Source organism: Leptodactylus fuscus, chromosome 7 (genome assembly GCF_031893055.1).
Source record: "Leptodactylus fuscus isolate aLepFus1 chromosome 7, aLepFus1.hap2, whole genome shotgun sequence".
NCBI classification, from domain to species: Eukaryota; Metazoa; Chordata; class Amphibia; order Anura; family Leptodactylidae; genus Leptodactylus; species Leptodactylus fuscus.
The window spans coordinates 49,833,053-49,893,313 of record NC_134271.1 but is presented as its reverse complement, the minus strand read 5'-3'; the positions used below and the strand labels follow the sequence as shown (position 1 = coordinate 49,893,313).

Sequence of the window (60,261 nt, the reverse complement as noted above, 5' to 3'; positions counted from 1 at the left end):
TCAGCGTCTCAGTGACTTTCATTATGTTCGTCTGCATCTTGGGGTAGGGAAGAAATGTTGCTCTTTGTGAGAAGGTTCCATATTGTATTCTGCAGCATACCACACGTTGTAGTCGGGCCGGTAGATCCTGCACACTTATAGGTGGCTCAAGTTGGTATCCCAGCTGGTCCCATAAATGCTCAATTGGAGATAAATCTGATAACCATACAGGTCAAGCAAGTGTTGTAATCTGGTGAGACATTCCTGGAAAGCCCTTGATGGGTGTGGGTAAGCACTATCCTGCTGATGAAATGCCAATTGGAAGCCCTGCCATGAGACACAACACATGTGGCTGCATGATGTCCTGCACATATAGCTGAACTGTTTCCCTCACTGTCATATGCGATGGCTAATTCTATAGGAAGAACGCAGTGTTTATGCAGGTAAAATTTACATTTTTCAAACTGCAGCATTTTTTTCTTGGAATATGTGAATGACATTAAATGAAATATTTGCTTTTGCTGCAAGTGTAAAACACAGCGATTGTTGCTACTGCATTTACAAATATGTGGCTTCAGTCTTAAGGGAGCTGTCCAAGAACCCAAGTGTTTTGGATATTGATGACCAATCCATAGTATAGGTCATCACTATCTGATTGATGCAGACACACAGACCTTGCACCAATGAGCTGATCCAACTGCTGGAAGTAATATACAGTATTTACGTCTGTGAGCAGCTATGCTTTTATACAGAGTGGATCAGGCAGGCAGGAGATGGTAAGGCCCCGTTCACACGGGACACGGATGGCTGATTTTGGTCCTGATTTCGACGCGGGAAGCTACGTCAGAATATGGCCAAAATCCGCCTGCCATGACTTCTGACAGTCGCGGCACTCTGGTCCGGCCTAGGCCCAAATGAATGGGCCTAGTACAGAGGGTGCTGCCGCGCGGCGGATGCCACAGCTGAATCAACCGCAGAATCCACCTGAAGAAAGGGCAGCTTGCTTATTTTTTCCATGAACGGCAACATGCCGCTCATGGAAAAAAAGGGCGCTAGCAGTCTACATAGACCGCTATTGTGAGGAGGTGGATTATGACGTGGATTCCGCGCCAAAATCCACCCCCTCTTGCTCCGTGTAAACGTGGCCTAAGGGTCTGTGTGCCTGCAGCAGTGCTGAGGGCCTATTCCTCGTGCACCATTTGCTTCACTTAAAAGTCTACAAAAGTGACATACTGTACATAACAAATGTGTTTTATCATTAGTATTACAGTGTGCTCTGTAACAGGGTGCTTGAGGCAGGTGATGGACTCCATTTAAGCCACTTTCAGAGAACAGTATTTTGGTCAGTATTTGTAAGTCAAACCAAGCATGGAATGGATAGACATTGGCTTGCAGAAGTATTCCTACCACTTGAACTCTTTCACATTTTGTCACCTTACAACCACCAACAAACGTATTTTATTGATATTTTGAGTGATAGACAAACACAAAGTAGCAGATAATTGTGAAGTAGAAGGAAAGTGATACACGGTTTTCAAAATTTTGATTGAATAAAAATCTGAGAAGTGTGATGTGAAAAAGTATTCAGCCCCCCATATCGATACTTTGTAGAGCCGCCTTTCTCTGCAATTCCAGCTGCAAGTCTTTTGGGGTCCATCTCTACCAGCTTTGCACATCTAGAGGCAGATTTTTGCCCATTCTTCTTTGCAAAATAGCTAAAGCTCAGCCAGATTGGATGGAGAAGTCTGTGAACAGCAATTTTCATGTCTTGCCACAAATGCTCGATGGGTTTTAGGTGGGAACTGTGAGTGGGTCATTCTAACACGTGAATATTATTTGACCTAAACCATTCCACTGTAGCTCTGGCTGTATGTTTAGGGTCATTGCTGTAAGGTGAATCTCCTTTTAAGTGTTAAAGGGGTTGTCCCACGTCGCATACTCACCAGTCTTCGTTGCTATAAAATCTTCTGTCTTCCGGCTTTGTTGCGTCATTGGTGGGCGGGGTCATATATGCAAAGCCAAGCGGCGAGATGCCGCTGGCCCTGCGTGCGCGCTGATAGACCAGTCTAGCCTTCACAATGCGAATACAGACCCGACATCCGCCTCTCTCTATTACAGCGGATGCCGGGTCTGTATTCGCATTGTGAAGGCTAGACTGGTCTATGAGCGCGCACGCAGGGCCAGCGGCATCTCGCCGCTTGGCTTTGCATATGTGAATACAGACCCCGCATCCGCTGTAATAGAGAGGCGGATGCCGGGGAGTGTAGACGCTCGCTCCTGTGCACATAGCCCCTCCTCCCTCACCCCTCAGAGCAGCAGATACATCACTTGACTTATGACCAGATAAATCAAGGGATGTGTCCCAAAAAAATGAATAAAGTAAGAAAGTGGACAAACAAAGCAGTTTGTATTTAGGAAAAGTCTTACATTCACATTAGCAAACAGTATAGATAGGATCCTTGTGATGGGACAACCCCTTTAAGTATTTTGCAGCCTCCAACAGGTTTGTCCTGTATTTAGCTCCATCCATCTTCCCATCAGCTCTAACCAGCTTTCCTGTCCCTGCTGAAGAAAAACATCCCCCCCACATCATGATGCTGCCCCCGCCATGTATCACAGTGGGGGATAGTGTGTTCAGGGCATTGAGCAGTGTTACTTTTCCACCACACATAGTGCTTTGCATTTAGGCCAAAAAGTTCAACTTTGGTCTTATCTGACCAGAGCACCTTCTTCCACGTTTACTATGCCCCCTATATGGCCTGTGGCAAACTCCAATTGTTAAGTCTTTCCTTCAATGGTGGTTTTCTTCTTGCCACGCTTCCATAAAGGCAAGATTTGTAGAGTGCACAATTTAGGCTGAGGCCCCACATTGCGGAAACGCAGCTTTTGTTGTTGCTGCGTTTTTATGATTCAAAGCCAGTAGTGGGTTCAGCAGCAAGTAGAAGTATAAGAAACTTTCTAGATATTTCCCATTCCTTTTGTAGCCATTCTTGGCTTTGGCTCTAAAATCCACACCAAAATCTGCAATAAAAAACACTGTTTCCGCAACATGGGGCCTTAGCCTTATAGTTGTCCTGTGGACAGATTCTCCCACCTGAGCTGTGGATTTCTGCAGCTCCTCCAGAGTAACCACGGGCCTTTAGGTTGCGTCTTTGACCAGTGCTCTCCATACTCAATTGGTCAGTTTAGGTGGACAGCCATGTTTTGGTAGGTTTGCAGTTGTGGAATACTTTTTCCTTTCTTGGATGATGAATTGAACAATACTCCTTGGGATGGTCAAAGCTTGGGATATGTTTTTATAACCTAACCCGGCTTTAAACTTCTCCACAATTTTATCTCTGACCTGTCTGGTGAGTTCCTTGGTCTTGATGATGCCGTTTGTTCACTAGTGTTCTCTAACAAACCACTGAGGCCTTAACACAGCAGACGTATTTATACTGAGACTACATGACACACAGCTGGACTCTATTAACTAATAAAATGACTTCTGAAGGCAATTGTGTGCACTGGATTTTTATTTAGGGGTATCAGAGTACACGGGGTGAATACTTTGAATGTCACTTTTCAGATTTTTATTTGATTAATATTTTAAAAAACCTTGTATCATTTTTGTTCCACTTCAAAATAATCTGCTACTTTGTGTTGTCTATCACTTAAAGTCTGAATGAAATACATTTATGATTGCAGTTGTAAGGTGACAAAAATGGGAAAAAGTTCAAGGGGTATGAACACTTTTGCAAGCCACTGTATCATGTCTAGATGAATGCGGCCTAATTCTTAATACATTTTGAGCAGTAATCTGCATCAGTATTTGAAAGCCAGAAACAGAATTGTTGTGGATCTGAAATACAAAATATATTGGAAACATTGATACTACTTTTTATGTGCAACTATTCCGGTTTTGGAGTAGATGGAAAATACTAATCAAACACTAGCATATGAATGAGATTATTTTGCCAACGCTAGGTTTACACTAATGTTTGCTCGTCTCTGTCCAGGATTCTGCTGAAACTGCAAGGAATTTCAGTATAAAATTGTCAAAAAAACCAAGCAGACCCCATTACAATGAACCAAAGGACAGACACCCGGCGCTAGTGTGAACCTAGCGTAAAGCGACTTTCACATGTATTCGGAGACTCAGTTGCAGTGTCTGCCAAAATCGCCACTTTTTTCATCCTGAGGTTTGTTATTAAGAAAAAAAAAAAAAGGGGCACCTAATGGTTCCCATTATAGGCAGTAGGGTTTGTTGGGCTGTCCGTCCATTGTTCTGGTTCTACAACGGAATCTAGCATAACCTGACATGTAAGGTGACAAGTACACGTTTATGGGGCATGTCTGATATTCAAGCTCAGCCTCATTCATCTGAATAAAGAGGAGCAGCAATATCAGTCGCAACTCACTGACAAGAGCTGTGTAGTACCCAGGGGGAAAAAACTTTAGCCAAATGATGATGCAAAAATTTCAGGCTTTTATTAAAACCAATCAGTTTACAGGTACACAAAGTCATACAGTACTCACTATAACATACAAACATATAGGACTTAAAGCAATTAACCGTTCAGGTGCTGGGTGACCTGCAGCAGACATACGTAAAGCAAAGCTTTATTGTCATCCAGGTATTTTGTGAAAAGATATCATGTACCTAGAATTTGGAAAGGATGCTTCATTTGACACTATAGAAATGTTCCAGATAACCAATAGTTAATGTGTATGGTGGGTACCAATGTCAAAACAAAAGCTGCCACTAAAATGCCAAAAAGATGAATAAAGCTTCAATAATGAAATGTCTGCCCCATTTTGCTGAAATGCACACCCTTCGATTGACATGATCTACTTTTGTGCAATGAATGGTTGAAATTGATATGTACAATATACTGTATTCAGTCATACAATAAATACATGACCCTGCCTGAAAGGTAGATGCAACGATTGTCAAGCTGATTTGTCAGCAATATATTTAGGCAAGGTTTACTAATATGACTGACTGCAAATAAGGGGATGATGAGAACACTACAAGTTGGGCTCAGTCGGTCGTAACCACTGGTTGGTTAACACCTCGTTCACACACTGCTATACCAGAACCACCAGATGTGCAGTTGTGACTGAACGCACAAGTTCTGTGGTCTAGCCTAGGACAACACTGAATGATTGAGCCCTGCATACGACTATCATGGGTTGTCCACCAGAGTCAGAGTACCCACTATAGCTGAATGAGAGACAACCCAATATAAGGGTAAGTTCATACAGAGTTTTTTGGTTTAGAACCTGAGGCGTTCTGGACCAAAAGCCGGGTAGCCACGACTGCAAGCTAGTGCACTGCACCGGCATCCAGCTGCGCACTCCGCTCCGGATTAGGACCAATGAATGGGCCTAGTCCGAAGGAGGGTGTGTTTTCAGGCCGAATCAGCAAGGTGAATTGGTCTGAAGAATGAGCGTCTCCCTTCTTTTTTCCGGGAGCTGGAAGGAACGGCTCACAGAAAAAACTCCTGAAATCAATGGGAGCTGTCTTTTTGGTCAGGATTTTGAGGCAGATACGGCCTCAAAATCCTGACCAAAAAACTCTGTGAAGTTAGCCTAAAGAGATATGTTTTCCTTCTTGCGATAACTCTTATAACAAAGTTCTGGGCTGACCCTCCCATTGCAAACACACCCTTATAGCCTGTATCACTGTGAGGCACCGTAATCTAACACTTGTAGAAAAACACCTCTGTAATAAAAACATGCACTGGGGAACGCCACATTATAGTCAATTCTGTGTGAAATGGAGGCATGGGGACACATAGGCGCCAATTACTCTATGGGCCCCATAACAGATTCCTGCCACATAGATCCTTAATACAACCAGGTCTACAAGGCTTGAGAGCATGCCGCGATTTCTGAAGACTGCAGCACATTCTACCAATTCCCCCTAGTGAGCCCAATAAGTGACTATGGCCTCTTCTGTTTGATCCCAGGCACACAAAATATACATGTGCAGTTTTTTAGAAACAGTACCTTACACAAGGATCACCGTACACCAAATGAATCTTAGCTGCCTTTTTTTGGCCATGCCAATCAGTAAATGCCAACCTACAAGGGTTGTAGAAAACAGATCTTTCACTGCATGGATATTTGGAAAAAATAAATAGTTAAAAAAATGCAGAAATAAGATCTGAAGTCTTTCCTTTATTTCCCTGGTGTCTTACAATTTCCCATACTAGAAGTTGCGTTTACTGGCTCCAGAACCTCTAAAGATGCACATTAAGGCTAAGGCCTCACGTAGCTAAACGCAGCAAAAAAGACCCCCAAAATAAATACGCTGCGGAAAAAGACGTTGTTGGAATGAGTTTTCTACCTTTATTATACCTATACAGAAAACGCCAGCATTTCTGCAGGTATAATTGACATGCAACAATTTTAAAAAACGCAGGTGTTTTTGAAAACGCTGTTTTTCCGCTGCAGATTTTTTTCCCCACAAGGTATAGATGGGATTAACCATTCGCTTTGCAGGTAATCTAAAAATGCAGTATTTTTGCTGTGGCGTTTCTGCAACATGGTGCTTCAGTCTAAAGGGTAATGGGAAAACCTAGGGGTGGTGTAAAAGAAAAAAAAACAAAACTCACCTAGTCCCAGTCCTCTGTTCAGACTACACCCTTGAAGGAGTTTCTGACCCCAAATGGAGAGTTTTCATCATGTAATCTGTGGGGGCTCCAGTTCCCACATCCCACAAGATAATCTGTCCTTGCAGCCTCCTTGCACCGGGAGTTTGTACAGTGGACAGGTGGCAGATGCATACAAGTAATAGAAGCGATGCTGCAACCCTGTCCATTTCATAGTGGTGGTTCTAGGGAACTTCTGCAGAGTCCGCTACAGCACCTGTTCTGTGCTGGGGTCCGGTCTTACACCCCCCACAGATCACATACTGATGACTTACTTTATGGATAGATCATCAGTATAAAGAAAATCCATTTAGGAGCCGGAAAACCCCTTTAAAAAGCTTACCTGTTGTACGATAACACATACTGTAAAACAATGACAAGTGGGTTTCATATCATTATTAGAGACCTTTTATACTGATCTAAATCCTTACAGAATTACAAATAATATCACAGAGTGAGAAGGGAAAGGATATGGCATGACTACTGTAAAGCTGCTTTTTCCTTTGTCTGCCGCCATAATCACGTGAAACTAAGGGACGCCATTCCCAAAAACATCTCATTTTTTTATATGTATACTGTAGCCTGTGTTCAACCTACAACCCTACAGTGTTGATCCAGAGGAAGGCAAAAAAAACTCCAAGAGGCTTATGCCAATTATCCCATGTCAGGGGAAAAAAAACCCTTCCCAAATCCAATCTGACAATCAGTATAAAACCCTGATACGTGAAATACTGGGCCAGCTCGTGGCATGAGGTGACTAACACCTGATGTTCAATGTAAATGTACCGTTATACTTGGTAAAAAGAGGATCTCCACACATTACGGCAGTAGGAGATAGTGTGGTTTTATTTCCACCAAGGCTTAGAACCCTTTTCTGCACTTAATTCAGTGTAAATTCTGCATTATACTGAGTGATCCAAGACGGACTGGATGCTAGGGAAACAATGTCTGACAACCTACAAAGTGGGTGATCGTCTGTGTACTAAAGGAAGTAGAGAGCATCATGACAGTAGTCACGTCATACCATGTCTATCCTCGGGCAGAGATGTTGAATGGGTTTCGTAGGGATTAAAAAATAAATAATAAAATAACCTGTAATGCCACCCCGCTGTTGCCACTCTGCAAAAACTGCGAATTTACATGTGGTTTCTGCTGTGCTTTTAAGTTAACTGTTGTCAAACCAGACATTTCCTACTGTATTCAAATTTCTGAGTGCAATAATGGTGCATCTATGTCCACATAAGAGCGCCAAAGGTTTCCACTTGCGGGGATATGGGGGTACGAGGTACAAATAATAACAAAAAAATATGTAAATAACAAAAAAACAAATCAAACACAAAATTATATAATAAAAAATAAGAAAAAGGCATCAATGTGATTGCAAAGGAGCTATTCAGTCACGCATTAACCCTTTCTGCAGCAAAGACATCCAGTAAGAACCCTCTGTATACCGTAACAATGGTGCTTTTTATAATTGACCTAACACCGACAAGCATTCTCACTGGATAACGTACCTAACAGCGACAATAAGCAAAAAATTAATCATACGGAAAAAAATGTAAAAAATAAAATAAAAACACTATTGACCTATTTTATCAGTAAACTGTAAATAAAAACCTACAGCCGCCTGAGTGCACATCACATGCGGCTAAAAGCTTGCATAGACAAGGGGGAGGGGGACGTGAACCGTTGTTGGAGGGCACAGGCAGCACGCGTGCAGGCAGGAGGTTTCAAGGTGGAGGGTTGAGATGATATGGTCGAAGGCTTGTGTTCTCCTGGTCTTGCAGATCACTGGAATAAGGAAAGCTTGGAGGAGGGGGCAGGATTAACGAAGCTTTAGGTCATCGCCACTGCCCAGGCCGGAGGTGGGATCCTGTTGCCGCCGAGCCTACACCAGAGAGAAATTCTGTTTAAAGTTAAAAACAGAGAGGTAGACATATGCATGTGACAGAATAAATGATACACACAAGCAGATGAAAGAGGTCAGATACCAGACTGATCTTTATGAAGTGAAATACAATATAGACTGTCAGCCATGGTCTCAGCCATGCTCTTTATGTACCTCCCATAAATGTGAAACGCAACGAGAACTCTACGGTTTGCATACAGCCCAACTATAGCTAATAGACGTCACAACGGTATTGGTGTACAGAGCCTCAAGGGGTTCATTTTAAAGACAAGTGCAGGTCCCAGCAGTGCGACCCCCTTCTAACAGACATTTATGGTATATCGTGTGGCTATGCCATAAATGGCTTTCATGGGGAAACCCCTTTAATGCATTGGATTTTTCAGTTATCCACAACTTTGGACTGACTGTATGACCCGACAACTGACCTGTGATCTCTACTTTATCTCACACACTCTAGATACAGTGATGCATTGCTGCCACAGATTTCCCACAGCCCGCTACGTGGGACCTTAACCTTAAAGGGGTTTTCTGAGATGAAGGTATTGATGATTTGTATTGCCAGAACATGCAGAGAGAGTGGGTTCAAAACAGAAGCCTGAGCGCTTCATTTAGTGGCCAGCTTACTGCAGATGTTCCATTCCAAATGAATGGGAGTTGATCTAAAGTGTCTTATCTGTACATTACACAGAGAATGGAGACAAATCTATGTGCTGCTTTTGTTAGGGGCTGGCAGGTGTCAGATTCCCACCAATATGATATTGATGACCCATTCTAAGGATAGGACATCAATATCTTCAGCCTGTCGCCAAGTACAAAATGCTAAATGACATACATCATGTGACTGCCTCTGCGCTCCTGATCAATTTTATTTTTTAATCCATCCACCCATTCAAAAGATATAGCCCCTGGAAAGTTACATGGAAAATACCTTTTGAATGGGTGGATGGATTAAAAAATAAATTGTTCCGAAACACGCCGGAAACCACATGATGTATGGCATTTAGCATTTTGTACTTGGTGACAGGTCCGAGAGGTTGCTCAGTCACCAGCCTCACACATACATACATGTATACTGTACTTGGCTACATGCATGTCGGCAACCTATTGACTGTATGAACACAGGACTGGATATCACAAAATTGTCGATAAAAAAGTATCAGCATCTAGAATATAAAAATAAAATTTAACTTTTAATCATATAGGATAAAAAAGAAAACAGTAGCAATTCATAGGTTCAATGGTAAATGCACAGATAGCCTACGCGTCTTGGGACAGATTTTTTATCGACAATTTTGTGAGAACCCAACAGTCTTTTGTCCAGGATATTTTTTGTGCACCGCCTTTCAGAACATGGATTTTACTTCATTACGTCAGTCGGTAAGCTGTGGTTTTTTTTTTTTTTTTAGTTTTTTTTTTTTTACTTCATTACAGGACTGGATATGTTGAAACTCTACATGTTGTAAGGGGGTACAGCTCACATGGTTGGGGAACGGCAATAGGTTTAAAATCTGGAGTGTTTTATTTAAAGTCTTCAGCATAAAACACAGTGCCAAAAAAAAAAAAAAAAAAAAAAGAAACAAAAACCTAAGTCTATCTGACTCTAAGTACACATCAGGTCACTGACGGGCAAATTTACTCAATACTATTAAATATATCACCGAGGGAGTACATATAAAACATAACTTTTAATGATATATGGATAAAATAAAACTCAGGGCTCGTTCACATCTGCGCCCGGTCTCCGTTCTGCAGGTTTCCATTTCCTGCAAAAAACAGAGCAGGAGAGGGAAACCTGCAGGACTCTTTCATACCCATTCATTTGAATGGGTTTAAAGGATGTCTGGCCGTGAGCGGCAGTGAGTGTTTTACGCTCTCCGCCGCTAAACCGTTTTTTTTTTTTAAACTGGACACAGAGTTGGACATGCAGTACTCTGTGTCTGATTTTAAAAAAACGGTTTCGTGGCGGAGAGCATAAAACGCTCACCACCGCTCACGGCTGGAACCGGTCTGTGGTTTCCGTCATCTTGCATGCAGAAGACGGAAACCACAGAACGGAGTGCCGAACGCTAGTGTGAACCCAGCGTCAGTGTACTATTAAAAATGAGAGAATCTTACAAAATGGTGCCAATATGATGAATTCAGAGCACCAACAATAATAATCTCCCATATACAATGTTTTCCTATTTGTAAGATCTCAGGTGGCAGAGATCTTAGCATATATGAATATCACCTAGATGTCTGGTGATATCATTACGTGTAGGTAGTGGATAGATATTGGATAGGCATTGTTCATATAGCCATGAGTGCACAATGTCTATGTATATCGCATGCTAGCAGTCCCCTATCTATGCCGATGATGTGAATCGTAGCATAGCATTAATACTCAGTATTAACATCCACTTTGTAAGCCAACTCGGCACAAACGTATAACTGCCTCTGGCAAAAGTAGATGCAACAGCGTATATGTAAAAAATCTCTCCAGCAGTCTGGTCTGGGCGTAATTAACCTGTCAGTGTGCATCAGCTGATACGATGCACACAAGACACAAGCCTACATAGGAGATTTTAGTAAGATTATAGCGGACCTGATAGAGATAGAGCATCAGCGGTCAAGTGTCATCTCAATGGCTAGACAAATGTCACCTCCATAGCTAAACTAAACCTTTCACCCACACATATACATTATGCTATCTTCCTCAACGCGTTTCACTATGATTTCTCATAGTTCATTAGGAGGTATGATAAGGAAAACCTGATAGATTGCCGTGAAAACTACACTTCCTGCGCCCTTGGATGGTAGGACGCAGTACTGAGTATTCTGCCGATGCACGCGCTGCTCAGCTGAGCTTATGAGGATGTAGCCACGCCCATAGTACAACCCCTAACGTGATATGGAGCACACCCCTTGTTGGTGTCACGTGGTGCACATGGGGCATGGTCATGTTTTTCTTTCTTCATACGGAACCAACCAGGCTGGCGAACCTCGCTAGCAGAAAAAGGAATCCATTGAAGTCAATGGGAGGCTTTTTTTTCAGTGCTGAAATTCCACACCAAATTCAGCACCATTTTCTTCAGTGTGAATGCACCCTAAGGCTAAGACTCCACGGGCCGGAACCGCCACGCTAAAGCGCTGTGGGAACAACCGCGGCGTGAACGCATTGCAGTTCTTCCCGCAGCGCTTTGAACAGATTGTTCACACAGTTTTCCTCCACAGACTTTCTGTTACAATTATATCTATGGGAAAGCCGCCGCCGGTGTTTCCGTAGATATAATTGACATGCTGCGTGTCCGCGCTGCAATTTTTTCCGCAAACTGGGCATGGGATGAAAATGTACTGTACAACGCCGCAAATTTTCCCCGCGGCATTTCCAGCCCATGGGGCCCCGGCCTAACACTGTCAGCCCTCCTTTTACCAGGCTTCCTTCCCCAGTAATTTTTTTTTCTTTGTAGAATGTCTTTTTGGAATATGGGATGGAAATCATACAGACTCCTTGCAGATTTTTATTTTGCCCTTGGCGGGATTTGAACACCAGGACCCAGCGCTGCAAGGCTGCAGTGCTAACCACTGAGCCACCGTGTGGCCCCTTCCCTTCCCCAGTAATGTCCATGAGGAAGCCTCACCTGTGACAAAAAAAAGACCCCTAATGGAGTAGGGGTTTGGACTGGAAGACTCCCACTACCAATCCGCCCTCCAGTCCAGAAAAGCAGCCCATAATATGGTAAACAAAAGAGCCCTAGCAGACTATGTTCTGCTGAAGCAGCACTTCTCCTTCTGGGTTTCCTTCACCTCGTCTGGCTGAGGAAATCAGGCAGGATATACACCCCATCTACCACACTGTTTTAAATCTTCTTTCCCCTGATTTCTGCATTAGGGATACAGTTGCAAGGTCTCTATTCATAGAGAATTGCTGAGCAAATGGATATTGTTAAAAAAAACAACAAAAAAAAAAAAAAAACAAATAACAAGGCAACAACCAGCAACTCTGCAATAAAGATTTAAGACATCACTGCAAAGGATAAAGGAGCTGCTCCCCCATAGAGAACACAGAGACTGTTTATTACCATCCTTCTCTTCCTTCCTGAGCACTCTGTATACACATAAGAAAGCCACCAAGATGCTTCCCCCTTGATCAGCAGGTAAGTTGCAGAAGATCCTGCAGCTCTAGTGTCTTGGGAAACTCTACCAATATATCAGCCCCAGTTACAGTGAAATCAGCAATAAAAAAAAAAATGATCAGAATTTAAAAAAAAAAAAAAAAAAAAAAAAAAAGGAAAAAGCACTACAATGAATAAAATGTAATCTCTCTCTCCCCCCCCCCCCCAAAAAAAAAAAAAATGACATGCTCTAACTAACACCACAGCTTCTACCTCTAGCCTGGTGATACAAAGCTGTATATTCTGTATATAGACGAGATAGCTATATGATGAGGAATTTTCTGTCGCAGTTTTTACTCGCTGATTAATCTCAGATGAATGGAGATAAATCGGGAGAGCATCTCGCAATGTAGGTCTTGTGGCTGAATCAGAAACCACAGCAAGGGTCTATTCACACGGAGGAAAATGGTGAGGAATTTGGTGTGGAATTTCAGTGCTGAAAAAAAGCCTCCCATTTACTTCAATGGGTTCCTTTTTCTGCTAGAAGATTATTAAGTGGATGACTCCGTCTTTCAACCTTTACATTGCAAAGGCTAAAATTTGAGGGTAAACACAAGCAATAATTGACATTATACATGTTGTTGAAAACTTGAAGCATAGGACACTTCACGCTGCTGTTTGTTTCCTGCAATGTGTGGATGGGATCCTGCATTTCTACATATAGCCAGCAGAGGGAGCTGTAATCTCATGGTCACCAAGTTCTCTAATGTGTGCATTACAGCAATCTGAAATCACAAGTTGACACACTGTGGTAAGGAAAGGGGCTGAGCCTGCAGACCTGCGGTAGAGGGAAAAAAATGGGCGGCTGACACTGCAATATCTTTTAGAGGAAGGCTGAAGACATTTGGTGAGTATAAAAAGCGGGGGCAGTGGGTTTCAATGACAGAATAAAGAACAGCCTCAAACAGTGAAGAGTTTTCAGCTCATAAAATTATAAGATGCCTTCATGTACACCTTATAAGAAGCCATCATGTACACCTTATAAGAAGCCGTCATGTACACCTAATAAGAAGCCATCATGTACACCTTATAAGATGCAGTCATGCACACCTTATAAGAAGCCATCATGTACACCTTATAAGACGCAGTCATGTACACCTTATAAGAAGCAGTCATGTACACCTTATAAGAAGCCGTCATGTACACCTTATAAGAAGCCATCATGTACACCTTATAAGAAGCCGTCATGTACACCTAATAAGAAGCCATCATGTACACCTTATAAGATGCAGTCATGTACACCTTATAAGAAGCCATCATGTACACCTTATAAGACGCAGTCATGTACACCTTATAAGACGCAGTCATGTACACCTTTGAAGAGCAGGTTATATAAATAATCTACTTTTTAAAAAAAGTAAATTAAATAACTTTGTAAATACATTACTTGTCTTTGACTGAAGTAGTATTAAGGTTTGTATTCTACTCCAGAGCTGCATTCACAATAGTGCAAGTTTCTTGAAGTGCATAGTTAACCCTTTCATTCAAAAAGATGTTGTCTCTTGAGGCTGATGCAAAGGACATGCAGGAGGAAAAATTGCTGAAGCAATAGTTCCTCCGACACGTACTTTAATTTTTTTTTGACAGCAGCACACCCCCTATTTAAAACAGGGTGATGTGCTGCCAGTGCGTGTCATTTTTTGCCCTATTGTAAGATATGAATGAAGTATTCAGCTGCACTACTAGAGAGGCCGAGTATCAGGAATGAGTTCCAAAAAAATTCCCTGCAAAATCATCTTGTCAAATGAGGATTTCCACTGTATTATAGATCACCTAAGTGGTTAAAGTCGTTTCATATGAAATGACCCATAAGCTAAGGTGTCGTGGCGTCCTACAGCAAAAAAAGGACTGCGGGAAAAACAACAGCAGCAACACATCATGGTTCTTCCCGCTGAGCTTTTGACAAAAAGTTTGCAATTTTCCTCTGCAGACTTTCTGCTTCAATTATACCTATAGGGAAACTGCCGGCGTTTCCTTAAGTGAAATTGACCTTCTGCAATTTCCACAACCGCAACAGTTTTGGAAATCGCCACATGTACGCAGTGTGTATCTTGGCGCAAAATGGGGATGGTATTTGCTTTGGGATACACTTTGCTGTGACTATAAAACGCTTCATTTTTTTTCCACGGTGTTTCCGCCATGTGGGGCCCCGGCCTCAAAGGGGTTTTTCAGGTGTAGGATATTCATGATCTATTCTTAGGATAGGTTATCAATATTCGATTGGTGGGGATGGACACTCACTATTCCCAAAAATTATCTAATTCAGATAACCAAAGGCCCTTGAACTATAACATGGATGGAGCTGAAAGCAGACCACTTTATCCACTGTGTAATGCCACGTTATTTCACCGCAGCGCCTATTCACTACAATGGAAACTGAACTGCAGCAATAACAAACAGCAATTATACTGTGGATTAAACAGTGTACACTGTATAGTCCCAGTACCGGTGGCTCCCAAGATCTGCTGGCCAGTGGGGGATGCCTGGTGTTAGACCCCAATCTAATACTAATGACCTATCCCAGGTTCATTGATATCAAATACCTGAAAATCCCTTTAAGGCTAAGGCCCCACTGGGCAGAAACCGTGGCGTGAACGCATTGCAGTTCTTACCACAATGCTTTCAACAGAAAGCTCATGGAGTTTTCCTCCGCGGACTTTCTGTTACAATTATATCTATAGGAAAGCCGCTGGCATTTCCGTAGATATAATTGACATGCTGCGATTTTCAAAACCGAAACAGTTTTGGAAATCGCAGCGTGTCCGCACTGCGATTATTTCCGCAAAGTGGGCATGGGATTCGCATGAATCCCATCAATTTTGCAAGTACTGTATGGCCAAATCGCGGCAGTTCCAGCCAGTGGGGCCCCATCCTAAAATGGATGTCCAGGCAAAGATGAAGAAAAAAAAAAAAATCATACCTTTCTCCAATACTCTGGTGCCTCCCAGCGCCGTCCTGTCCTTCAGGGTCCATTGTTATCTTCCTGTGGAAGTTCCCTCCACATATGACAGGTGAGGCCAATGAGCAGCTTAAGTGGAAAAGATCCGGGACGTCACAGCCGGCGAGCAGTTTCACTTTGAGAAAACACTGAAGCAGCAGGACTGGACCATGCTGGGAGAACACCAGAGCACCGGGGATAGGAGTATGATTTTTTTTTTTTTCACCTCCCCTGGGCTACTTAAACTATAAAAATTTTGCCTGAACAACCTCTTTAGGGATATACTTGTCAACATACATGGAAACTGTAAAACAACGAATGCAAGTCTGAAGTAAAATGCCAATTCTACGTCAGACTCATTACAGATTAAGTCTCTATTCACACTATCAAGCCTAGTGCTGTCTGACATATGTGAAGAAAAGAAGAAAATGTTCTACTTTTCAGAAATATAGCTCTATTTTCACAGACAGGACTTTTTAGTTGAAAGTCAATGGGCTCGTAAAAAAAAGCAGATGCAATATGGGGTCGGTCATAGAAAACGTCGAAAAACCAGCATGGATATAGCCTAAGCCTTGGTTTACATAAGAGGTTCCAAGACAGAGATCCAGAGAGGAGTATATTTTAAGCAATTAAACCCCAATATACTTCCACAGTATCCCCCTCATCCACAAGGCTCTCTATAATGCTGCACCTCCTTAGATTTCCTCCCTCATCTCTGTCTACCGCCCAACCCGTGTTCTCTATTCACTCAATGACCTAACACTTACATCCTCTATTATCAGAACCTCCCACGCTCTTATACAAGACTTCTCCCGAGCTGCACCACTTCTCTGGAATGCTCTATCCCGGACAATCAGATTAACTCCCAATGTCTACAGTTTGAAACGCAAACTAAAGACGCATCTTTTCAGACAGGCCTATCACAATTTCTAATGTAAACCCATCTGTACTGTAATTAGAATCCCTAAATTGAACCCTCCTCTGTTCCAGCTCCCACATTACCCAACAGGATATGATGCCGTTTCAGACTAACTTTATATGTCCAGGCACCATCTGCACGTTAAAGGACACGACTGGTGACGGCTCATACAGTTTCATGTTTGTGTAATGACAGTCACCTCTATTACTAAAATGTCTGACCACTGTATAAGTAATGCTACCTCCGATGCCGCCCCTGCTACCTCTTGTGTCACCCCCTCTACCTCATAGATTGTAAGCTCTTGCGAGCAGGGCCCTCAGTCCCATTGTGTGAAGCGACTACTTCTTTGTAATGTATCTTTTTGTCTGTACTTGAACCCTACAAATTGTACAGTGCTGCGGAATATGTTGGCGCTATATAGATAAAATGTATTATTATTATAGGGCCTTGTTGGTGTCTGTCATTAAACATATCTGTCTTTAGAATTCATTCAATTTTTCTGCTCTTATGATGGAACAGATAAACGAGCTAAGATTGGAATACAGCCTAAATAATAGATGTATGTACAAACTAACAAGATGGTGTTCAAATGATATAAAGCTAGTTCTTGTTTCTGCAAAACACTGCAAAGCCAATACTAAATTGTACGTTCCAGGTCCCTAGACTGTGAGGATGATGTTATCAAAGGTTCTGGAAGATGCACCAACTGCTGCTGCTAACAATGTGGAAGTTAATGGGGCATGGTGACCTTAATGGAGGGGAACTATAGGCAGAGAGGAGATATATGGAGCAGATTATGTGAGAGACAGTAGATGCAGGGAGGCACTATAACAGAAGAAAGAGGACAGAAGAACAGGGGGGGGGGGTGTGGAACTCTGATGAACCTGAGGTCACATGGTAGTTCTTAAGAGTATTTGAAGGGAGGAAAGGGAGACCTCTTATTTGTACAGCAGTCAAAGGTAGAAAAAAAAAACAGGTCACACTGTGATAAATATGACTTAAAGGGATTGGCCACTTTCAGACCAGTATTGACAAACAAATGTACAATAAAAAGATATACAATTTTCCAATATACTTTCTGTATCAATTCCGCACGGTTTTCCAGATTTCGGCTTGCTGTCATTCATTCTGTTACTTCTGGAGGATAAAACTCTGACCATGGTCATGTGATGTATACACAGGTGCTGCTCGTTACAGTCACAGCACAATAATCAGAAATCGGCCTGGTAATCAGCTGTGCACCTGTGTGCGCATCACATGACCATGGACTGTAAATCACATGACCATGGACTGTAAATCACATGACCATGGACTGTAAATCACATGACCATGGTCAGAGTTTTATCCTCTAGAAGTAACAGAATGAATGACAGAAGACAGAGATCTAGAAAACCGTGAGGAAGTGATACAGAAAGTGTATTGGAAAATTGTATATCTTTTTATTGTACATTTGTTTGTCAATATTGGTCTGAAAGTGGCCCACCCCTTAAATGAAGAAGGTGAAAAGAAGGATAAGGAAAGAGAATGAGTAGACAACTATTATTACTGGGGGATGGTCTTTCAGACAATTAGTAAAAAAAACAAACAAAAAAAAAAAACAACCCACTGCCGTGTGTCTTTAAAGGGCTAGTTCACACAGAGTAAATTGGTCTGGATTTTGACGTGGGAAGCCGTGTCAGAATCAGGACCAAAATGCGCCTGCCGCAGCTAGCTGCAACTGTCGCAGCTCCCAACAGTCGTGGCTTTCCGCTCAAGATTAGGCCCAAATGAATGGGCCTAGTCGGGAGGGAGGTGTCGCGAGGCGGACGTCTGCGGCTGAATCAGCCACGGAATCTGCCTGAAGACAGGGCAGCTCGCTTCTTTTGTCCGCCCGTGGAAGAAGGAAATGACCAGCTCCCACTGATTTCAATGGAAGCTGGATTCTGATGCGGATTCTGCGTCAAAATCCAGCCCATTTGACTCCTTGTGAACTAGCCCTTAGACAATGAAGACGCTGATCTTATTTGTGCTTCTGTATATCTGACTAGTCAGCCTGGAACTTAGGACATTACAGTTTTGATTGGTCTTAGCTAACCTTTTTTGCAGGGATGCTTGGGAATTTATGATTCACCATAAGCTATGGGTTACCACACTTGTTAACCTGCCTACAACCCCCCCCCCCCCAAAAAAAAACAACAACAACCCAAAACTTTTGTATAGATGGAAAAATAATGAAGCATTCGATAGTATACTACCTGTGCAATTTTTAATAAGGGAATGATTTTTTTTTTTATTTTTCTTCCAACATTGCATACATTCACAGTTGGTAAAGCTGAAGCAGCTATTGGTTTATATCGTCAAGTCTCAATTGGATATGTCTATAATGCATTTTATTAGAAAAAAATGGCCCGCCCGTGAAATTGGCACCCACTGTTCATGCACACAAGAAGTAGTTATTATTTCTAAGGGGTACTGACCAGTTAAGGGCAGCGTGGTCGTAAAACTCTCACCTCCATTTCCTCCCGGTGAGAGCGATCCCTGTCCTCAAACTCTCTGGTTCTTCTGCGAGCTTCCTCAAAGGCCTGTTGCGCTAGTGCATCCTCATGCTGAGAGCAAATAAGAACAAAATTCAGTATGCAAACTTCTTAAGGATCAGACCCATGTGCTGTTTTTCCTCCCTGAATGGCTGCTTCTGAAAATATTAAGTAATGGTGGCTTCTCATCCAGCTCCCAGCATAATGACTGTGCACTTTATGTCTATTATTAAATCCAGCCCATATGTAGTTATAAAATGCAGCAGCAGGTCACGACTGAGTGCCCTGTACAAACCTGTGCTCTGTCTTCATCGAATTCTAAGCAGCCCATCCCGTCCAATCGCTGGAGGTCTATCCATCCTCTCCACATGACACAAACCCCATTCAGTATCATTGGAGCCTTTAAGTGGACCTGCAACAGAACCAAAGATTGACATTAGATGGTAATATAGGAACACGTCAAATGAGTTGTACGGGATCTAGGCATTTTACCCCAATTCAAGATACCATATGATGTGAAGCTACCTCTCCATCAAAGTGGTTTACGGGTGAATGCCACTGTACATTAGTTAATGCAGGACGTGGAATAAAGAAAAAAAAAATACATTTTAAGCCAGGTTCACAACTGTGTTTAAAAAAGTGGTCACCTGCGGAAATCCATGGACTCCATAGACTATAACCCCGTTGTTCCCACTTGAAAAGGAGATCCCCATACGGAGAGCCAACGCTGGTGTGAACCCAGCCATAGTCATATTGGTTCTTTGAAAGTAGGCTGACAAAACCATGCAACCATTACAACACTTCCAAGGGTTGTCAGTCACTTTCCTGGAGTCTTGAATGTCCAGAAGTAAGGAGATTGCATAGATCAGACTGGACACCAATGGCTGAAGGAGGCTTTTATTCTCAGGGTCAGGGGCTCTAGGCCATAGTTAGGACTAGGTATAGATATTCAGCAGCCATGATGTTTCCTGCGTGATCACACACCTCCATCAAATCCACTATAGACTATGCGTATGTCACTGCACAAGGGGGACTCCTATATTAATTTACTCATAAGACACATAACATCTATCTACAGCCAAGACCACAGCCTTATCACAGGAAATATTTTTTAGCTTCCTTCATCTTGAGAAACAATGGCAGCCATTTTGTTGCTTATCTCCCAGCTTTCCACAGATCCTAATATTACTCGCCCTCACTATACAGTTACATCTATCCCTTGGTTTTGCCTGTCTTTATCCAGCTTCTACTGCTGCACCCTAATGTCCATGAAACAGAAAGATCACGATGAATAGTATCCCTTTTTCCTTTCGGAGAGAGACAGGACTGACTGTTCTAGCAGTCTGAATGAAGTGAATACAGGAGTGAGATCCCGGCAATCGTATACGTATCTCCTCTCCTGTGGATGGCAGGTAAATGTCAGTATTATTAAAGGGGTTCTCCAGGATTAGAAACATATGGTTGATTTCTTTTAGAAACAGTGCCACTCCTATTCATGGGTTGTGTGTGGTATTGCAGCTCAGCTTCCATTGCTCACATGAAGCAGAGCTGAATTATCAGACGTAACCCTTGAACAGGTGTGGCCGAGTTTGTGGCAGAAGGCAGCAGCCATGCTTCTATAATCCTGTACAACTGCTTTAAGAGCTGGCTACACACACACACACACACACACAATTGTGCACACAGTAGACCTGGCTTTCTCAAAAAAACAAAACCATTTTAATGTGGGCCACATGCCAAAGACTGCAGATTAGTGAGGAATTCAGCGGGTGCAAGACTACAGGGAAACTTGAGCTTGACTTGGACGAGGGCCGAGGAGAAAAGGTTCATCGATTAACTGCGTAACTGCTGCACAGATGTGACTTCCATCATTTGTGCCCGTCACCATAAAATATTGTACCTTGTAATAATAAATGGTATTATTAATCCTTAGGGACAAGGAAATCCATCCAGCACTCAGGTGAGTGTAAGACATTCAGTATTGAGGCAATATTCAGGCTGCCCTTGTGCAATGTGGATTTTCATGTGTATTTAAAAACAACAAAAACATATCTAGGCAATGATAATGGATTTCATTAATCCGTTATCACTGACTAAGAAGCAAAACACACGTGCCCTTTCAACAAAAAGCATCACTTCCGACGACCCTCAGGGTCCACTCTGATGTTCTGGCCCCCAGATGTGGACAAAACTCTGTCCACATGTGGCTACCAATGGCCCAAAACGAGGTTTGCCCACGTGGCCATTTTATTCACTTGGCTGAGTATACCGTCTCTGAATGCTTTCCTTAGAAGCAACACAAACAGCAGCAAGAAAAAAAAAATGTCTTGGCACCATCTGCAAAATCTTAGTAGAATTGGTGACCACCTTGATAGCGGTCTGGAGCCCAGATACGCAAAATAATGCATATACACCAACTAAAAAGGCAAAACACACATGGCTTAAAAATGTCGGTGTAGATGCAAGCAAAAAAGCAAATGTGTAAGAGCAACCTAAAGGGTTAAGATAATGTTCGTGCTTCACTAGCCACTTGTTATATCAGAAGAACCTTCATTAAAGACCAGATAAGATAATGTAGGAGAGAAGGGTGAGAGACACACAGAGGGCAAGAGATGGAGGGCGAGAGACAGACCGTGAGAAAGCTTTCCACAAAACGAAGAGTCCATCCACTGTACATCCGTAATACAATGGCACATAGAGAAGGAGACCAATGGACAGTAACAAGGCAGTTACTCTGGAAGTAGAAATCCTGCACAGTTTATTTCCAGCAGATAACAACAGAGATGAGTCTTCAAGGACCCCATAACAGTTCCATATCTACCTTGTATACATACCACAGTTCTATAAGTGTAACGTCCATCTTTGTAGCTAAACCACTGCCAAAAATGTAAGTAACATTATCTGTACTGTGCATGAAATGGCGCATGTGTTACAGGTTAAATCGGCTGCAAACTCTGTGAAATGTTTTGCAAGTTGTGGGTACAGAAGCATGTTTTTACAGCAAAGGCTGTAAAGCGAAGTGTATGCTCATACAAGGCCAGGAGGGGAGCCCTAGGGGATACAGGAGCTTACAGCTCATATGTGGCAGCCTTATATATTTTTGCATTATGTTATTTCACAAAATAGCAAAAGGAAAATCCGCTACGCACCATGTAATGCCTGAGTAAGGATACAAAGCAACTCCTGAAGAGTCGAGCCCGAGCGAGTCCTGGTGGATGCCTAGCAACAGGCAAAATGACCACATCAGATCTACTGTACATGCCTTGTTCAGGAGTGTTCATAGTATGTGGCACACTAAGATGTGCTGGACCAAAGGAGAGTGGGGGTGGAGGCTGTGGGAGAGGGATCCAGAGGGACCTCACTTATTAAAACTGTCCGACAGAAGAACAGGCCTTGTTGCCAAACATTTCTGGGAAGATGGAAGTTGCATTATGATTGGTTTCTACAACTCAGGCCTAAAGACTCCGTGTCAGATACCTCATTCACATACATCAGATATGGCTGGTTTAAAGGAGCATTCCCATATGATAAAGTGACAGTGTATTGCTACAATATGCCATTTTTTATGATCCATGGGTGTCTGACCACTAGAAGCCCCAGTGATCCTGAGTGTGAAGGGGTCACAGCTGTGACTCAGTGCTGTATTTCTTTATTTTTTCCATTCCCCCAGCTGGCTATGCTGGTAACTACAGGATTGGTGAAGGACCCGAAGGTTTAATGGCATCACTTTATAATGACCAGTGTTGTAACTAGGAGTGGCGGGGCCCTGTGGCGAACTTCTGACGTGACCCCACTATTATGCCCCATAATGGCCCCTGCACACAGTATTGTGCCCCATAGTGGCCCTTACACACAGTACTATGCCCTATAGTGTCCCTTGCACACAGTATTACGCTCCATTGTGGTCACCCATGAACAATTATTATACTCTGGGGTCTTTTCAGACTGTGGCCGCTGCTACCCCGGTAGTTACACCCCTGGTCTAGACAATAGCCTTGCACAGACATTGAATATGATCAAGGTGTTTATTAAATATTATATTTTTTTAACCCGTAATACACTATATCTAACATCCCTTCCAAAATGTAATTTATTATTTCTGCAGCTCCCTTTTTACCAGACAGAAGGGCCTTCATCTTGTGGATGACAATGATTAATAGGTTCTGCGACCGTGCTCCAGTGATGGATCGGGTGCTGATGCTCACATATTAATAACTAAATGGCAGAAGGATTTTATGACTGACATGTTCACTGGTGTGAAACTTAGATGGAAAAATTGAAGAAAATAAAACAAAGCAAAAAAGATGTCAATGACCCAGATTAGAACCATTAAAGAATTCTCAAGACTGGGTCAACCCCTATAGGCATGGGATGAATACAGACATTAAAGGACAGAGACTTCCCCCTTGGGCTATATGGCAGCCAGTTACTGCTTTGTGAAGTACTCATCCATGTATAGCAGGAATACACAGCATGACGCCATACATTATGAATGACTGTAGCCTAAGGGAGGGGGTGCCAGGACAAAATTGTTTATATGCAATCATAATTTATGGTTTCTAAAGCCTATAGGATCATTTAATGATCTAGACTTTATCAAGATCATTCATTATTGATTCGGTCAGCATCAAATTCAAGTACCAGAAAAGAACATTTGGTGCGACTAGTGCATGGCCTACCAAGACACTATAATATGCAATCAGCCATGAGTGTAACATAACATCTTAATATACATTTTCCCACTGAGGGCCTTGTACTCCACTATTCCCAGATCCCAGGATGCAGTCCTCACTGCTACCTAGTTTTGCTTGTTTCAACAATCATTTTGCTGGACTGTTCAATGATCACTAACTTTTCAGATAACTTAGTCTCTTTTCATAGAGCGTGGGATTCTGCACCAAAATGTAATGTACTTTGATTAAAAATATTGTTGCGTTCTGCCCATAAAAATCTTTCTAAAGTTCCTGCCACTAGGTGTCTCATTTCTAGCTAATTTGCTGTTCACTCTTTTGTTACTAAGGAAGTCTGTCCCTAGATACATTTCATCTTGCTTATCTCAGTGAGTATTATCTGTATTTGCAGAGGAGTGTTCCTGGATCTCCTATATTATCATCACTTGGGCTTTTCTCAGTTATTTGTTTGCTATTGTATAGTTACTCCTGGCAGAATAGTATGAATAATGGATGGGGAGGAGGGGCAGACTGATCCTTATTTTATATGTTCCCTGGCTGAGAAACAAATGTAAACTGTGTTTCAGCCATAATGTGATTATCAGCAGCAGAAAAACTGATAGGAGACCATGTTATGAGGGTTATACAGTCATATAACATATGCCCAACAAGACCATGCACATATTTCAACTTTTCAGAGAAAAGATAAGAGGAGAGGAAGAAGAGGAAACTGTCGGAGAGACTTTAATATCAAGAGTCTACGGTAGAGGAGAGACAGACTGGAGCAAAAAGTGAAGGTTGCAAGGAAAAAAGGAGCGCAATAGGAGAAAGTGCAGTCAGGTAATGGAGGGGGTGTACACCCAGACTACTCAGGTGGGTGAGATGAGAAAATTCCAGGAATGTTTGTTCTCAGCAGACAACTTTCATCTGCTGAGCATTTTGGTAAATGCTCAGTATTGGGCTGGATTTTTAGGAATGGCAGGTAGGTTGGTAGTGGGACCTGTCATTCCACCCTCCTCCAGTCCACACTTTGGGCATGTTCCGGCGGCGACTCAGCTGCAGAGAGTCTCCTCATCAAGGGAGCTTAAGAAGCCAGCTCCAGCAGCAGACTCTGGGCAGAATTTGGCTGGAGAGCCAAAGGAAGAGGTTATATTTTTTTGGATCTGGGTCCTGAGTGATTCTACTGGCTTTTTGAATTTCTGTTATTCTAGGTGAGGTAACCTATTCTATGTTTAGTTAGAGCCTAGCCGGGCAGGGATTTATTTTTGTATTGTTTCCTTTTGTTGCTGCACTATATTTTTGGAGTGAAAATAAAATCTACCTTTGTTTTGGACTAAAGAAACTGAACTTGTGTGTCTATGCCACCCCACCTAGCAACCCCAGACCCTGACAAATATATATCTGGTATGTCAGCATGCATCTCTTGCTTACTCTTACTTCCTCACCTTCTGTCTCATCCCCCAAATGATTCACTTATATGTTTAGTAAAATGTGATCGAGAAATGTTAATTCAGTTCTTGGGTGCATGGCTCAATGCTTCTCTTATACTAAGCCAATCTAAAAGACCCTCGAACTGGGTATTCCCCTTCCCCCCAGGAAGGAGATTTTGGTTTTCCTGCCTGTGTGTAGGAAACTCTAAAGACCACAAGATGGGGGGAGTCTCCTTATATATCAATGAGGAAGTTGGACAAAGAAAGCATGAACGTATGTGCGAAGACAAGCTGAAGGAACGGTATTGGTAACAGGGACATATGAACACATTGGTGGGCATAGTGCAAAGTTTTCCATCACCATCCCTTAGAAATACCTGACCAGCACAAATTATAATGCCCCTTCAGTGGCTCCTCATGGTATAATGCCCCTTCGGTGGCCCTCATACAGTATAATGCCTCCTTAGTGGTCCCATACAATATATTGCCCCTCAGCGGTCCATCACACTATCAAATGCCCTTGCAGATGCCTCAAACATTAACAGTTCCTCCTCCCCTCAGTAGTTGCCCAGACATTATATTGTCTCCCCCCCCCCTCCAGTACACTGTCCCCTTTCCAGGTTGCCCCCCCAATATAATGTATCCTTTCCAGGTTGCCCCAACAGTATCACAACCCCTTTTCAGGTTGCTCTTCCCCATATCATGTCCCTTTTCCTGGTTGCCCCCACTCCATGTATCATTTCCCCTTTGCAGGTTGTCTCCCCTTCACGTATCATGCCCCCTTTCCAGGTTGCCCCCACAGTATAATGTCTGCTTTCCAGGTTTCCCCCTCCCCAGTATCAATTAAACAGAGGAAAGGAAAAACAAAACAAAAAAAACAACAACCATAATACTCACCTTTCCCCTTTCCCCTACTGTCTGCCATCTCTGCTGCCAGCAGCCTCAGAGAGCAACAGGCACAATGTAAGTGATGTCATTACATCGCGCCTCCGGCTCCTGAGTAATACAATGATAGCAGAGACATCAACCGAATGGTGATGCAGGGAGAATATGCCTCCCTGTATCACCATTTTATTCCACTCATCTGCGCTCGGAGGACAAAGATGAGTTTGAGCTGTGATGTATCAGAGTGGCCTGAAACAGCAGGACAACACTCTAAATATGCAAGACTGTCCCAATTTCCCAAGGGGGCCCCCCACTACCATGGGGCGTGATACAAGTGCACTGTTGGCCCTATGGTTAAAGGGATTCTATCATTGGCTCTAATAATTTTTAACTAACCATATATATGTACAGCCTTTAGAAAGGCTTTTCCAGACATACCTTTTGTTTAGTAATCCTCTCTGTTATTGAATTAGCCCGCTTTTATTAATATGCTAATTAACCAGCATCATCATCCTGAGTCATCAGCAGCAGCCTTCCCTGGCTCTGACCTCCCCCTATTTACACACATCACACAGTGCTTAGTGAACTTCCGGTGCTCCGTGCTGTTTAATTAGCATATCAATAAAAGCGAGCCAATTCAAAAACAGCTGAGAGGATTACTAAACAAAAGGTATGTCTGGAATAGTCTATCTAAATATATGCAAATATATGCTTAATTAAAAATCACTAGAGCCAATGATAGAATCCCTTTTAAAGTGGACCTGACTGGTGATCTTCAAGGTCACCTCCGATTAGACATTTCTAAAGTTGGATCATCTAACAAGATAAATGTTCACACTGGATTTGTAAATATCTTCTGGGTTACAAGTCATGTACTTTACATATCTACAGCAGAGAATACATTTTTTTTTTTTTTACTTAGAACAAGGATAAAACAGTTATCTTTAATAGCAGCTGTGTGAAGACAATACAGAAGACTCATCAGACACAGAAATTCCCTTGTAGCACATCAAAGGAAAACTGACTGATGAATATGAACAACCAGAATTTATTCTTTCATCACAAGGAAGCGAGTATGACAACGCATGAAGCAGTCTGTCCTCTGGCAATGGATCATGTGCAGACCGTGGTGACACTGCAACAGTGTTGTATCAGCCATGACACAGATGAGATTGTAAAACAACTGTTAGGACAAGCCAGAGCCTCTGCTGTACCGCGCAGAGGCTGCCAGCCCGCTCTGTCTTTAGCGCCGGAATGGCGCTTCCAGTCCTTCGTGGAGGAGGGCCGGGACCTACACTTTGATTGCGGGGGTTCCAGTTTCCTTCTAGTGCCGGGGTCAGCGGCGGGCCGGAGGCTATTTAGGCCTCATTCTGGCGCTGGCCTGCCACTACTTATTCAGATTACCTGGTGACAGCTCCCCATGCGTTACTTGTTCCTATCCTGACCCTTGAACCTCCTGTGCGCCCTTCTGCTTGTTCCTGTGTATGACTTTGGCTTGCCTTCCAGACTACCTCTCCTTGACCTCCTGATATGACTACCTCCTGACCCCTTGTGGATGACCTTGGCTTGTTTCCTGATTACTCCTACTTGACCCCTGCTTGGCTACTATGTGACCTCCAGTGCATGACCCGGCACACCCGACTACGCATCTGCTTCTCCCTCCTGCTACGACGTGACTTCCTGTGTACTGGCTCTGCTTGATTGAGTACGTTTTTAGCTATCCCTGGAACCTGCAGTGACCTCTTGTGTACCGACTTGTCCTGTACGACCTCCTTACAGTGCTTCCGCTACCTCCTAGCAAACCTCAGATCACTCTCCATGCTGACCAGCCTTCTTGTTTATTAATACGCTGAGGTTAGTGTTTCTGGGTCCTCTATTGCTTGGGGTTCGCTGAGTGTGCGGCGCTATCTGGGCAGTTGCGGTTCTGGGTCCCAGAATTTACCAAGTCCAACTCCACCATCAGGATCTCTGGCAAAGACCTCTGGGGCCTGGTTCCGCTCTGGTTAGGAAAGCGTTGCACACTCAGGACTATTTTTGCCTTGGTGTTTGGGGATTCTGGTTGCCCAGGACCCCAGGTAGCCTGCCCATTTATGTATAGCATAGTTGGCCATTTAGATGTCTCTCTCTAGTGAACTGAATCACAGATGGCCAGAGTCTGTCAAGTTAAGACAAACGCTTTAAAATGGGGTTCTCTCAGATTTATTAATACTAACTGCAAATTTTGATTTGTGGGGACAGCTGGAAATCTTGGATTTTTCTAATCAATATTTAGGGCATATGCAAGTATAATTAAAGGGGTTGTCCAGGATAACTGGAAATCACTACACTAATCTAAATTCCCTCCCCCCTCCTACTTTCTAAATAACATAACTAATCAAAAATGTATATTTGCCCATATGTGACTGACCCAGGGAAATTTTCTGATTATCTGGTGACTATCCATTTCCGGAAACAGATCGTCACTTCTACTCCAGCCTACCCCCCATCCACCCCATTATACTTACCCTCCACGCTTCTTCCGGTAAAACGGCTCCTCCTCCTGTACAGATTCTGTCTGTGTAAGCTCTTTCCAAGTGCTGTGCGCACTGCTGCCAATAATTCACCTCATACGCAGTACAGTTGGATCATCGCTGTGGAGAACAGAGCAATGATGGAGAAGAGCTCGCACAGACAGAATCAGTACAGGAGGAGGAGCCATCTCACCAGAAGAAGCGTGGAGGGTAAGTATATAATATGGGTCAAGGATTGGGCTTATTAGGTAGGAAAGGATGGGATAGCTAGAGAGACAGGGAGGGGGTGTATGGGAGGGAGAGAGGAAGGAGGGGGAGTGACAAAGGTGAGAGGCGTGACTGAGGAAGTTACATAGCAGGAAGCTGAATTATGTAAACAATTTACATTTTTGTGACAAAACAATTCCTTTTGTGACAAAAATGATGACTTCTTACTTTCTCCACCGCACTTTTCTGAAACGCAAGTGTGTCGGAGTTTAAAAGCAGTGGGCATGGCCTCCAGCTGCCTGGCAGATTTATTAGAATTTACACCAAAAATAAACTTGAGTTTCTGCAGTAAGGAGGGCCAGCGATGCACCCAATTTATGAAAAAGCATGTGCCTCCAAATAAATGCACATTTTCACTCTGGTGCATATGGGATCACGGCTGGCATAGGAAACACCAGTCCTGATATATTTTCTGATGCTGTTAGCTCCACAATTCCATATTAGATCCCTGTTTGCAGTAATATACATAGCAGTCCTGATGGAAAGAAAATAATTCCTCTTGTGAAAAACCTACCTTTCCAGTCTCTCTTTCAAAATCCACATAATCACGGGTGGGGGCTTGGCGAGGCTCGCCCTGCCAGCTTGCTGGAAAGAACTGCAGCGATAGATTGGTTCCTGTGGCCACGAAAGCCTTAGATAGAGAATCAATAAACAGCAAGTCAGAGGCAGTCCATGTATAATGCCACGAGATCAAAGAAGAGAAGCTTTCTGATCAATTATTTCTGCTCAGATTATCACATGGAAATTGCTAGATTATTGGAAGCCAGGTTTTATTTCACTATAGTAGGGCTTGGGTAGTAGTAGGTCAAATTATATTAAGGATTTTGTGCCATTTTCTCCATTTCTACTGATGCATTAATGCACTGCCGATTTCCTGCAGGCAATTCAACTGCAGAAAATCTGTTATTTCTGAACACACCCTTACTGTTATTCTGAAAAACCTGATCTGCAGAAGGACAGTAAAAGACTTTGCTACTTCAAGGTTCCCATTCATTTCAGTGTGTGTGTTTTCAATGTGGAATATGCTGCTGCCAAACAAGTTCGGCAACAGTTTTATCCAATTGAGACAAAGGATTCAGCTAATGAAATCCAAAATGTCGATCCCTTCTTTCCCTCTGACATCTGTTGTCATCCAAAATCTTTGTATTTAAACATAAGAGAAATATCATATGAAATTGGAGACATTTGGGGGAACAGCATGTGACCATAGAGGTCTATGGGTTCCATGCCTCAGTACAACTTGGAATTTGTGCAATACTGCCAAGTAGCACTGGGAAATAAAAAAGTGGTAGCCCAATTAAAATTTTATGCAGCTGAAGACTTATGACCAAAACTTACTGACCAAGGTTACAGTACCTTCGGCCATAGGGTTTATTAGGGTCTTTGCACATTGGATTTGAGTATTTAGTTGGCCTGACATGTTGTAAAGATTTTCTGATCCCTGACCAGCATTAAAAAACAAAAAATGAAAAATTCACCCCCTTCCCTGAAAACTTTTTAATGTCATTTAGATTTCACTACGGTTAATATATAAATCCTATACTTTGCTGCAACACGTTATCAAAGAAAGCTGCAAAGATATTAAACCTACACCGACTTCCAATGCTCATGGCTGTACACACTGTAACACTAGAGATATTAATATCAGAGCTCACAATCCATGGCTGTAACAAATGTCCCCTATATACACTTACTATTTCAGAGCGACCATCCCTGCAGGCATTCTGAAAACGCCCCTGACGTTCCTCATGTGGCCGGTCTCGAAACCCTGTGTATTTAATCTGTAGAGACACAAACAATAAGAGAACTGAATACAAGATTTTACATCTTCACCATTTAGTAAACACAATAGTATAAAAAGTAATATAGATATGCCACAACTGCGAAAACTAAATCTTCCGTTGCCGATTCAGTGTCTGTCAGTCTTCATTTACCAGCTGCCAGCACATGAATGCTGCAACAAAGCAGTGGCCTCAGTGGTCATTCAGTACAAAGCCACGATTCTAGCATGTATAGCACATATATATACGGACAGACAATAACCACCAGAGCAGTATCGCTACAGCAGTGTTTGTCAGACGTCCCAAATGAAGTACCCCTCATAGTAGCAGTCTCTTATAAATGACTTATAACAGTTATGTCATGGTGCCTTAAGTGCCCCAAAAAGTAGCAAAATGGCCCCCACAGTGCTCTCATATGTAATATAATGACCATAATGGACCCAACAGTAAGCCCAACATGTAACACAATGAGCAATGTTAATTTTCATCAGTACCAATGGAAAAAGTCACTGCAATTCCAGGTGGCTCAGGAGCGAGTGGTCAGCTGCATGTGTTACCCTTCGTTCACATCTGTGTTGGTATTCCGTCCGGTAGAGTCTGTATGGGGACCCCCCTCCCCCCCACAAAAGGAATACCAAACGCAATTGCAGGCGCTGTGCAGTAAAAGCACACGGATCCCCATAGACTATAATGGGATCAGTGTACTTGCCGCCAGATCTCCGCACAGAACATGTGGACAGGAAAGTAGTTCACAATCTACTTTCCTGTCTGCATGATTCGTGCGGGCAGTGCGCGGTAAGCACACAGACCCCCTTATAGTCTATGGGGATCCGTGTGCTTTTACTGCACAGCGCTTGCAATTGCGTTGGTCCACATGCGGACTCTATCGGACGGAATACCAACGCAGATGTGAACGAGGCCTTGCTCTGCTCCATGCTTACTCTCTGCTTCAGGGCCTGCTGTGTAGCCAGCTATAAGATCCTGGAGCAAAAAGGAAGTGGGGAGCAGAGTTGTGAGTGATGAATACAGCTGTCCGCTCACTCGCCAAGTACCACTAACTGCAATGACTAATGCAAGAGCTCATTGCGCTTCTGATGTAAAGATGGTGCCAGAGGCCATGCCCGGGTGTCCATTCTGGGCACACAGGACCAGCATGGAGGGCAACATGTAATATAAACCTGTGGTTCTTAGCCACGGTGTGTACCTCAGGGTACTGCAGGTTGAGAAACACTGTATAAGAGTATCTGCGCTGCACTTTTAACCAGATTTTATTCAGAAACTTCAGAACCTTATAAAGACCAATTTTGATGGTCTGTCTGCACACATGATCTCCCCCCTCCACATGCTCTAGGCTACACGCATCATCTCTCCCCTCTACACGCTTTATGCTACACACATGATCTTCTCCATCTATGTGCTTTGTAGCTCTCTATACTACACAAGATCCCCCTCTACGCTCTCCATACTACACAAGAACCCCCCTCTACGCTCTCTATACTACACATGATCCCCCTCTACGCTCTCTATACTACACATGATCCCCCTCTACGCTCTCTATACTACTCATGATCCCCCCTCTACGCTCTCTATACTACACATGATCCCCCCTCTACGCTCTCTATACTACCCATGATCCCCCCTCTACGCTCTCTATACTACACATGATCCCCCCTCTACGCTCTCTATACTACACAAGATCCCCCCTCTACGCTCTCTATACTACACATGATCCCCCCTCTACGCTCTCTATACTACACGATTCCCCCCTCTTCTCTCTATACTACACATGATCCCCCTCTACGCTCTCTATACTACCCATGATCCCCCCTCTACGCTCTCTATACTACCCATGATCCCCCCTCTACGCTCTCTATACTACCCATGATCCCCCCTCTACGCTCTCTATACTACCCATGATCCCCCCTCTACGCTCTCTATACTACCCATGATCCCCCCTCTACGCTCTCTATACTACCCATGATCCCCCCTCTACTCTCTCTATACTACCCATGATCCCCCCTCTACTCTCTCTATACTACCCATGATCCCCCCTCTACTCTCTCTATACTACCCATGATCCCCCCTCTACTCTCTCTATACTACCCATGATCCCCCCTCTACGCTCTCTATACTACCCATGATCCCCCCTCTACGCTCTCTATACTACCCATGATCCCCCCTCTACGCTCTCTATACTACCCATGATCCCCCCTCTACGCTCTCTATACTACCCATGATCCCCCCTCTACTCTCTCTATACTACCCATGATCCCCCCTCTACTCTCTCTATACTACCCATGATCCCCCCTCTACTCTCTCTATACTACCCATGATCCCCCCTCTACTCTCTCTATACTACCCATGATCCCCCCTCTACTCTCTCTATACTACCCATGATCCCCCCTCTACTCTCTCTATACTACCCATGATCCCCCCTCTACTCTCTCTATACTACACATGATCCCCCCTCTACTCTCTCTATACTACACATGATCCCCCCTCTACTCTCTCTATACTACACATGATCCCCCCTCTACTCTCTCTATACTACACATGATCCCCCCTCTACTCTCTCTATACTACACATGATCCCCCCTCTACTCTCTCTATACTACACATGATCCCCCCTCTACTCTCTCTATACTACACATGATCCCCCCTCTACTCTCTCTATACTACACATGATCCCCCCTCTACTCTCTCTATACTACACATGATCCCCCCTCTACTCTCTCTATACTACACATGATCCCCCCTCTACTCTCTCTATACTACACATGATCCCCCCTCTACTCTCTCTATACTACACATGATCCCCCCTCTACTCTCTCTATACTACACATGATCCCCCCTCTACTCTCTCTATACTACACATGATCCCCCCTCTACTCTCTCTATACTACACATGATCCCCCCTCTACTCTCTCTATACTACACATGATCCCCCCTCTACTCTCTCTATACTACACATGATCCCCCCTCTACTCTCTCTATACTACACATGATCCCCCCTCTACTCTCTCTATACTACACATGATCCCCCCTCTACTCTCTCTATACTACACATGATCCCCCCTCTACTCTCTCTATACTACACATGATCCCCCCTCTACTCTCTCTATACTACACATGATCCCCCCTCTACTCTCTCTATACTACACATGATCCCCCCTCTACTCTCTCTATACTACACATGATCCCCCCTCTACTCTCTCTATACTACACATGATCCCCCCTCTACTCTCTCTATACTACACATGATCCCCCCTCTACTCTCTCTATACTACACATGATCCCCCCTCTACTCTCTCTATACTACACATGATCCCCCCTCTACTCTCTCTATACTACACATGATCCCCCCTCTACTCTCTCTATACTACACATGATCCCCCCTCTACTCTCTCTATACTACACATGATCCCCCCTCTACTCTCTCTATACTACACATGATCCCCCCTCTACTCTCTCTATACTACACATGATCCCCCCTCTACTCTCTCTATACTACACATGATCCCCCCTCTACTCTCTCTATACTACACATGATCCCCCCTCTACTCTCTCTATACTACACATGATCCCCCCTCTACTCTCTCTATACTACACATGATCCCCCCTCTACTCTCTCTATACTACACATGATCCCCCCTCTACTCTCTCTATACTACACATGATCCCCCCTCTACTCTCTCTATACTACACATGATCCCCCCTCTACTCTCTCTATACTACACATGATCCCCCCTCTACTCTCTCTATACTACACATGATCCCCCCTCTACTCTCTCTATACTACACATGATCCCCCCTCTACTCTCTCTATACTACACATGATCCCCCCTCTACTCTCTCTATACTACACATGATCCCCCCTCTACTCTCTCTATACTACACATGATCCCCCCTCTACTCTCTCTATACTACACATGATCCCCCCTCTACTCTCTCTATACTACACATGATCCCCCCTCTACTCTCTCTATACTACACATGATCCCCCCTCTACTCTCTCTATACTACACATGATCCCCCCTCTACTCTCTCTATACTACACATGATCCCCCCTCTACTCTCTCTATACTACACATGATCCCCCCTCTACTCTCTCTATACTACACATGATCCCCCCTCTACTCTCTCTATACTACACATGATCCCCCCTCTACTCTCTCTATACTACACATGATCCCCCCTCTACTCTCTCTATACTACACATGATCCCCCCTCTACTCTCTCTATACTACACATGATCCCCCCTCTACTCTCTCTATACTACACATGATCCCCCCTCTACTCTCTCTATACTACACATGATCCCCCCTCTACTCTCTCTATATTACACATGATCCCCCCTCTACTCTCTCTATACTACACATGATCCCCCCTCTACTCTCTCTATACTACACATGATCCCCCCTCTACTCTCTCTATATTACACATGATCCCCCCTCTACTCTCTCTATATTACACATGATCCCCCCTCTACTCTCTCTATATTACACATGATCCCCCCTCTACTCTCTCTATATTACACATGATCCCCCCTCTACTCTCTCTATATTACACATGATCCCCCCTCTACTCTCTCTATATTACACATGATCCCCCCTCTACTCTCTCTATATTACACATGATCCCCCCTCTACTCTCTCTATATTACACATGATCCCCCCCTCTTCCCTCTATATTACTCATGATCACCCCCCCCCCTACGCTCTCTATACTACACATGATCCCCCCCCCTCTTCTCTCTATATATTACACATGATCCCCCCCCTCTACTCTCTCTATACTACACATGGTCCCCCCTCTACTCTCTCTATACTACACATGTTCTCCCCCTTCAGTCAGGTCTGTATTTCTAGCCCTCACCTCACATTCCCGGCTCAATTTCCGGAAAAACTCCTCATTCTCGAACTTGCTTCTCTGATCCGGTACTACCCGCGGCATCCTTCCACCAACCGGGAAACTAAATATCTTCCTGTCACCCACCCGGGTCACCACACTCTGGGTGTCTCCCGCCCGGTGGTCGCCGTCTTTAGGCTCCACCTCTTTCCTGCTCAGAACTTGACCCCGCCCACACAATCACGTCCCTCAAGCCTACTCTCTTGACCCGCCCACACATCTTTGCTTTGTGACGTCACGCGCCCAGAGGTACCGGCGGTGCTGTCACATGATACTGCTGCGTCATCATCTGTCACGTGATGTCTTGTAGTCACGCAGAGTTGCGCTGTGTAAGGACGACTTGTAGTATGTGCGCGCCAATTTCTAGTGTATAGAGTTTATCAGTGATTTACCCTAAACTCTCCTCACCTCCTCCCAATACTAGCACACTTCTGTCTATGGCAGGTTGTTCACAGGCCCCAGAAGTGTCGCAGTTAGCGAGGGGGCGCTAACCTCACAACTATTAGTAAGGTACGGTATGCCTAGCTAGTCATGTTCAACCAAACTGAAGTGTTTTTGTAATGTAAAGATGGATGCTGGACGGTCAGCAGAAATGGAATGACGTGAATGGCCCCATGTTGGGGTATTTGTGAAAAAGCTCCATAAAACTTTTGGTTGGGGCCCCACGTGGCGTAAACGTTGAGGCAAAATACGCAGCGTTTTACACTTCCTTCAAAGTGGATGTAGAAATATGTGTGCAGTGGAAAATCACAGCACGTCAATGATACCTACGGAAACGCCGGCGTTTTCTCTACAAGATCCCCTCCTCTATGCCCTCTATACTACACAATAACCCCCCCAGACTTTCTATAATACACATGATCCCCCCCCTCTACACTACATATGAACCCCCTCTATACCGTGAACTTTCTCTGAAAAATGCTGCAGCAAAACCCGTTTTTCACTGCGACGCACTACGTGGGACCTAAGAAGGGATAATGGGTCTCATTGGTGAGAGATGACAGAGGCAAATCTAGATTTAGTGTTTGGTGTCTCCATCCCTGTTCTGCTTAAAATAGGAGGAGAGAAAAGTCCTGCAAAGTCTATGGGGTTTTCGTATTTCTGTGTGCAACCTGTTTAGATAGATATGGGTTTCCGTTTTTCGGGTCACCGAGTGGACGCAAAGAACAGAAACCCAAACACTAGTGTGAACTTAGCATAAGACTTCATTGGCGAAAAAGAAGAATTTGTTTCCAGCACCACATTTTGGAAGGTAGCGCTCTATAGATTAACCCCTTCCTACTGCTTTCTTTTTACAGTTTTTGTTCTTATAAATACTATGTTTTTTATTTTTCCGTTCACAGAATAGTATGAGGGGTTTATGTTTGTAGTACATGTTTTGTACCATTTGCTATTCCATTCGATTAGCTGGAAAAAAATTCAGAATGGGGTGGAATTGGAGAAAACCGCATTTGTACATCTTTTTAAGGGCTTCGTTTTTGCGGTGTTCATTGTGCAGCCAAAACGATATATCTATATTCTGTAGGTTGCTACAATTGTGGCAATACCAAATTTATAGTTTGGGGGTTATGTTTTTTTTTTAATCCCTTAAAAAAATACAAAACTGCAAAAAAAAAAATTCACATGGAGTTTTTCTTTTTGATTTAGATTTTGCTGTTTTTCTGAGCCAAAGCCAATAGTGAATTCAAAAGGAATGGGACATATAATGGAAGAACTTCTACTTTTCCCTTCTTGCTCAATTTACTTCTAGCTTTTGCTCAAAAAACTGCAGCAAAATTTGCAGTAAAAAAAATGCAACAACAACAAAAAATAGCCAAGATTCACATGAGTTTCATCTGTGAAACTTGGTCCCTGTGTGAGCCAAATTTACAGGCCTGGACACTATGGTGGGAGACTGATTCCTAGCATTATAGTTATTGTCAGCGTCTGGGGTTGCTAGGCAGGGTGGCATAAACACAAATGTCCAGATTCTTTAGGGCTAGTTCACACGGGGACATGGACGCTGATTTTGACAGCTGATTTCGCGGCCAAATCAGCCTCCATAAAATGTAGCCCTATGTGAATTGCTAGCTTTTTTTTTTCTGCTAGCTTTTTTATTGCTAGCTTTTTTTGCTAGCAGAAAAAGAAGCAACATGACCTTTCTTCAGGCGTTTAACGCCTGAAAAAATGAATAGGAGTCTATGGGGCACTGAAAAAACCGCTAGCGGTTTTTGGTCGCTTATTTTTGCAGCTGTTTTGGCAAAAACAGCGACTGAAACCGCTAGCGTTTTTTTTATCATGTACTTTTTTGTAATGCAAAAAAAAAAAGCTTAAAAAAAACAGTGACTGAAAAAGCGTCAAAAACAGTGTCAAAAACAGCGTCCAATGCAAAAAAAACAGTGTTTAAAAAAAGCGATGTTGAAAAATCAGTGACAAAAATCAGCTAGGCTTTTCCAAAACAAAGGTAGAGTTTATTTTCACTCAAAAATATAGTGCAGCCTCAAAAGGAAACAATACAAAAATAAATACCTGCCCGGCTAGGCTCTAACTAAACATAGAATAGGTTACCTCACCTAGGATAACCGAAATCCAAAAGCCAGTAGAATCATTCAGGACACAGCTTCAAAAAAAATATGACTTCTTTCTTTGGCTCTCCAGCAAAGCTCTGCCCTGGCTGCTGGAGCAACTTCTTAAGCCCCTTGACAAGGAGATTCTAAACAGCTGAGTTGCTGCAAGAACAACCACGAAGTGTGGACTGGTGGGGGGGTGGAATGACAGGTCCCACTGCCAACCTACCTGCCATTCCTAAAAAATCAAGCCCAATAAACAGAACTTTGAACTAACACTCAGCAGACAGAATTATCTGCTGAGAACCATTCTTTCTGGAGTTTCTCATCTCACCCACCTGAGTAGTCTGCGTGAGATGTACACCCCCTCCATTACCTGACCAGCCATCGGCCTACATTATCTATGAAACTAGGAGTCCCTCCCTCGCAGCAACATACTGTTCTGTAGTGATGACAGTATGGAACAATATTTTGCTGGTAAGGGCTCGTTCACATCTGCGCCCATACTCCGTTCATACAGGTTTCCGTTTCCTGCACAAAACAGAGCAGGAGACGGAAAGCTGCCGGACTCTTTCCAACCCATTAATCTGAATGGGTTTGAAAGGTGTCCGGCCGTGAGCGTTTTATGCTCTCTGTCGCAAAACTGGTTTTTTTAAACCGGACAGAGTCGGACATGCAGTACCCTGTGTCCGGTTTAAAAAAAAAACGTTAGAAGACGGAAACCTGAAAACGGAGTCCGGGCGCTAGTGTGAACCCAGCGTAAGCAGGGTCACGTAACATAATAGATAACTATAATGCGAATTTGTGTGAATCTCGGATTAGGCTATATTCACAGTACCGTTATTAATGTCCGTTGCTGTCATCCATCTGAAAATTTGCCAGATTTATCACATTAGCTGATATTGGATATATGAATGGTCCAGGTTTTTCCCAGATAGTACATTGACCCATTCATTTTGGGCCAGTACACATGACTGTGAATTACACGGTCACATGTGTGGGCTGACAGTCCGAGCCTAAAAATACGGAACAAGTCCTATTCCTGTCCAATTATGCTGCTCTGCTTCTGCGGCTCTTATTCATTGAATGAAAGGGGCAGCGGAAGCACGGGCGGCACACGGGTGACATCCCTTTGTCCCCCGTGCCATTCACTCACAGCAGCCGGTTAGCACACAGTCATGTGCAACCAGCTTAGGACTGATTAAAGAACTTTGAACTTCTTTCTGATTGCCTTTAAAGGGAACCCTTCAGGTGGTTTTTCCACCCCCAAACTGCCCCCAGCTTGTACAATATAAAGTAATGATCTTTCCTATTTTGCCCCTTTCTAAGCTTTCTGTTGCTGATAAGTCAGGTTGTAAGAGTTTAGAACCTTAGATTGGCATATACAAATCTACCTTACTAGTAACAGGGTGCGGGGAGCAGCCTCATCTAGTTATCTAGTCATAGCGCTAAATCAAATTTCTTCTCTAGCCTCCTGAGCCATCTGTGCTGTTAGTTTTGGTGTCTGATATACTATTTAGGCTCTGTACTGTCAGGAGGGTGGTGTCAGTCTGGCGTAGGAGCAGGGGTGTGATTCTGAGCTCTGACACTGGCTACTGCCCTTAGATAGTACATCAGGCACTTAAACTTGTTACTCGGGAATGGTGGGGGTTAGAGGGAAAATACTCACTGTTCCGGAATCAATGGAGCCATGACTATTAACTGATGTAAAGAGCTGGACTTGTTAGAGGCACTGAATGTTTGGTGTGCTATAACAAATGCATTCACTCAGGATCCTCATTGACACCTTGAAATGGCCAATGAAACGTGCTAAAGCAAAACTATAAAACATGTAGAACATTGTGAGAAAGGAGAAAAGCAGGCCATCTAGGTACTCTGCTCACATGTCTTTGCATGTACTGAGGATTACCAGTTCACCGTAGTTTCAATTGGTGAAAGACAGAAATAATTCTACAAATCCCTCCAATTCGAATGAATCCACAAAAGGGTGGTTGAGAGCCCCTCTCGAGAAACCTATTGCTATGAAGATATTCTATCTTTGGGCATTGCTATTCTGTCACCTATGTTTGATACCTGCACTATCTAGGTTATTAGTCTGTGAAGTAACTGGCTTACCCTATAGCATTGCCCCTATATGATCTCTGACTCCCAAAGGACCCTACCCAGAGGTCCATCTTTTCAGATTTTTCAAGGGTCTGAATCTGCACAATAATAATAGCTTTGTGGTTGTCGTAATACTACTGTCTATGGGCCACAGACAAGCTTCAATGATCATATTGCTATAGCAGAAGGCTGCCAGCTGCCATAGCAACTGAACGGCGTGTACAATCTCACTGTACAGGAGCCATTAGGTAAGGGATAGTGACAATGTGACCGCAGCATCTAAGAGGTTAAGTGCTTGCTATGAGAGATATTCTCTGATCTCAGATACTACTGCTGGGTCTATGTTATTATCCTTAGAATAGGTCATCGGTTTTAGTTCGGTGTGGGGCTGCCAGAGTCAGAACTAGCATAGGGAATGTAGCTGGAAGCATAGTTCTGTTTTCTGCGTAGCCGCCGGGCTTGGTCACAGCAGCTCAGCTCCCAAGAGGTAACCTGCTCCTGCCACTGCACAATAGAGCTGTGACTCTGGTTCAGTTCTCAGTTTTACTTCTGGGTTTCAGCAGAACTTCAGTATGTCTTAGGGTCAGTTCACACGTGAAAACCGCCTAGCTTATTTGTGCGAGGTAAAAAACCTCGAGGAGTTTTTTTGACGCTGTTTTTTGCATTCCACGCGGTTTTTGACGAGGTTTTTGACGCGGTTTTCGCTAGAGGTTTTCGCTAGGGTTTTTTTTTCCTATATGTGCTATAGAAACTGCAGGCGAAAACCGCGCGGTTTTTTGCAAAAAACCGCGCGGTTTTGTGTGCAAAAAACCGCGCGGTTTTTTACCGCGCGGTTTTCGCCTCCCATTCACTTCTATGCAATTCTTCAGGCGTTTTCCGCCTGAAGAAAGGTCATGTCGCTTCTTCAGGCGGAAAACGCTAGGAGGAAAAAAAAAGCTAGTGGTCTACATAGACCACCATGTTAAAGGAGAGGTTTTTGAAGCGAATTCCGCTGTCAAAAACCTCCCCTTTGCCCACGTGTGAACTAGCCCTTAAAGAGATTTTCTGGGACTCGATAACCTGTCAGGGTTTAGGGGCAGAATCTGACACTCCTAACCACATCCAGAGCTGTCTGGAATTCACATTACACCTGGCCAACCTGTCTCTAACGCAAATAAAAGATATTGCAAAGGTGTAATATAAGGGAGGGGGCTACAATGCACTTGTCTGACTAACTTTTGCTTTGACACCGTGTAACATCACAAGTAATGCAAGTGAAGGGAGTCACATTGAAATCGCAAGGTTCCCACAATTATATAACGTGACCTTATTCACTCACAAAACTTGGAAAGTTGCAGGGCAACACAGCCATCTTTTACAAGATGAACTTCTGGCTCAAATAGTTGCAGTAGTTTTAGTTTTATTTAAAAAAAAAGGTGTGATTTAGAGTATTGGCAAAGTGGATGAGAATTAAATAATGTCATCCACACGTTGCAGAAAAAAAGAACTGCGGAAAATCTGCTTTACAAAACTATGCATTTTTTTTCTAAATCTAGATTGTGCGCCCCATATAGGGATCACAATATACTTTTGTTTTCCTATCAATATGTCTTTGTAGAAAGGGAGGAAAATTCACACAAACACGGGGAGAACATACAAACTCCTTGCAGATGTTGTTCCTGGTGGGGTTCGAGCCCAGGACCCCAGCGCTGCAGGGTTGCAGTGCTAACTACTGAGCCACCACGTTGCCCCTTAAAACCATGTATGTTGTCAAAAAATATAGCAAGTTAATTTTAGCTACGGAATCCCAAACATTTTCACCATATATATTAAACAAGGGAAGGAAAAAGCAGATAGAAACATAGCAAAAACTCAATGAAAGAAACTGAGGAAACAATGCACTGTTCTGCAGTATTTTATAGCTGCGATTTGCTACGTGGGGCCTTGTGAATCGAATCAGCCTACATGGAGCTTGCAATGAATTTGAGAGTACCTTGCAGTATGACCACTGCCAACAGAACATTCAGACATTTCTATTTGTGCTCTTTCCCCAAATATTTGTTTAGCTTTAGCTATAATATGTTGAAGTATTATCTTTACATAACTAAATGCTGTCATACAAAGTACAACAATGTCATTGTTTCATTAGGGTGTGTGCTAATATTTATTTTCTGTGCCTTCTAGTGATGAAACTGTAAAGGGTTGTCCCACATTGGCAAGTTATCATTCAAAACAAGATAAATTTACAATTGCAATAAGTAAAATGCTCCATTGTGTAGTCACGATATTACTGTTACATTCTTGTTATGGCGCCCTCTGATGTTCCGTTGATATTTTCTCAGAATAGACAGCTGTTCTAGTTCTGCGCATTTGCCTAGCAATTCAGACCCACTGCCCATATTGCTGAGTACATACATAGTGGAGGTTCCTGCTATTTTATAACTCAGACAGTATGAATCGCAGCTGTAATATTGGCTTCTTCTAACCAGCTATGAACACATTTGGTAAGAGGGTGTCAAAAGGGCACCATACCAAGTATATAACTGCAATTTCCAGTTGTTCAATTGTAATGAAAAGAATATGAATTGAGCAATATTACATATACACACGTGGACAAAATTGTTGGTACCCCTCGTTTAATGAAAGAAAAACCCACAATGGTCACAGAAATAACTTGAATCTGACAAAAGTAATTTGCCAAACTAAATGTTGACAAGCCACAAAGCTTCTGGGAGAATGTCCTATGGACAGATGAGACAAGCTTCAAATTTTTCGGCAAGGCACATCAGCTCTATGTTCAGAGACGGAAACATGGAGGAGGCTCTGTTATGTTCTGGGGCTGCTTTGCTGCATCTGGCACAGGGTGTCTTGAATCTGTGCAGAGTACAATGAAATCTCAATACTATCAAGGGATTGTAGAGAGAAATGTCCCGCCCAGTGTCAGAAAACTTGGTCTCAGTCGCAGGGCATGAGTCTTGCAATAGGATAATGACCCAAAACACAGCTAAAAACACCCAAGAGTGGCTAAGAGGAAACATTGGACTATTCTGAAGTGGCCATCTATGAACCCTGACCTAAATCCTATTGAGCATCTTTGGAAGGAGCTGAAACATGCTATATGGAATAGGCACCCTTCAAACCCGAGACAACTGGAGCAGTTTGCTCATGAGGAGTGGGCCAAAATACCTGTAGAGAGGTGCAGAAGTCTCATTGACAGTTACAGGAATTGTTTGATTGCAGCGATTGCCCCAAAAGGTTGTGCAACAAAATATTAAGTTACTGAATCATCATTTCTGTCCAGGCCTGTTTCATGTGTTTTATTTTTTTTTTAAATTCTGTGGAAGCAAAAAGCAATGTCTGACTTTATTTTTTTCTAATCACTAATGTAAAGCAATACAATGCTAATCTATTGCAAAATATCAGCATTTGTATGACAGGCTGCACAAAGCCTGAGAACCTTCAATAGGCTTCCAACTGTCATAGCAATGGGACGCCGGCCCTGGATATCGCTTTGGGGGCTGGCAATTCCTGGCAAAATTGCACCTCAGTCAGTTTTGACCGAGGCATCGGGGGCCTTAATGCCTGCAATCAATGCGGGTGCTGGCTGCAGGCATTAGCGTCAGGTATCTGCTGTATAATGTAGCAGAGACCCATCGGGTATAGTGTTTTCTCAGCATTTGAGCAGCTGCCATATTTAAATACCCCACACCCACTGTACTATTACAATGGATATAGGAAAGGGGTTAAAAGTGTTTCAATGCATTATCTATATCATCTTTACAAAACAAAACATGACATGTTCTGAAGACCAAAACCCATGGTCAAAAGTGCATTAATGAGGTTATCAAATTTTTTCAAAATTGCTTGTACATGATTAACCCCTTAAAGAGGACCTTTCACCATTTTGCCCACAGGCAGTTCTATATACTGCCAGAAAGCTGACAGTGCGCTGAGTTCAGCACACTGTCGGCTTTCCCGATCTGTGCCCGGTGTGAAGAGCTTACGGTCCCGGTACCGTAGCTCTTCTATGGTCAGAAGGGCGTTTCTGACAGTTAGCCAGAGACGTCCTTCTTCACAGCACAGCCAATCGCGCTGTGCTGTGAGAGCCGGGAGGAACTCCCCCCTCCATCTGCTCGCAGTACTCGTCCATAGACGAGCATTATCAGGGAGGGAGGGGGGAGTTCCTCCCGGCTCTCACAGCACAGCGCGATTGGCTGTGCTGTGAAGAAGGACGTCTCTGACTGAGTGTCAGAAACGCCCTTCTGACCATAGAAGAGCTACGGTACCGGACCGTAAGCTCTTCACACCGGGCCCAGATTAGGAAAGCCGACAGTGTGCTCAATTCAGCGCACTGTCAGCTTTCTGGCAGTATATAGAAGTGCCTGTGGGCAAAATGGTGAAAGGTCCTCTTTAAAGGGGGTTATCCATTAATAAATAAATATTATTCATATGACAGTATTTTTTTAATGTAAACAAATCAGTTAGCTTTGATGAAGGCATCAGGGGAGGTTAATGCTTGTGATCAGTCTGGGCACTTATTGTGGGCATTAACACAGGGACTCTTAGAAACAATAAAGGAAGGGAAATGGGTTTGTTTTTCAAATTTTCCATGTTCTTTTAGTAACACAAAATGCTACAAAAAATGTAAACAGCTTTATTTTGTTAAAGTAATTTTTATGTACTTGTGTTGCTGGAGTGGGGCTTTGAACCTGTGAGATGGACGTGGTAATGGCATTTTTTCTTTTTGCTGATTTCTCCTGTAAGTGGCGCCTCCTAGGTCTTACTACAGAGTGGATCTGGGTGTCTGGATCTCTAGGACCCAGTAACTCATTCAGTTCCCAGCTTCTTATGGTCATATGATGCATCATGGCAGCTCCCGTAGTAGTGTACATTGCCAACTATGTAACGGGTACATATAGATGCAGCGATACCAATTTGTGTGTTTATTTTCATTCTGAATTTTTTTTAGTTTCCAAGTACATCACCGTATGGAGTATTAAATGGTACAATTGCGAAGTACAGTTTGTCATTAAATCACAAAAGAGTATTGTTACAAAGAGTAGCGTAACTACCACCATAGCGGCCCACTGGTCCCCCTGGGGGGCTAAAGGGGAAGCAGAGGCGGCCGTGAGCATGAATGGGAATCGGTAAGACCTCGGACCCAAGGCATGAGTATTTGTTGGGCGAACCCGTGAGATTCATCTTGCAAGATTCGTCTGGGCCAGATACATGCAAACTGAAACTGCTATTACAGTATTACACACGGGGGGGGTATAATAATAGTTTGTGGGTGGTGTACCCCAAAGTTGTCAGATTCTGCCAAACCTGAAACTTTTGCAATATCTATGACGAACATTGTAGCGGACAGTATGGGACATTATAGTATGTGTAAATGGGGGAGTTATACTGTGCAGGGGCCAGGAAAGAGGGGCACTGTCTGTGGGTGGGAGGACACAGTCTTTGCTAGGTACACCCCTACAAATTTACCCTTTCAGTGCAGTGGATGAAACTCATGACAATATCCACTTGTAACACCTTAGACTGTGTCAAACATATTTAACTAAGGAACTACTTAAAAAAAAATAAAAAATGGAAAAGAATTCAATTCTGGGAATGATATTTTCTGGTTATGTAAATGCTATTTAACTGTTGTGGAGAACCGCTCAGGTAGATGCTTGTAGCAGTGCAGGAAACAGGGACACAGACACTGGATTGCACACAAATTCAGGCTTTATTCACTTGTAGCGCATACACTGCCTTTGCAAAGGCACAGAATAAACAAAACAAAACCCTTCTCGGCTGAGAAACTAACTTAAACGTAAGGAAACTTTTCCCTGACTATACAGGAGACTGGCTACCAGTCTCCCACCTTGGCAACAACAATGGGTGGCACAGTACCTGCTTTGGAGGTCCGGTCTGGACAGGTCAGCTCTGTCAGTGTGGTGCCACACTGCTAGTCTTCACACTCAGACAGTTATTAGGGCCTGATTAGTCAGCTGACCTCCCTGGTGTGGGTCTCACCATATACCCTTTAGCTGCCTGGCTGGAATATACTTGTCTTCCCAGAGTACACCCTTCACTCTCTCACACTGTGTATACTGCATTCTGGAAAAATCTCTGGAGAAAGCTGCCAGGTCTTGTATGTGATACTGTGATAATACTCTCCTCCATGGTGAATTCTGTTAATAACATACAGACTTAACAGGTCAAGCAAGGATATCTGCACATTTTACTATGGGAAGTGGGAAATTGCGGGGTCATGGGAGGATAGACACAAGACCAAGAGAACTAGGATATTGACATGCTGTAGTATGAGGGCCCCTAGTGGATAATCCAAAAATGGCAGTTCAATGGAACACCATACAAAGCAGCAGCAGCTTTGGCTATTAGAGGGTGAGACCAATCTCTATGACTTTCATACATCAGCAGCTACACTGCTATTCAAATACAGGTATTCCAGGAATATGGGAATACATCTCTGATTTTCCTAAATGGTCGATGCAGATGACAGTCAGTATAATGTTCATATTTTCAACCAAAAGAGTATAAATCACGTTTTATTGGACAAACTATCCAAATTAAAAAAAAAAAAATCCCGTTCCAAATTATTATGCACAACAGAGTTTCTAAACATTTTATATAAGTTGTAAAAAACTTAAAATGGTCATTTGTTGAATTTGCAGCATTAAGAGGTCACATTTACTGAAATCAAAAGCTATTTCAATCAGAAAAACATCTCAATAGGCCATGCTACATGTTACCATAGGCAGGGGTGCACCTTCCACGAGGCAAACTAAGGCGATTTTTACTCACATGTCCTCGCTCCTGTCCTCGCTTCACAACACTGAAGAATGCCCGGATACTGCGTACAACATCCCAGCGTTCAGTGTCGGTTACAGTGCACCCTGGAGCAACAATAGAGGTTGGTTAGGACAGGAGCGTGGACAGGTAAGTAAAAATTCCCGGTGATGGGATGTGTGTGTGGTGGGTATAAAAAGGGGTCATATGCTGTGTGTGTGGGGGATTAAAAAAGTGGTCATATACTGTAAGGGGCCATACAAAGAAGTCAGATACTATGTGAGGGCCATAGAAAGATGTCATACACTGTGTGAGGGGCAAAAAAAAGGGGGGGTCATATATCATGGGGGTCAGCAAATAAAGGGGATCATATACTATGTGGGGGGAAACAAAGGGGGTCATATATCTTGTTGTGGGACAAAAAAAGGAGGTTCTGTATTGTGTGGTGGGCCAACCCCCCCCCCCCAAAAAAAAACAAACAAACAAAAAAAAAAAACAAGGGTTATATATTGTGTGGGGGTCAAAACAACATGTAAGGGAATTGCTAGTTGTGCAATTCCCTAGCGCTGCTGCTGAAACCAGGAATAAGGGTTCCCCTGACGAAGCCTGCCTGTGTGCCTTTCTTGTTGGTAGGTAAGATGGCAACACTGTATTGTTATACCACCTAGGAGAGATACTGGGTTCCTGGCTTTGTCACACTGCTGTTAATGGTTAGGTGCATCTTGCACCATACATTATTATATATTGTTGTTCTTATCCAGGACCATTCCTACTTCATGTAACTGTTATTGGCCATCTGTTTTCTACCTATTACTGGCTAGTTGGTACTATGTAGTTTTGTCTACCCCCACTTGCTTATAGCAACAGAATTGTATTATGTAATTGTCTCTCATATATGTCATGTGATTCTACTGTTTTAGTAGGTATTAATAAAATTTATTATGTTTTATTAATCAATTGTGTGGTAGTTTTGTACTGTTGGACATGATTGTATAACCACACATAAGTTTACATTTTTGCCTCTTTTATGTGTTACAGGAATAAAGGAAGACAGAGATAAGGACTTCTTAACTTGGCCCAGCCCCTGTCCCTGCCTGCTTGCATGAACTGCCCTAGACAACAACTGGGCAGCAAATCACTTCCTAGAAATAAGTGTCACACAGAACAAGACAGGACAAAACAACACAGAAGTTAAGTCAGCAAGCAAGGGTCATGGCCAGAGAGACAAAGCAGTATAAAATCATAATCCAAAAGAGTAGTCTCAAGGAAAACAGACGTCAAACCAGAGCAAAGGTCAGAGGTAAGCAATACAATAGTAAGAGAAGTAGGAAGCTAGCGAGGACAAAGTGACAGGACAGAGTCAAAATAGCCAGCAAACCTGTGTGGGCTGATGACCTGTATATAGAAAGCCCAGGACCTAGCCCGGACTTAATTGGTAGACAGGCTGTCATTCACACAGGCAAGGCTAAGGCCTCCTTCACATGTGCATTGGTACTCTGTCTGGGGGAGTCCGCATGAGGTCCCCCCCCGAACGGAATACTGAACACAACTGCAAGCAGTGTGCCAGTGAAAGAACACGGACCCCATAGACTATAATAGGGTGTGTGTGCTTGCCGCCAGATCTCCACAGGGATCATGCGGACAGGAAAGTAGTTCACAATCTACTTTCCTGTCCGCATGATTCGTGCGAGCAGCGCGTGGCCAGCACACAGACCCCATTATAGTCTATGGGGTCCATGTGCTTTCACTGGCACACCGCTTGCAGCTGCGTTTGGTATTCCGTTCGGGGGGTCCCCATGCAGACTCCTCGAACGGAATACCGAAAGCATATGTGAACGAAAGGTTAGATGCAAGGTGCAGGAGATGGGTGTTGTGGAAATTCTATTACGGAGGATATGTACTACAGCAGTGTTCAGACAGAGCAACAAAAAACTCTAAGCAAGGAATCAAACTGAACACAACGCCTGTGCCACAGCATGGGAGCGGAGGGTCGCACAGAGATCCAAACAGGCAGAGACTTTACAAAAAGGGTGTTATACCATGTGGGGTGGAATAAGGGGATTTTTTGATCTGCCAATGGGGAAGGGGGGAATGTCCTAATTAGGGGGGACCCATCACGCAACCAATAATTGCTGGGTATCTTTTTGGAGGTGAAGGTGCGCTTTCTATAATTTGCCTTAGGCAGTAGAGAGGCTAGGTTCACTCCTGAACATAGGGCCACTTCTTCTTCGATCAGTACACCCCCTGAGCTGCTGTTTTGATGTGAACTGCCTCCCACCCTCATAGATCTTTTGCTTGGGATACTGAAAAGGTTCTCAATAGGGAACTCAGGGAAGGATGGAGGCCACACCATGAGTTTCTCTCCTTTTATGCCCATAGCAGCCAATGACTCAGAGGTATTGTTTACTGCAAGAGATGGTGCACTTGCATTTGAAAGGACTGCAGTGTGTGCAAGCATCTTGACCCTTTCCCTATTTGCATTGCATGCCATAAGTTTTATTGCTGCATTGTGATATGATTATAGCTTGGCAAGGCGGGAATTACATCATACTGCTGCTGTAAAACAGACAATCCTTTCAAACAGCTGACTAGCAGGGGTGCCAGGGGTTATCCACTCTTTATCATTAATATAGGCCATTCATTTTAAATCTGGGGATCCTAATGTTAGGACCCCCACAGATCAGCTTCTGTTCAGGGTCTTCATGTCTGATCAGATCACACAAGCAATTATTTGCATAGTTACTCAGACTGCCCAGTTTTGCAGCAACCTGATATTTCTATCTGGGTGCATTATGTTTTTTTGTCAATGTGTGTATATTTACTGCCCATGTCTGGTGGGTGTAATATTCAAATCGAGTGTTAACTGGTCACATGACTTTGTGTCTCTCTATATATGTACACATAAGGTGTGCACAGTGCATTAGTTCATCCCATTTTTCCATTCGCTCCTTGAAGCTGATCCACTTCCAGGCAGTCAGTTGGAATAGTGGATAAGTAATAAAAGCCTCTTGAGATGTAATTTGGCTTCGATCTGCTAAGAAATGGTTTCTGCTCCCTCTTATTAGTCAGCTGTCTGCTATGTACTATACACTGTTCACGTCTCACCCAAAGACTCCAGTCGGCAGTGGCATGGGCTGTAAGTGGTCACATTTGCAAGATATAGCTGATCTTAGGTCCCATAATTCTGTAGCAACCATGAAGCAAAGTCCAAGCACATCCATATACACCATGAGAATAGAAAGTTATGGTACAAACTGGATACCACCAGTTAATTCTTTAAAACAAATAAATAAATAAATATATATATATATATATATATATATATATATATATATATATAAAGAACAAACGGAGCAAAACTTCTGTACTGAGACAGTGAAATCCTTGGGGTCCTTGCAAGAGACCATACATGCAGGGTCAACAACTGCACCCCCTATATAATATATACTGCACCCTATACCTGTCTTAGATCTAGCACACCAATCTGCTCAGTTCCATCTTCTGAATTCTTACTGTTGCCAGAGTAAGGTTCAGTCAGCCATACATCTCCCCTGCAGTGGAAATGTGGTACTACATGCTGGTTATACAAATGAATACACACCCATGTAAAAGTGAGAGGCGCTGTTGCTTAGCAGCTCCCCATTCATTGATCTGTTGCTGCTCGTATGAAAACAACCTCTGGCCATTTGTTCTACTAGGGCATATAGAGGAGGTTCCTCCACTCAAGATCCCCATAGTGAGCTCTATAAAAGCAACTCACGTTCTCATGAATATAAGTTGTTCTTGTATTACAGGGTCTGCCATTTTTCTGAAAGTCACCATCACATAGTACATTTCCTCTGCAGTAACTGCACAGATGACAGCTAAGGGCTCGTTCACATCTGCGCTTGGTCACCGTTCTGCAGGTTTCCGTTTCCTGCCCGAAACTGGACAGGAGATGGAAACCTGCAGTCAGTTTTCAAACCCATTCATTTGAATGGGTTTGAAAAGTGTCCAGGCGTGAGCGCCTGTGAGCATTTTATGCTCTCTGCGGCGAAACCGTTTCTTTTTAACCGGACAAAGAGTTAGACATGCAGGACTCTGTGTCCGGTTTTTAAAAAAAACGTTTTGTCGCGGAGAGCATAAAACGCTCACCGGCGATCATGGCCGGACCCGGTCTGACAGGTTTCCGTCTTCTGCATGCAGAAGACAGAAACCTCAGAACGAAGATCGAACGCTGGTGTGAACCCAGTGTAAGGCTAGATTCATATCTCCATAGAAGCCTCTGTTGTAGATTCCAACGAAAATTAGTGGAGAGAAAAATCCTGCACAGAGGACTTTTCTCTCCACACATTTCAGTATAAAAACAGTAGAAACCCAATGGACCCCATTATAGTGTATTGTGTCCACGGGTAACTGCTGTTTTAGTGTTGTATGGGTTCTCAGGCAGATCCAAACATAGGGGAGCTTGGCACATGTGTGAACCTAGCCTAAGTATTACCCTGGTGCAGGGCGGCTTTATCACAGGGATTTCTGCTTTGCCTTCTTTATGGTAAGATATTATTGTGTGACTTATAGGAAACAGCTCTGTATTAATATTACAGTGTATCCTACATTATGCAGAAATTAACCTGCATGTGATATCATTCCTTAATATGTGGGTTAGGAATGCGATCACACGCCGTCATGTAATATGCATGTATTTAAGTATTAACGGTAATAAAAAAATGATGCAGTTGCAAGAAACCCCAGGGATAATAAGCCTACTTGTCCTAATGGCAGTGGGGGAGGAGGCATGTTATTCTGCACTCTAGTTCCTGGCGAGATAGGCTTTTAATCTTTACCTTGTCTCTTAACTCTTGCAGATTTATGGATTTCAATCTTCATTTATGTTTTTTTTTTGTTGTTGCTGTAATGGTGCTTCAGAGTCAGCATGCAGCGTTTCAGACAATTCACAGCATCAATCACATCTGTCACTGCGTATAGCTTCAACCTGTCCCTTTATAGGATCAAATCTTCTCATCTTTTATCCCTTCCATTACGTTCCTGAAACCTGTTTCTGAAGCAGCTTTCATCTATTCTGGAGTCAGAATTGACACAGTGCGAAACTTCAGTTTGTCAAATGATTCATCCTTTATTATTATAGCACATGTCAAACGCTACAGGAATTGATAAGAATGTCTCGTACTGTTAGACTCCAACTATTTCATTGGCTGCAACTCCATTGTACATGCACTCTTATCCTTAATGGAGTCTATCCTTAGGACGGGCCTTAATATGCGATTTGTGGGGATCTGTCACTCAGGGATTGACAATGTGAAAGTGCCACAATACTCCTTGGAACACTGCAGCCCTTTTCATAGTCTTTCAAGCACAGTGGTTCATTTGTATGTACAGCTGTGCCTGGTACTGCAACTAAGCCCTATTCATTTGTACAGTAGGTTATGGGACAGAAACCTATTTCAGCAACTGCACATGGGACATGGATGGGTGGAGCCTCGGCCACATTCAGTTGCCAAAATGTATATCCATACCTTAACATAGATAGTCCGAGGTCGGTCCTGCAGGCCTTTGTTAGACCTAGGTCTGTATATTAATTGAGTTTACCAATGATGGCCTATCCTTGGAATACACCACCAATGTGTGTTTGGTCAGGGTCCCATCCCCTAAGACCCATCGATTGACACTAAAAAATGAGCCGTGTGGTTTGTCCAGACTTGTACACTAGTCTTATTTAATCCCCACATGCAAGATGCTTAATAAATTTGGTGCATCTTGGGAGATCCTAAGAGCCATTATTGAAGTTTTTACGTTCGCTGGCATAGATTTCAGCTTCAATGGTGCTCGAAAGTTTGTGAAACCTTCAGAATTCTCTATACTTCTGCTTAAATTTGACCGTAAAAAACCATCAGATTTTCGTTGGTCTTGTAAACTTTTCCAGCTTAATAAATATCAACAACACTTCTTCTGAGGTCCTCAGAAATTTCCTTTGTTCAGACGTGCTGTGAAGATCAGACTTTGATAGATCCTTGTTCATTAAAGAGGTATTCCCATGTCCCTTGCTCACCAGTCTTTGCTGCTGCAAAGACTTGTTTCTTCCTGGTTTTCGACGTCAATTGGTGGGCGGGGCTTCATATGCAAAGCCATACTGTCCGACTACCTCCAGTTTAGCTCCGCCCCCACATTAGCGTGTAGCTCCGCCCACCATATAGCGTGATCCTATGGGACAACTGAAGGGGCTGTGATGTCATCAAAGGTCCTATAACACTTGGATTTAGCTTGTTCTATATAGAGTCAGCTAAATCCTAGTGGGCTAAGGGACCAGGTCCTTCTATCCACTAGCTTTTAGCCTGCTCTATATAAGAAAGCTAAATCCTAGTGAGCAGAGGGACCAGGTCCTTTAGCCCACTAGGATTTAGACTGTTTTAAGAAAGCAGCACTCATTTCCCCCCTCCTTTATCTGAGTGCAGGAATCTAGGTCACATGTGTGGTGTAGACACAGTAACAGCTACAGACACAGGCTCGCTCCCGTGCACTTAACCCCTCCTCCCTCCCCCTGAGAGCAGGCAGCTATGTCACTTGACAACATTTGAGCAGATAATCCCAAGGGCCATAGAAACGCAGTGTCAACAATCAAGGGAATAAATTAAGATAGTGGACAAACAAAGCAGTTTTGCTGAAGCAGTGTATTTAGGAAAAGTCTTAAATCCACATTAACAAGCAGTATAGATAGGATCCTTGTTATGGGACAACCCCTTTAAATAAAACAGGTCGCCCATTCACACCTGATTGTCATCCCATTGACTAAGATCACCTGACTCTAAATTCACCTTCAAATTATGTCTGTCCTAAAGGTTCACATACTTTTGCCAGTCACAGTCACAGTGCCAGTTCTATTAATAATGATCGAGTCTAACAAACTTTAATATTTGACAGGCCAATGTATCCCAGCTGGCCTTGATCCTTGCTCTCCCTTCTGCATTAAAAAGTATTGAGTGGGACAGAAATGCGTTGGTGCATTTGAGGGCAATGCGCCACTTTTCTGGCATACCTATCATAGTAAATTGCTTCCATTATGCCAATGGCCAGTGAGACATTTATTAGCAGTCGGGCACTGTGTTATAGTCACATAACCTTCATTGCATTCAGTGTAAACTAGACATTATTGAGAGATGTGTGAAAGTTTAATATTTCCGTCCTGAGCAATCTCCTCATGTGACATGAATATTTCAGCTCTTTTCTGTAAAACTGGATTCCTTTTCCTGCTTTTTACCACACTCTAGTGAAATCTAACACTGAATTGTCATTATTTATTTACCACTTTAATGGGCCAAGTGAATAAATGACTTTAATACTCAGCATACAGAAGGCTGGAAATGATAAGAATAGGTTACTCCCATAATTCAGGTGAGGCGGCCATCTCAAGGACTATTACCTGACAATACGCCCGTTCACTCTGCACCTTCATTCCCCTTCATTCCCCTTATTCCCTCCAGTTGTTAAATGGAGTCTACTACCACTTTTTTTTTAATCCGTACAGTGGCTGCGTCTGCCAGAGCATCAGTATTGGCCTGTGGATGTTGCACATCGGGACCTGTCAGTCTTTATGTTGGCGGCAGCGCTGTCCGGTGACAACAGAATGCGGCGTCAGCTCTGAATTCACTATACCAGTATACCGGTAATGGCCCCTACAACAGTGGTTCAGAAGTGACGGTGGTAGACACTGTATTGGATGCTGTTTCCCCGAAAATAAGTCATACCCCGAAAGTAAGACATAGCAGAGATTTTATTGAATTGCCTAATATAAGGCACCTCCCGAAAGTAAGACATCCCCCAATAATAATAATCTTTCTACGCAAAGATTGTATGAAGAAAAACATTGCAGCTGGCTGAACACTGTGCGCGATGTTCCATGTGCACAGGTATGATGGCTGCTGACGCCGCTGCGATACGTTGTATCCATTATTCCTGCTGCTGTAGGATGAGCTGGGAGATGCCCACTGTGTATAAACTAAGCATTGTATGCGGCGGAGTAGGGTTCACTCTCCCAGCTCATCCCACAGCAGCAGGAACAGTGGATACAACGTACAGTATCACAGCAGCAGCCGACTTTCCTGTGCACATTGAGCACCGCACACAGCATTCAGCGAGCTGCAATGTTTTTCTTCATACAGTCTGCGCAGCAAGCACATCTCAGCGTAGCGCAGTGGTGGCAGCAGCACACAAAAATAAAATAAGACATCCCCTGAAAATAAGACATAGCATATCTTTAGGACCAAAATTTAATATAAGACACTGTCTAATTTTGGGGAAACACATTTTTCTCAGCTGCTACTACATGGTGCTGGAATTACATAACTGAACTGGAAGAGAACATATTAAGATGAGGCCACACATTGCAGAAAAGCTGCGTTATTGTCTGTTGCAGAAATGCAGCTATCCCTGTAGAAAGGCTACATTTTCCCTATAGCCTTATATAGAATGAGAAATACAATGACAAAGCTGTGAATAATGCTCATCTGCATATTGACAATTCAGAGATATCTCAGCAATGGAGGCAGCGATTCATAAGGGGACAATTTTTGATTCAGAGGACCCAAACCTATCTGTATGCAGCGCTGTGTTGATATTCTGGGGATAGACTCCCTTTACATCACTCATGTTGTTCTTTTCTCTCCTTGCAGCAGACTTTAGATGACAAACTACAGTGTTGGCCTAGCAGTTTCTTAGGCCCACCTTCCATTTGCAAATTGCACTGTCACTTACGTGTAAAATATCACCGTGCACAGAACCATTCGACAGAAAGGTCCTAAGAAGTTACTTGTGAATTATTCGGAAGCTGACTTTAAACGCTAGACTTTGGTGGTCTAATAGAGTATCCTAGGACACTCTGTGCTTATAGGTCTAAAAAAAAAAATTAATTGTGCAATACCACCAATGATGTCCCCAATAAGCATATTTGCCTGTTTCTTAAATTCTGTCCCATCTGGCTGAGTTAAAGGGTTATTTCCATGTCAGCCCTTCATGGCCGACATGGGAAAAGCTCTGTCTCCACCACTGCTACTCTGTTCCCATATCTCTCAAAGTTAAAGAAGTTACAGAAACCTCACAGAACAACCAAATTTGGCTAGTTTCTGTAAGGCAGGTTGCAGACAACTGTGCGGCAACCGGCCGGCCAAGAAATAAAAGCATTAAATGAATAGGAGCCACGGAAGCACGAGCTGCAAAATAGGACAGTAGAACCTGTTCTATATTTTGCGGCCCTGACAATCGGCCCGCATACAAGACTGGGAAGCTCACGGTCGTGTGTACAGGCCCATAGAAAAGAATGGGTCAGTGTGCTATCTGTGAGATACACGGATAGCCCACTAACCACGGCCACAGTCGTCTACAACCAGCCTAACTCCCAACCTTGTGGTTGGGAAAAGGAGTTGTATATTCCAATCTCAGGGTGCATTCATACTGAGTAACGCCGGGCGTGTATCACAGCCGTACACGCCGGCATTACGGCAGACTGCCGAACACTTCCCATTCACTTCAATGGGAGCGCTCGTAACAGCGGCGTTTACGAGCGCTCCCATTGAAGTGAATGGGAAGTGTTCGGCAGTCTGCCGTAATGCCGGCGTGTACGGCTGTGATACTCTCCCGGCGTTACTCAGTATGAATGCACCCTTAGTCATATTTGTTTTATACCTTTATGTGCCACCTTAAAATAGTATATTGCTACTTGTTTGTAATCTAAATAGAAGGTTACGTTCAAAACGGCCCTTAGAGAATATGGCAGCAGCACCAGAATATGGCAGCAGCATAGGTTTGCATTAGATTTTAGCTACATATTAGTATTGCTTAGTGTTTCACCACTAGGTGGCATTCATGTGCAGACAGATGGTAAGTGAAAGCTACTCTCACATTTTGTACAGATGAGCCATTTAGCTGCAGGTTGCCTGGCATTGAACCATGTGCTGCAAATGATAAAGCTTTTGATAACAGTAGTTATGCAATACAGAACTGCAGAATAATGCTGTAGATATGCCTACTGTGCCTATTGCTACTGTACCATATCGATTTAGCTTTTATGTGTAAATCACTAGTTTGGTATTCTGGTCACAAATGTACTGTGAACAGAAAAAAATATTGTATGTATTATTAAAATTATGTTAGTAAAATTAAAAGTTACCTAGTACCACATATACTGTATATCTTTGGGGTCTGCACTTTTTACTACTAACTTACCCACTAACCCTGAAGGCTTTATGTACCTCCATGTAAGTGCCACCTTTAGGCCTCATGTACTCGACTGCATTTGCGGTCTACAATTGCAGATAAAAGTACAGACCCATACATTTCAATGGGCCCATACACAAAGGTGGGTTGCATATTAAGAACCACAAATTATGGAGCATGTCCTATACTTGTCTGTATTTGCGACTCAGCCCATTCAATAGAAAGGATGAGTCAGTGAAAACCACAGATGACACCTGCGTACCAATCCAGGTGTTATCTGGGCCAGTTCACTAGCCCCCAGGCTGCACACAGTTATGTGTATGAGGTCTTAGGCTAAGGGTTCTTGTACCTAATAGAAGACCCAGCTTCTAATACATGAAATATCGTTTCCTCAGTTATAATTATAATTTTCTTGGTCATTAATTGGTCATTATTGATTCTATGTAAAATGTAGAATGTATCCCTTGTGAGAAGGTGACAGGCAGAGTGCTGGTATCACGCTATATCCCCCCCAGATTTTTAACTTAGGTGTGGTCCAGTGTGGATCTTAAGTAGGCCTCAGCCCAGATGTGGGTCATAGGCTCATTACTGGACCAAGAAAAGGTTGCAGATCCTGCACTTCAGGGCAGATCCAGAGAGTGAGAGGAGGCATCTGGGTCTGTCCTTTAACCCTGAGTCCTGTGAGATAATATTGTGCTTGTTTTGTTCGTGTGGCTTGTAGTAAGTCACACATATAGTTAGATTATCATTTCTTTCTAGTTAGTCGCTCAGACAAGCAGGATTTAGTTTTGTATTTATAGGCCATAAATACCTGAAACCCCACATTGCAGAAACGCAATGTCTTTGGCTGCTACAGAAAAAAAAAAATGTTTTACAGAATCAACAAAGTGAATGAAATTTACTTCATCCACACGTTGCAGGAAAGAATAAGATGTGGAACAGCCGCAACCTCTAAAATGTGTGCGCTTCAAAAAACATGGCTGGTTACTTTCAGCTACGCAATCGGGAGAAAGTACAGGGAAAATGCATCAAAAGCGCAATGAAATACACTGTGGAAAAAATACATTGTGATTCACCGCTAGTTTTTTCCACAGGGTTTTTAGCTGAGTCTCGCTGTTGAGCCTCATCCTCATCATCTCAATATACTGTGTACTACACTGTAAGGGTGCATTCACACGGAGGAAAATGGTGAGGAATTTGATGTGGAATTTCAGCGCTGAAAAAAAGCCTCCCATTGATTTCAATGGGTTCCTTTTTCTGCTAGCATTGAAGTTAATGGAAGGCTTTTTTTCAGCGCTGAAATTGAGCCCCAAATTCACCGCCATTTTCCTCCATGTGAATGGACACTAAGGCAAAGGCCCCATGTAGGAAAAACCCTGGCGGCAACGCATGAGTTTTGAACTCCAGAGCAGAGGAAATGTGTTCTTTGTAGTGCATCACGCTTCTCTGACAGTCTGATGGACAAGATTGGTTTTAACAAATACCAGGAGATTATTACTTTTTGCTCGACTGCATTGTGTCAAATGTAAAATTTGGTAGAAAGGGATCATGCTATAGCGCTGCTTTTTAGGGATTGGACTGGGCCACTTAATTTCAGTGAAAGGGGGCAACACGGTGGCTCAGTGGTTACCACTGCATCCTTGTAGTGCTGGAGTCCTGGGTTCAAATCCCGCCAGGAACAACAACTGCAAGGAATTTGTATGTTCTCCCATATTTGTGTGGATTTCCTCCCATTCTACAAAGACATACTGATAGGGAAAAGAAAAAAATGTACATTGTGATACCTAAATGGGGCTCATAATCTACATTAAAAAAAAAAAAAAAAAGAGATTCATTGAAAGGAAATTGTAATGTTTTAGCTTTCCAAGAGCGGTTGAGGATGGCCTTTTCTGTTTCAGCATTGCATAAAGCAAGGTTCATAAAGACATAGCTGGGGGAGTTTGGTGCGGAAGAACATGACTGGCCCACCCAGAGCCCTAACCTCAACTGCAACACAGGATGAACAAGAATGGAGCCATCTCATCCAGCAAAAGTGTCTGACCTCACAAATGTTCCTCTGGATGAATGGGAAAAAAATTACCAGACGCCCCAAAAAATCTTGTAGAAACCCTTTCCCAAAGACTGGAATCTGTTTTACGCTAGTTTCACAGAAACAGAAATCATATCCGCTTAAAAATCAGTAACAATAATGGGCTCCTCCAGGTTTCCGCATGGATTCAGGATGAAATTGGCAAAGAGAAAAGTGGGCAGCGTTTTTTGGGTTTTTTTTTTCTGCAGCTCCCTTTCTGGGGCCTCAGCCCTACTGTTTCATTTACTTTACTTACTTTGCTGTTTTGTCAGGCCCGGTTCACATCTGCGTTTGGTATTCCTCTTGGAGATCCCCTGAATGGAATACCGAACATATTAAAAAGCGGAGAGCAATGAAAATTATAGTTTATGGGGTTTGTGTGTTTTCCGCACAGCGTTCGGATCATGCAGAGACAAAAGTACTTCAAGCATTATAGTCCCTGGGATCCATGTGCTTTCATTGCTCACTGCTTTTTAATGCATTCGGTATTCCGTTCAGGGGTCCCCAAGCAGACTCTTTAAATGGAATACCGAAAGCAGATGTGAACTGGACCTCACACTTATTGTAGGATGCATACCCTAGCTGCATAGAATAAAATACGGACATACCGTTATGTGTAATGATTAGAGATGAGCGAACAGTGTTCTATCGAACTCATGTTCGATCGGATATTAGGCTGTTCGGCATGTTCGAATCGAATCGAACACCGCGTGGTAAAGTGCGCCATTACTCGATTCCCCTCCCACCTTCCCTGGCGCCTTTTTTGCTCCAATAACAGCGCAGGGTAGGTGGGACAGGAACTACGACACCGGTGACGTTGAAAAAAGTAGGCAAAACCCATTGGCTGCCGAAAACATGTGACCTCTAATTTAAAAGAACAGCGCCGCCCAGCTTCGCGTCATTCTGAGCTTGCAATTCACCGAGGACGGAGGTTTCCGTCCAGTTAGCTAGGGGTTAGATTCTGGGTAGGCAGGGACAGGCTAGGATAGGAAGGAGAAGACAACCAACAGCTCTTATAAGAGCTAAATTCCAGGGAGAAGCTTGTCAGTGTAACGTGGCACTG

At 43.3% G+C, this 60,261-nt stretch overlaps 1 protein-coding gene across 3 annotated transcripts; it reads right to left on the bottom strand.

Moving 5' to 3' along the window:
• Window positions 1–4,442: 4,442 nt before the first annotated feature.
• On the bottom strand, window positions 4,443–35,646 carry CBFB (core-binding factor subunit beta). 3 transcript variants are annotated; one of them, XM_075281903.1, is made up of 7 exons: window positions 35,469–35,646; window positions 30,507–30,593; window positions 29,327–29,443; window positions 19,346–19,462; window positions 18,994–19,122; window positions 5,685–8,505; window positions 4,443–5,034 (listed from the first exon to the last, which is right to left on the bottom strand). In XM_075281903.1, the coding sequence occupies exons 1-5, from the start codon at window positions 35,544–35,546 to the stop codon at window positions 18,997–18,999; spliced, it is 525 nt and encodes a 174-aa protein (XP_075138004.1). In that variant the 5' UTR covers window positions 35,547–35,646; the 3' UTR covers window positions 4,443–5,034; window positions 5,685–8,505; window positions 18,994–18,996. The 3 variants fall into 3 exon arrangements, with proteins under 3 accessions (XP_075138004.1, XP_075138005.1, XP_075138003.1); XM_075281904.1 differs by having other exon boundaries at window positions 5,685–8,523; window positions 19,027–19,122; XM_075281902.1 differs by having other exon boundaries at window positions 19,027–19,122.
• Between the last annotated feature and the right edge of the window lie 24,615 nt (window positions 35,647–60,261).

Coding starts and splice junctions, on each gene's coding strand:
- CBFB (XM_075281902.1), bottom strand. CDS start 35,546: ATGCCGCGGGTAGTACCGGATCAGAGAAGCAAGTTCGAGAATGAGGAG. Junction 19,463..29,326: donor TTGAAAGAGAGACTGGAAAG/GTAGGTTTTTCA, acceptor GTTCTGTTGCAG/GTCCACTTAAAGGCTCCAAT. Junction 19,123..19,345: donor TCGATGAAGACAGAGCACAG/GTTTGTACAGGG, acceptor ATTTGCTCTCAG/CATGAGGATGCACTAGCGCA.